At 44.5% G+C, this 72,089-nt stretch overlaps 1 protein-coding gene, 1 non-coding gene and 2 pseudogenes across 2 annotated transcripts; 3 read left to right on the forward strand and 1 right to left on the reverse strand.

Annotated features, from left to right (window-relative positions):
* The first annotated feature begins 14,215 nt into the window (after positions 1-14,215).
* LOC140215383 (uncharacterized) lies at positions 14,216-16,105 on the forward strand (annotated as a pseudogene).
* An 11,515-nt stretch (positions 16,106-27,620) lies between these two features.
* Positions 27,621-28,936, reverse strand: LOC126516850 (uncharacterized; annotated as a pseudogene).
* Positions 28,937-34,925: 5,989 nt separating this feature from the next.
* Positions 34,926-35,336, forward strand: LOC126516630 (tigger transposable element-derived protein 6-like). The gene has a single exon (XM_050166744.1). It carries the CDS (start codon positions 34,926-34,928, stop codon positions 35,334-35,336), a length of 411 nt encoding a protein of 136 aa, XP_050022701.1.
* Positions 35,337-49,931: 14,595 nt separating this feature from the next.
* TRNAR-CCG (transfer RNA arginine (anticodon CCG)) lies at positions 49,932-50,004 on the forward strand. Its single transcript has one exon. It is a non-coding gene; the product is annotated as a tRNA-Arg (tRNA).
* The last annotated feature ends 22,085 nt before the right edge of the window (positions 50,005-72,089 follow it).

Consider the following 72,089-nt stretch of genomic DNA (forward strand, 5'->3'; position numbering starts at 1 on the left):
CGGGGGCGGGGCCTCCCGGGTCGCCCCTTGGGTGCGTGCCTACTACCAGCACAGCGTTTTCGACTTCGTCATTTTATGTATAATAATTTGTGAACGATAAATAGCCCATATAGCCCGAAATAACATCCCATGAAGGAGACACCGCAACCACGTGGGAATACAACGAGGCTCACTTTTGATCTTCCTCTATGTGATCAATTGTTCTTCACATATCAGCTGCATGCCTTGCACTATTTTTCACCGCAACGACGACGATATAATGAGTTTAATAAAATCGAGACTGAGCCCTCAGAGATTTGGTATATAGGTTCAATGTCCCATCCGCGTAATTGCCTCGAAAACAGGAAATACCTGCTCGCTTTGGCACTATACATCTGAAGGAAGGCGTTGTGGTCGCCCTACCAGACGACCAGGGGCGTAAGCAGGGGGGGTGATTATGGGGCTTAAGCCCCCCCCCCCCCCCCCCCCCCCCCCACGAAATTTTTTTGTGCTGTCGTGCGCCGCCGACCAAAACAAGCCCCGGCGCCGGAAATCATGCTGGATTTTGTCTAGAATGTCCTTTTCGCGCTCCAAAAGATATTTCAGCGCGCACATTGCGTAATCGGGATGGAATTCGCGGCCGTTTACCTACGTTTACTACGTTTACTCGTTTACCTACAATCGAGGTAAACGTAGTTTACCTCGATCTCTTCACACAACCACAACAGGTCAGCTCTCGTCAAACACATTAGGACCATGGTCACTACTTTAAGCTTTGGCTCTGCAGTCACACAATAATTGCTGCTATACTCACGCAAATGAAAATACAAGTAAAAGATCCCCAGCCAATCAAATCCACAAATACAGAGAAATTGAAGCCTAGTAATTCTTACAGCCAAAGCCAAACGCTTACCCACTGAAGCAGCACCATATCATCAGTTCTTCTCCGCCGTACCCAGTCAGTTGCAAGAGGTGGTCAATACCAAGTCGCCTCCAACTTGATGAGGATACCGCTCGGTGACTATGTGCCAACGTCCGTGAGCCGCCGTTGCTGTCTCCCGAGTCGTAGGCCGATCTACGAGCCGTAGGCCGATCCCTCCGCTGCCATTCAGTTATTAGAGTCGTCGGACAATCCCACCGCTGTAGGAGTTGTTGGACTATCTCGCAGCTGCCACCATTTGTAAGGGTTGAAGGTCGTAGAGAGGAACTTGGGAGGAACTAGGTGAACAGGGTTTATTTACAGTATTTACATTTTAGACAACATATACATCGACAGTCTAGCGTGGCTCGCAAATGGAGCCCGCAAGACGAAGCATACAGCAAACGAGCACACAGCTCACGAGTACAAACATGAGCGCAGAGCACGACGGCGAGCACACTCTAGCCGCCGACAACAGCTCGTTATATCCACTTCGTGTTCCCTAGATCCCTAGGCGAGGCAAAACGTTCGACGCCCTTGTAAACAAGCCGCCTCTCTGCGGGACGTTTTACAAACACACACACGCACACACAGGTTTCAGTGCCCCCTCCGCGGGCAGGCGACCTTTGCAGCGCAGTCGTCGTGGTGTCCATTGTCCTGCGTCCCCGTAGCCAGGTGATCACTCCCGACCCCAGCCGGCGCCTCTAAATTCCAGAGCGGACCACGCACAGTGGCCTCCGCCGCGGTCCATTGTCTGGTGTCTTGAAAAGCGCATGGGGAGGTTCCCCCAATTACCTCCCCTCGAGAACTCCCCTGAGCTGACCCTGAGTTCGCTGAAGTAAGTTCATGGTTGGTTAGCGCTGTCCTCGCTGGTTCTCTGAAGGACGCCACCACCGCGGGTGGATCGACACACGTGCAGCGGGCTGAAATAACTTGCACGTTGCCACCTCGGCAGGCCATTCCTAACATCGTACAAAATCTTCAAAAGAAATGTAATTACGAGCTTTTAAAAAGATAAAAAAATCGTCGACATACCTAAAAACCTTTAAAACCGGGCCTCCAATAAAATCTCGATCCAAAAGGCGATCAACATGAGCTAAGAAGATGTCGCACAAGATAGGTGCAACACACGACCCTATGCAAATGCCATTGCGCTGCAGAAAAGGCTGCCTGTCAAAAAGGATAAAAGTGACACTCAGATAAAATTCTAAAAGTTTAAAAAAATCATCAAGGGACACTCCTGCTGTGGACTGAAAAGAGAGTTTACCTGAATTTGCGACAGTCTCCTTCACAGCAACTAAAAGTTCAGGTTGAGGGACGTTGTGTCGTCTTTTCACCCTGTGTTTGTCCTTTTTAGCGCTACCTTCAGTTTTAATGAATGCATCACCAACTAGCCCTGCACCAAGTTTTATTGAATTTGTGATGTTACATGCCATGAGTGTGCCATCCAGTCAGAGTAAAATCATGTAGCCTCTACAACTTGAAATATTAACTAGTCCACTTTAGTCTTTGTTCAGGAATATAGGTACGCAAAATTAAAATGAAGCACTAAAGGAGATTCATTAGGAGCAGTTACATAGAAAGCAAGCAAGCAAGGAAACAGAGGGTATCAGACACTAGACAGAATTCTCTGGTAATCCAAGTTCTGATGTGCAGGTGGTACACCTAGCAGTTCCTTTTTAGCTGTCCTCCTTGAATCTGAACAAGCAGACTATGTGTTCCTGTATACATTACTACGAAGTCCACAGCGTGTCATTTGTGTGGCTCTTTTTCATGACACATTAGAAAAGGCTGTCCATAAGATTAACATTAGAATTAGGAGCAAAACGTGTATTTGTTCCCAGTCCCAAGCCTTATCAGACTAAAAATACCATTCCGCACTATAATTAGAAAACTAGTCAATGGCCAGCTGTAATTTTTAACTCAAAAGCAGACCCAATAATCCCATGTCATACAAAACTCTATAGATGGTGCAATTTGCAATGGTAGAACAGAAATAATGTAAAGAGGGCAGGAGCCCAATGCACTTACATGTGGTTGCAACAGTTCAAGAAAGTGTATATGCCTCTGGTACTGTAATAATGTAGAATGGCACTTGTTGAAAATATCATGTTTTGTATGATCAATATGTATGATAACTCACAGAAGCGGTGTTAATACACCCAAAAGCTTTGAAAAAGAAGCGAGTGAGAAAATTTATGAGTATGTTACGTTGCAAAACTTAAGGCTAAGAGAATACCAATACACATTACGCGGGTCAATTAAAAAAAAACATCACACGTAGCTTCTACAATTCGCAATTGACGTGCTCAATGAATGCTGCATACGGATGCCTTGTACTTTTGCAAAAACTCCAACGTGGTGGCCGCTCCATCAGCATAGGCCATATTTTATACATAGTATGCTAAGAACAGCAGGCACGTTGCCTCCACAAAATCTAATCCTTCTGAAAAGAGGAGCTGCTGCTCTTCTGCTACATAGCAGTCTTTTTTCAAGGTGCTCCCTGCAATAATAGAATGATCAAAACACAGTTACACTCTATTTGAAAACATTTATTGACATTTTATAACCTGCACTATTGTCCTCTAGATAAAAGATATAATGAATACATTGTTGCGCCAAAAAAGGAGAATAAAGACTAAAAGAGAATAAAAGGAGAACGACAGATTGAGCGCTGATTGAGCGTCGTTTCCTACTCTTCCTTCCCAAGTCTTTATTTTCCTTTTTTGGCGCAACAATGTATTCCTTAGATCCCAACCAACTCGCCCAGCAACAAGTTCTACTCAGAAAAAAGATAGCAGACCATAAATTCCTCCTGTTCTATACTGGTTTACTGTGACGGCAGCACCTTCCTACATTGGAGACCATGATGTAGTTTTTGTTTGCCTGCTTTCTCTTGAAATAATTTCTCTCATCCACTACAGGATCACAACAATAACACGATAGTGACTGTAAGGCTGTTGATTGGGCTAGGTATTGCAAAATATTGTATTAGATTAAAAATTTGAAAAATATTTCAAATTTTCGATAGCCTTCTATATAGAATATTTTATATAACATTTCAATGAAAATAACATATTTTTTTTATATCAATGAAGGAAGAGAGTTGTTTAAATAAATAAGTTGCAGCTTTATCGTGTTTGCCATATCCACCTTCTTTTCTGTATGACAAAGAAATACCTTTTGTCGAATGTGAAACACGTAAAGTGTGGAGCATTTAGGACTCGCTAATGCGCAGCTCTCATACTGCTGGCGCTATAGCTGCAAGTTTTTGTTGAAGCTGGGGGGGTGCCAATGTACTGCACAGGTACGTAGGAAAGTGCTGGTGTGCCACTAACCACAAGTCATCTGATGCAACGTTGGAACATTGTAAACTTGCAAGATGGAAAAATCAGCACAAGCTCTACACTGAGGTGTTCCCTTTAACAGTGGGCTACACTGTAGCTGGCACGTACAGAGGGGACGCAAAATTTCTGCCTCATGTCTGATAAGGCAAAAAATCCAGCATGATCAAGCGGTGGTCTGAAAAATAGGGCCGACAACACAAGGGGGAAAAACACGTTTAAACAAAGTAAATTAATAGCTCTGAAAACAAAACTTGGTACATTGGGGTCTAGGTGGGAGTCAAACCCGGGCCTCTGGGGTACGAGGCAAGCAAGCTTCACCGACGCCATTTAGCTGGACGGTTCTGGCTGACTAAAGATGTGCTTAGTGCGTGTGTCATTGCACACATCACGGCACAGCCATCTGGCTGTGACATTTGGTTTAATTAATTAAGGGAAAAATAAGACATCCACCCATTCCCATTCGTAGCAATTGCTAAAAAGAAAACCCATATGGGTTCCTCAAAAGAAAAGCCTCGCAGTTGAAGAAAAGTTCGTCCTGGTCCAGAATAGGTGGATGTCTTTCCCTTAATTACTTTTCTCCGCCTTGCGGGTTTTTGCAGAACCATTACGTAAAACTGTGGCCTTTGCTTCGAGTTGTTGACCATTTCGACGTCGCCCCGCCATCTGCTAGCCGCCTGGTTAGCTCAGATGGTAGAGTGACTGCCCCGGAAAGGTGGTGGTCCCGAGTTCAAGTCCCGGACCAGGACGAACTTTTCTTCAACTGCGAGGCTTTTCTTTTGAGGAACCCGTACGGTTTCCTTTGTAGCAATTGCTACAAATGGGTGCATGTCTTATTTTTCCTTAATTAATTCTCTCCGCCTTGCGGGTTTCCGCAGAACCATTTCGTCAAGGTGGTTTAATGCTGGTGCTAATTAAATTAAGGTAGAGTTGTGAAGGACACGTGTGACAATGTATCACATGTATCATGAATGTAACCAATTAATTGGAGAAGTCATAATGATTTCGCATTCAAATCATGTAAGGATACTTGAGGGACTCAATTTTTTTTTTTTGTGCTATGACGATGGTGAAGCTAGGGTTGACGAGGTGGCCTGATGATAAAAAAGATTAACAGTGAAGGCGACAGTCCTCGTCAGCATAAGAGAGTGAACTAGCGGTCGCACAAGGTGTCAAGCACTTTACTGCTGTGTCAGTAGTATATTCAGTAGATGAAGTAAATCTCCTTCATGCACTCTGGCACAAGCAGGTGCAATGAGGTTGTGATCACATAGTTGACAAATAATATTAGTGCTGCAACAAAACTAGGCATATAGCTCCAACAATGCCTGTTTCACATAAGCATATTTTTGCAGCTTTTTCCCACAGCTTCATATTTTCAATTCACACGCATTAATTGCTGTTGCTATGGTTCTTACATTTCGGACCACTTTGAGGAAGCCTTAGTTACTGTTGGCATACTTATTTATATTGCTACAGGAAAAGCTAACAGCTGCAGTAAATATATCAACAAAGAATGGACAAGAATGTTAATGTAATATCCGATCTCAGCCGCATTATTAGTTGCTTATCTCCACTTCATAAGCAATGTCACGGAGCAGTCAAATGCATGAAAGTCCCAGGGTCCCATTTTCTGCACTTGTGAACATGTGTGAAATCATAAATAAAATTACACCAAGTGAAACAGGCTTAGTAAATAGGGCAGGTTCCTTCCAAAAAAGCGCAGAAAGGGGAACGCGACAAATATGACTTCTGTAACCAAAGAGCTACGTTCACATCTTATAACAGACATGCTTGCTGCCTAGATATTGTTGCGCTATAACAGACACTGCAATTCAAGACACATAATTTACCCTGCGTAGCAGTGCTGGCACTGCGGCCAAACGAATAAGGAATACAAAATTCAGAAGCATGAATTCCTAATAACAATTATTAAACACTTTCATTCTTTATGTGTATTTCAAGACTAGACTAACAGCTATCCTTCAACTCCTGTTTCAGCATCCCATAAATGATACATAAATTGTAAGACTGCCTTGGACATGAATATAACTTATATGGCTCCGAAGTGAATCCACTGTTAGCTTAAAGAAGCACAACTAAATTCTAGAAACACAAATGGCGCTGCTCTCATTTTTGGCACAAACATGAAAAGGCCCATGATGACAATAATAGAAAAAAATACTTCTAATTCAACAAAAGGCCGTGAAGTAATAGGAAGGTGCTTAGGACAATCAAAAAATTGCAGATCCAGTCACTAGAGCGCTTTAGGTTCCGGAACGCAAGCCCCACCCAAGCACTGGGGGTCTCAATACCATCGTTGACACTTCGCACTCTTTTGTGCTTGCTTTGGGTTCTTTTGCATGCATGGCGGCTTGCGTGCCCCAGCGATTCAGTGAAGCTTGCGTCCGATAACATGTAACTATCTATTCTCTATTTTTAAATTAAAATTAAATACTGGGGTTTTACGTGCCAAAACCACTTTCTGATTATGAGGCACGCCGTAGTGGAGGACTCCGGAAATTTCGACCACCTGGGGTTCTTTAACGTGCGCCTAAATCTAAGCACACGGGTGTTTTCGCATTTCGCCCCCATCGAAATGCGGCCGCCGTGGCCGGGATTCGATCCCGCGACCTCGTGCTCAGCAGCCTAACACCATAGCCACTGAGCAACCGCGGCGGGTTATTCTCTATTTTTCTCTAACACTAATGTTATCAGGTAAATACAGAATGAGTACACATATATTTCTTTCCGTGATAGGCTTTACATATACGGCAGAATTAGTAACACATAGCTAGAATGCAATTCGCGGATATTCTTGAGCTGACCATCTCACAGAAATTGACTCGCAGCAGCACAACATGGTAAAGGGCAAGTGATAGTGACAGCTTAATTTTTACAGCACTAGACAAATTTAGAGGTTCAACTCTCAACTGCACCTCCCGCTAGCAGTTACAATCACACAAACTGTGCAATGTAATCGCGACTTGTTGGTTACTTAACATCTTTATACAAGGATCAGTGGACAATAATATCTGCATTGGAACCTACCTAGTACGACGATGGTAGGAGTTGAAGGTAGCTGACCAAGCCCCCCCACAAGACTGGTGCCCTCCTGGATGAACAAAAGGATCCCGTGTACACAAACTATACACACTGAAGTAATCCCACATGCAACTGCTGTCCTTACAAAATCTCAACCATTAGAGGTGCCATTCTACACAGCTCACTTTTAAAGATGAGGTCTCCCTTGACAGGTTCAGACAAATTTGAGATGTGTGGAGTCTGGGTGTCTAATCACTTGCGTCTGATAAATTAGACAAATCGATGTGTTCTATTTCACATAAAAAAAGAGTCAGTATGAAGCTTGGAACAAAAAAGAGCACACCAGGTTAGGGCAGAGTTGCGTACAGAGCAGTAGTCTTGCATAAATAGGAAAAACAAGAATAAGCTGAAATGAAACCCAGATCTACTTGTTAGAGCTATGCTCGCTTAAAGTGGGGTAATGCTTGACTACTCAACAAAAATGTAAGCAGATTCCAAAGTAGTGCAGTAAAAGGAATTTAAAGGGCTACTTGACAGATTGAGATCACGGTACAGAAACATTCATTTTCACGCTTCTCAACAGCAAAAACCCCGCAGGGGCGTCTGCGCAAGCAGGCGTTTGGTGTGTTGCGCCACCACGTACCCGAGCACACGAGGGTTGGACCCTCCCGCGTGTAGCCGTGCGCGGCTTAGCCGTGTCTGGGGAAAAGGGGATCCTGGGGGTTGAGCCGAAGCTGGGTGTTTGGACCTTTAAGGCCCCCCGGCGGAGGCAACACACCTCTTTGGCCTCTGCTTCACATAGAGGGCACCCCCGGACTGACCCACCCGGGGGAAATCGGCAGTTGCCTCTTCCTGTCCCCCTCTCCACTCTTCGTCTTTCTCTCTCACTTTGAATCTTTCCTGTCTTCTACTCACTTCAGTTTACTTTTCATTTTCCAGGCAGCAAGGGTTAACCGTGTGTATCTACCCAACCTTGGGTACATATATTAGGTTATAGCGGCGTTGTATAGCTGACGTATACAGGTATGTTCCTAGCCTCGTAGCGTCCCCTTGTTGGGCTCGGTGGTGGGTGACTACCATCGCCGCTGAATATTCCAAGAATACATGGCAAATGCATTCCCCCCCCCCCCCCCCCTTGCAGATCGTCCTATCAAAAGACGGCGCACCGAAGCAATTTTTTATTTCACTTTGAAAACCAACGCAGAAACGTTCCCACGCTACCATGTGATCCACAGTGAAGGATCTCTGCCAATGAGAAAACTATCGCCATTCCTAATAGCAAAATGCCTAGCAGAAAAAATCGGAAAGCAATACAAAGCTTCAAAGATGTCAAGCGGGGACCTCCTCCTTGAACTTAAAACCAAAGACCAAGTTGCAAAGCTCGCTGATCTAACCAGTGTCGGTAACATCAAAGTCACAATCTCAGCACACCGTTCTCTCAACACAAGCAGAGGTGTAATATCAGAAGAAGATTTCTTAAACCTAAACGATGAAGAACTCCTGGAAGGTTTCCAAGAACAAAATGTAATCAAAGTTCAAAGAATAACTCTTCGAAGAAATGACGAACAAATCCCGACCAAACACGTTATACTTACCTTTGGTACCAGTATTGTACCTACTACACTTGATGCAGGCTATCTTAAGATCAACGTAAGACCGTATATCCCAAACCCGAGGCGGTGTTTCAAGTGCCAGAGATTCGGACATGCATCGAAATCATGCAGAGGTAAATCGACATGTGCAAAGTGTAGTGCCAATGACCATCAGTCGGAAAACTGTAATGCTGCTCCACACAGTACAAACTGCAAAGGAGATCATCCAGCATATTCACGATCTTGCCCTTGCTGGAAGAAAGAGAAAGAGATAATTGCACTTACAGTGAAAGACAAGATTTCCTTCTATGAAGCAAGAAATAAACTAGCACACTTACCTCAAACAACCTACGCCAGTGCGGTGCGACAAGGGACAGCACCGCAGTGGTCTCAGGAGACTACAGGGACCGCAGTCAGTGGCCCAGTAGTAACTCCATCCGTCCCCTTGGTGGCAGCAGCCAGTCCTGCTCCATCATCATCGTCATCACAGACTGGCCTGCAGACCCCGGTTCCACAGGGCCCCAGGCTAAATCGAACTCCCAGGCCTGAGACGCGCGTCTCAGCGCCTGGTTCTCGATCATCCAGCGCCTCGGAGGAGGTTATGCATGTCGTTACCAAAACTCCGGCGTCATCGACGCCAAAACATCAGCGCTCTCTGGAGCGCACTAAGAAAGACAAGCTCACAATAACTACGCGAACAAAAGGACCGGTAACCTGAACGGTTACCGTTCTTCCAATCGCACATTCCCACCAACAAATGTCACCTACAGTTACTTAGTACATATATGTAAATTACCATTCTCAATTCTGCCACTATGTCTTTTATCGTGCATTGGAATTGTAGAGGACTGATTCGCAATTTAGGTGACATTAAGGACATAACAAATAACTTTTCGCCAATCGCATTTTACCTACAGGAAACAAACTTAGGCCCTAAACACAGTCAATTCCTTAGAGGTTTCACCGTTGTCCGAAAGGACCGCGTATGTTCCAACCGGTTGTCAGGTGGAGTGGCTATAGTCGTGCAGGGCGGCACTCCTACCCCAAATGTCCCATTAAATACATCTTTAGAAGCCGTAGCTGTCACCATTCTATCCTACAAAACAATCACCATTTGCTCACTATATATTCCACACCACACACATTTTACTATCAATGACTTAGAAAATCTAACAGATCAGTTACCGGAGCCACTTGTCTTGGTAGGATATTTTAACGCTCATTGTACTCTTTGGGGCAGTGTCAAAACTGACCAAAGAGGGCAACTCGTTGAAGATTTTATTCTGTCAAACGATATCTGTCCTTTTTAAACTCAGGTGCGCCAACTTATTTCTCACCGACTTCTCGCACATTTAGTTGTTTAGATTTAGCTTTTTGTTCACCCTCTCTTTTTACTGATTTTAAATGGGAAGCTCTCGACACGTCATATGGTAGCGACCACTTACCCGCACTCATCAAACACCTATCATCACCACAAACCCTAGTAACTAGACCACGCCGATGGAAATTACAGCTCGCTGACTGGCAGGTTTTTATGCAGAACGCGAAACTGGAAAATGTCTTTTCGCCAGAGCTCAGTATTGATGATCTTAATAAAAAAAATCACTGAAGTTATAATCACAGTGGCAAAAAAGGCGATACCGCAGCCTTCCGGTATTGTGCGCAAAAAGCTAAATCCTTGGTGGAGAAACGAATGTACTAAGGCCAAAAAAGAACAAAATAAGGCCTGGGGAATCCTACGAAGGTACCCCACTTATAACAATATTCTAAATTTCAAACAGGCCAAAGCCAAAGCACGATATATTCGAAGAAATGCAGAAAAATTATCATGGCAAAAATACATATCTTCAATCAACAGTACAGTCACATCAAAACGAATGTGGGACCAGGTGAGGAAATTTAGAGGAGAGTACTCATCATACACTATACCACTACTTACATGTCCAGGCACACAAACAACACTACAGGATCAGGCCAACTTATTAGGTGAACACTTTCATAACATATCTAGCTCAGTAAACTATTCAAATACATTTTTACCATATAAAGAATCGGCTGAGAAAGAGAGGCTGCCTACCACTGGGGCTTCAGCTGAAATGTACAATAAACCCCTAACAATACATGAATTGAACAGAGTTCTCACTGCTGGTAAAAAAACGGCAACAGGTCTTGACCGTGTGCACTACACAATGCTGGCACACCTATCCCAAGCGTCGGTAGGGGCACTTAAATTTTTCAATAAGATATGGGAGTCTGGGGTAATGCCCACAGATTGGAAAAAAGCGGTAGTAGTGCCTTTTCTAAAACCTGGTACACCCGCTACATCCCTTAGCAGCTATAGACCCATTGCACTAACAAGTTGTCTAGCCAAATCGTATGAGAGCATTATCAACATAAGACTCACATTCATCCTAGAAACAAGAAACCTAATAGACAAACACCAGTGCGGATACAAAAAGGGCTGTTCCACCACTGACCATCTCGTGCGACTAGAGCATGAAATACGTGACGCGTTTCTTCACAAGCAATACTGCCTCGCGGTTTTCTTTGATTTTGAAAAGGCATATGATACCACATGGAGATACGGAATTTTGAGAGACCTGGCTGACATGGGAATTCGCGGAAGAATGTAAAATTGTCTATGCGATTTCATGTCAAACCGAACATTTCAAGTACGTCTCGGCACAATACTCTCGCGCACATTCACACAAGAAAATGGCGTTCCACAAGGTTGCATTCTGAGCACGACGCTCTTCATAGTCAAAATGAACTCTGTAAATAAGATCATCCCATCATCTGTTATGCACTCAATATATGTCGACGATTTGCAAATGGCTTGCCGCGCCTCAAGCTTACCCACCTGTGAACGACAGCTACAAATAACGATAAATAATCTTACACAATGGGCTAACAAAAATGGTTTCCGGTTCTCAACACACAAAACCGTTACAGTTCTCTTTTCCCAGAAGCGAGGGTTACACTGTACTCCAGGTCTCACATTGCATGGTACAACGCTACCGGTCAAAGAGCACTATAACTTTCTAGGCGTAACGTTTGACACTAAACTGAACTTCCTGGCCCACATTAACCCAACCAAAATTAAAGCAAATAAAGCGCTAAATATCCTCAAGGTTTTATCACGTAAGCACTGGGGATCTGACCGTACATGTCTACTACGTATATACCGATCCCTTGTACGTAGCATCCTCGACTACGGTAGTGTAGTTTATGGTGCAGCTAGGCAGTCGTACATTAAGCGACTTGATCCAGTTCACAATCTTGGCCTACGACTGGTGAGCGGTGCCTACAGGACATCGCCTGTACAAAGTTTATACGTTGACGCTAATGAGCCTTCATTACAGCACCGCAGAGCACAACTTACACTTTGCTATGTACTAAGAATTCGGTCATCACCACAACATATATGCTACAACATCGTAACACAGTGCCAATCACGAATACACTACACAAATAAACCAAACATGATTCGGCCACTCATCTTAAGACACGAACAATATTGTCAGACCTATGATGTTCCTCCAGAAGCCCTGCAGGTTGCCGAAAGGCCACCAAGATTGCCCCCGTGGTGCAATTTTACACAGCTGGTTGACTGGACGTTAACACATATAAAGAAAAAAGACATTCCACAAGAGCATATAATACAAGAGTTCCGAGCTATCCAAGAAAAATATAAAAATTACACAGAATTTTACACTGACGGCTCTAAAACACAAGAATACGTAGGTGTCGGGATCGTAACAAAAAAATTGGGAAAATAGCATTCGCATAAATAATTTTTCTTCAGTCTTTACCGCCGAAGTTTATGCGATTTGGATGGCAGTTAAGAAAATTACTTCCGACAAGCAGAAGAATGCTATTATTTATACCGACTCGTTAAGTGCCCTAAGAGCCCTTAACTTCAACTCCGCGTCTGAACCGCTGCTTGGCGATATCTTAAACATAGTGTTTAACAAGAAATACGAAGGAACCATACGATTCTGCTGGGTCCCAAGCCATGTTGGGATAGCAGGGCATGAAGCTGCAGATAGAAGTGCATCCATGGCAGCGCACAAAAACATCACACACATAACATTTCCATACAAAGACAGCATCAGAGCGGTTCGTAAGGCCCTAGCATCAATATGGCAACAAGAATGGAACTCGTGCGTAAATAACAAGTTACATATAACTAAACCCCTGCCTCGCGAGTGGCAATCATGCACTCACCAAGAGCGGTTCTATGAGGTAATGTTATGTCGACTTCCAATTGGACACACGCATCTAACACACAATTTTTTACTTCGAAACGAAAGTCCACCAACATGCGAGAAATGTCACGAAACGCTCACAGTAACCCACATCATTATATCATGCCCACTCACTGAAACACAGAGACGGAAACATTTCAAAAATTTGTATCACTTACATATACCTCTGCACCCTGCCTTAATATTGGGCGATGACCCACTAGTGCCATTCACTAACCTGTTCCAGTTTTTAGGTGAAACCGATTATCTACATCGACTTTAAGGTAACACAGCTATAACTACCTTAACATTGGATCTTATACTGTCCTGTGACTGGCGCAGCATGGCCTTAGTCGCTTTTGCACCATTAAACCCGAATTAACTAACTAACTAACTAACAACAGCAAAAACTATTCTCAATTACTCAAAATCACATCCAATTTTTTTTTTGGAAAAAATAATGCACAAAGATACTACCTACCTCAAAGACTTGAAAAAGGCACTTCTCGTCGTCTTTGTAGTGGGCAAACAGAAGGGGAAGCACAGCCACGTGAACCGCTTCATTTTTTTTTCTGGTCTTGGACATGGAGAAGTATATGCATGGTTTCCTTCCTTGGAGTCAACTCCATTGGATTCATCAGCTGTGGTGCGCACCCCAGCATTCTTAAACGAAACGTGGCCTGTCCTAATGTTGAAATTAAACAAAAAATTACAGATAAATGATTATGCTACAGCCAGGTCTATTGAAAACATTAGAGAGTTTTAGTATAGCGTAAAATCCTTGCGTTAGCGTGCGACGCAACGCTAACGCAAAGAAAGACTGCATTGCGCGGCACAAGGTAGTGTTTTAGAATAGCGGAACGGAGCAAAACGCTAACGCAAACATATACGGCGCCATCTAGACGTAAAAACACAAAGTACTGGAAAGCCAAATCCACACAAAATGTCGAGCTGATCCAATGCCGAATCCGCAAGTGTGTCCCTAAGTCAAGCTTATCCAAAGCCACAATCGCTGCGTTAATTACGCATGTATGTCTCTGGTTTCAGTGTTGTTATATTGAGGGTCGCGTAACACCGATTATTCTTAGCATGCCGCGATCGAGTGTTCTGTGGGACCCATATTACCTCTACTTTTTAAGTTGGGATGATATAGATGCCCTACTGCTTCGGGAACGAGAGCGACCGCGCAGGTTGTACGTGTCCTCAAGAAGCGGCCTGCTCAACATCGAGGCCATTCCGGAAAGTACGTTTCGCCGGCAATTTCGCTTCCAGAAAGCGGATTTCCCACTTCTTCTCAGTGCCCTGCAGATACCGGAACATGTGACGAGCGCTCACGGAGTGCGCGTCTCGGGCTACGAAGCGCTGTGCATGTGTCTGCGAAGGCTGGCGTATACAAACCGGTTATGCGATCTCCAGGAATACTTTGGGAGGCACTATTCCGTGATTTCAAGTGTCACAAACAAAGTAATGCTCCATGTAGAAAGCAAGTTTGGCCTTCTCCTAGATGAACTCACCGTTCATCAGTGGTTGACGCACGAGAACTTGGAAGCAATGAGCGAGGTAAGCGTTCCTCGTTTGAATGTGATATTGTTTTCAGCAACGCGTGCTCCATCCATGGTGCCGCAAAATTTATCTCATCTACGTAATGTTCAGTTATCTCAGCCGAGTTTTGTTTCTTTTCTGCAGCGTCACCGTTTGTTCTTTCGTTTACAGGCGGTTCATCGTAAAGGTGCGCCTTTGAAGAATTGCTGGGCCTTCATAAACGGAACGGTGCGACCCATTTGCAGACCGTCACAAGATCAGCGCATTTATTTTTCTGGGCACAAGCGGGTACATGCCTTAAAGTACCAATCGTTAATGTGCCCAAACGGCTTGATATGCGAGCTGGATGGCCCGTACCCCGGGAGCAGGCATGATGCTGGTACGTTATCGAGTGTTCGTATATCTATTAGTAAGTCAAGATATGAATATATGTTTACGATATGGCAACCCTGTAAAGGTACTAACCAGATATTACAAAGAATTAAGAACGCAGTTAAAGTGTGCATTGAAATTTATATTGAAGTTCATATCGACTTGTGAGCTTTACGGGAATGGTTTCTGTATTTTTATTGGCCCTTAAGCACCACTAGCCAAACTTATTTGTGTGTGGTCTAATCGAAGCTCTTCTTTTGACTTATGTTCCTCGTTATGTAAAAGAAAAAAATGTGTGCAACTCATTTTACCTGTGCTTAACATGTTTGCATAGTCGTCTAATATGCACAAGGTAAGTTAATCAGGTACCAGGGTGCAGTACCTAAATGAAATAAGTTTGCCTACATGCAATACTTTTTTTCTGGGACCTTTTGTTAGTACCATATGATCCCAATTATGAAGTGCACAGACCGGTTTTCAGTTGCTTCTCTGGCACACATCTTGTACTTGTGTTTCATCGCAATAAACTTGTTTATTTCAATGGTTATCCGCATGTTTAATTTCTGCTGCTATGCTTGTTTTCATGCTTCATGTGCAGGGATCCTCCGGGAGAGTGGGCTCTATGAAAAGCTTGAACAGCTGAATGGAGACAACCACCAATTTGTCTTGTATGGCGACCCTGCCTATCCACTCCGTCAGCTACTTATGAGACTATATGGGGGGGCAAGGCTAACAAAACAACAGCGGGATTTTAATATTGCTATGAGCAGCGTCAGACAGTCAGTTGAATGGGGGTTTGGGAAGATCATCTCTGAATTTGCCTTCCTAGATTTAAAAAAAAAACCAGAAAATACTACTTCAGGCCATACCTCGTATGTACAGAGTGGCCGTCCTACTCATCAATTGCCACGCTTGTCTGTATGGTAACGAGGTGTCTTCATATTTTGACCTGCAGCCTCCTTGTCTTCTGGATTACCTGAAGCCTGCCACGCAATAGTCAGTGGAACAAATTGCATATGTTTAAGTTTAAATGCATAAGTTTAGCGTTGTAGTGTGTATATAGTAATTTCTAAACTTGAATGACATAATTGAATGACATGGATGATCCACAGCTGATTTTACCTTCAAGGCATACGAAAGACACAAATATGTCCTTTGGTAGTACAGCGACCATTCATTAGATTCGACGTAAAGGCTTTGCACAGGACTAGTTCTAAAGGCGCCTGTTGCAAGGCGGATGCCTAGGTGGTGGACAGGATCTAGCATTTTTAGAGTACTAGGTCCAGCAGAATTATAGACTATGGCCCCATAGTCAAGGCGTGTTAATATTAGGCTTTTGTACAACTTTATTAGGCATCTCCTGTCGCTTCCCCAAGCTGTGCGTGACAACAGCTTCAGAAGATTCATAGTCTTGAGGCACTTTGCCTTAAGATACTTCAGGTGTGGCACAAAGGTTAGCTTACTGTCTAGAAGGATCCCTAAGAATTTGTGTTCACAGCTCACAGATAACCGTTCTCCATTGAGATTGATTACTGGTTCCGCCAGTATACCTCTTTTATTAGAGAACAGGACGCACGTACTTTTTCTCGGATTTAGCCTAAAACCATTTTCGTCCGCCCACTTAGACAATTTATTTATGCAAAGCTGTACATGTCGCTCACAGATACTTAGATTACATGATTTAAAACCTATCTGGATGTCATCTACATATACAGAATAAAACATACTACGTGGTATGGCAGTCTGGATCGAGTTCATTTTGACTATAAAAAGAGTGCAGCTGAGCACACCTGCTTGTGGAACACCAGCCTCCTGCGTAAATGGACGGGACAGAACGTTACCAATTCTTACACGGAACGTGCGATTGGAGAGGTAACTCTGAATGGTGTATAGCAAGTTGCCTCGAACTCCCATTTCAGACAGATCGCGGAGGATTCCAAAGCGCCAGGTTGGGTCGTATGCCTTCTCCATATCTAAAAATACAGACAGGAAAAACTGCTTGTGGACAAAGGCATCGCGGATATTTGTCTCGATGCGGACAAGGTGATCTGTTGTGGATCTACCATCTCTAAAACCGCACTGTAAGGGATCGAGTATCTTGCTGCTTTCAAGAAAATGGATGAGGCGACGGTTAATCATTTTCTCAAATAATTTGCATATACAACTTGTCAGAGCTATGGGCCTATAATTGTTGGGTGAGGAAGGGTCCTTGCCCTCTTTGAGAATAGGGATTACGATTGCTTCTTTCCAAACAGTAGGAATGTAGCCTGCAGAGAACATGGAATTAAAGAGTGACAGTAGTGTTTTTTGTGTTTCGGGGTGTAAGTGTCTGATCATCTCATACATTATCCTGTCACTTCCTGGAGCGGACTTGTTGCAACAGTTCAGTGAGGCCTGGAACTCAGCCATTCCAAATGGACGGTTGTATGCTTCGTTGGATGTGCTTTTCCGATCCAAATTCATCTGCTCTGCTAGTCGCTGGTATTTTAGGAATGTATCTGTGTAATGTGATGTACTGGAAATGTGCTCGAAATGTGCTCCTAGACAATCTGCCTGATCCTCCAGGGTGTCTCCTTGTGTATTTAATAAAGGTAAGGGATGAGTTTCGCGGCCTTTTATTTTGTTAACCCTGTTCCAGGCTTTTCGTTCGTCTGTATATGAATTGATGCTGCTTATGTAGTTTTTCCAACTTTCGCGTTTAGCGCGGCGGCGCGTTCTTCTCCCTTGCGACTTGATCGCCTTGAAATTAATGAGGTTCTCTGCGGTTGGTGAGTTACGGAGGAGATTCCAAGCCTTGTTTTGCTTTTTCCTGGCTTCTCTACACTCCTCATTCCACCATGGAATGCGTCGTCTTGAGGGCGACCCTTTTGTTTGGGGGATACATACTGATGCAGCATCAATAATGAACGCTGTTATGTATGCTACTGCGTCGTCTAGGCTAAGTTCACAGATATCATTCCAGGGCAGCTGCGTTAGTTCGCGAAACTTCGTCCAGTCGGCTGAATCAACTTTCCATCGAGGAACATGTGCAGGATACTCACTTTGTTTTTTAAGGTTTAGGACGATGGGGAAGTGATCACTGCCATAAGGGTTATTAATGACATCCCACTGGAGATATGGCACAACTGTACTAGACGCTATGCTTAGGTCTATCGAAGAAAATGTTTTATGTGTAGAGCTGTAAAATGTTGGCTTTTTCTTATTAAGCAAGCAGGAACTCGAAGTGAATAGGATGTTTTCTATAAGCCGTCCTCTCGCATCACAGCGTGAGTCACCCCACAGTGTGCTATGCGCATTTAGATCACCGACGACTATGTAAGGGTGACGCAGCTCATCAATAAAGCTTTGAAATGTTGTGCTAGAGAGTTGATAATTTGGGGGGATGTGTACGGACGTGACAGTAACTAGTTTATTGAATAGTACTGCTTGGATAGCAACTGCCTCAAGGGGAGTTCGGAGTTGCAGTTGCCGACAATCAGCGCCTCTGTCTACTATTATTGCTACGCCGCCGGACGATGCAACAGCATCATCTCGGTCCTTCCTGAAAATAGCATATTGCCTAAGAAAGTTTGTTTGCGTAGATTTAAGGTGTGTCTCCTGAACACACAGCACCTTTGGATTGTATTTGTGTAAGAGTTCTTTGATATCATCGAGGTTGTGGATCAGACCTCTCACGTTCCAGTGTAATATTTGTGTATCCATATTGTTTGTGTTTATGTGCTGTGTGTCAAGAGATATGAATTAGGTTGGCTCAAGGGTCCTTTCCAGGCCCCTTGATGCGGGGTATTTCTTTTTTCTTGGCGCGCTCCAGGGAGCAACGCCGTTCCTTCGGCGTCTGAGACGCCGGAGAAGTTTTTGTGACATCCATCGCCTCGTCAGAGGCGCTGGATGACGCCCGCTCAGCGGGCACGCGCGGGGGTTTTTCGGGCCTGTCTGCACGAGCAGTGGCCCTGGGACCAGCAGGCTCGGAGGTCTGCTGGCCGTTCGTGGTAGGGGGCGGAAGAGCCGTGGCTGCTCCCGCCAGGGGGGCTGATGGCGTAACCGCCGTCACACTCCGTGTGACTTGCGCGGCCGCCTGAAAATGTAGCGCTGCCCCCCGGCGCGCCACATCGGTGTAGGAAGGACTGGACTGATTTTGGAGTGAAAAACGCTTACGTGCCTCTGGAAACGATAGGTTTAGTTTGACTTTCAGTTCTATTATTTGTTTCTCCTTTTTCCACGAGGGGCACGATCGCGAGTAGGCGGGGTGATCTCCTTCACAGTTGGCACAGTGGTTTGGTGAAGTACAGATGTCAGAAGCGTGTTCAGAAGAACTACACTTAGCACAAGTAGCACGTCCTCTGCAGGTTTGCGACCCATGCCCAAAACGCTGACACTTAAAGCATCGACGCGGATTTGGGATGTACGGTCTAACACGAAGCTTGTAGTAACCGGTTTCTATTGATTCAGGGAGAATGCTGGTTCCAAATGTTATGATTATATGCCTAGTTGGTATTTCTTTGTCATCTCGTCTTATTTTAATCCTTTGCACTTTGACAACGTTCTGTTCTTGCCATCCTTCTAGTAGTTCGCTTTCACTCAGTTCGAGAAGGTCATCTTCTGAGACGACCCCGCGCACTGTGTTCATGGATCTGTGTGGGCCCACTGAGACTGGAATTTCTCCAAATGCAACAAGTTTCGAGAGTTTGTCATATTGCGCTTTGTCGCGAAGTTCGAGAAGAAGATCACCACTTCCCATCTTAGTTACTTTATAGCCTGGGCCAATTGCTTCAGTGAGAGATTTCGCTACGACAAATGGTGAGATCATTCTGACTGTTTTCTTATCGTGCTGACTATGTACAACGTGGTACTTTGGAAAGGATTGTTTTGGCTGCATGAAGAAAGTGAATGTTTCATCGGTGCGCCCCCTCTTCAGGGAGCGATCAGGTAGCGGAGGAAAGTTATTTGCCATATAGAGCAGGAAAGTTCGGCGGCGATGGTGGCCACCCACCACCGAGCCCAACAAGGGGACGCTACAAGGTTGGAAGAATACCTGCAGACGCCAGCCATACATCGCCGCTATAACCTAATATATATATACCCAAGGCAGGATATATAACACACGGTTAACCCTTGCCGCCAGGAAATACGGAAGTAATAAGAAGTGAAGAGAAGACAGAAAAGATGGAAAAGTGGGAGAGAAAGACGAAGATTGGAGAAGAGGACAGGAAAAGGCGACTGCCGATTTCCTCCAGGTGGGTCAGTCTGAAGGTGCCGTCTATGTGAAGCCGAGGCCGAAGAGGTGTGTTGCCTCCGCCGGGGGGCCTTAAAGGTCCAAACACCCAGCATCGGCTCAACCCCCAGGATCCCCTTTTCCCCAGACACGGCTAAGCCGCGCACGGCTACACGCGGGAGGATCCAACCCTCGTGTGCTCGGGTACGTGGTGTCGCAACACACCAAACGCCTGCTGACGCAGACGCCCCTGCGGGGATCTTGCCGTACGTAAGGCTCCCCTTGCGTGCGTTAGCGTTCAACGCTAAATCCTGAAAATAGCGTACGTACGTAAGAGCTCCAGCAGCGTTTACGTATAGCGCATGCGCAGTGTGGTGCACGCAACGCTAACGCTAACTCTTTGCGTTTGCTGCTTTACGCTATACTAAAACTCTCTACTATATAGCTGTCAGAGAGTATCCCAGAATGATTTCACGAATTTGACAACTATCATAAGCAGAGTAACTAGCTGGGCTGCTTGGTTGAACATAGTGGAAGGCTACAGCGCGAGAACCACCAGAGACAAAGGAGGCACACAAAGTACACAGACACAGTGCTGACTTTCAACGAAAACGTTTATTTTCACGCTGCGCAGCTAGTTTTAAGGCGAACACTTGGCAGAAATAAACAAAATCAAACATGCGCACAGAACCTGCTTGTATTGCTATCGCACCCTGACATTTGAAACAAGGTGGGTCAGCTATCTTTCACATAAGGCTATCGAGGGACAGCCGACACAGTAATTTCTCGCACGTGAAATTGCAACAGCCTCGATAATTTCTCTAGTAAGGCTCGATTTTCTCCTAGATATAATCTTGCATTTGTCGAGGATAGGTTTGCACCCACTGTCGCGACAGTGCACGCCTAGATGACCTTGAATAGTGTTCCTAACATTGTTGTGGTGTTCCCTAAGCCAATCGTTAATGCATCAGCTAGTTTGCCCGATGTAGACATTACCACATGACATAGGTATCTCATATACGATACACTGGGCAAATTGTGTCAAGCACTATCTCTGTTTAGTTTTACACTGGGCCTTTTCTTGGAAGACAGCACAAGTCTGCTTGCTCAGTGACACCAGTTTTCTAAGCGCGGAAGCAAGAACATGAACATTTGCAAAAAAGTTGATATTTGGCAGCTTATTTCTGAAAAACTCCAGAGAAATTCAAATGGCTTTTGAGATATCATTCATTTTCGTTTCCATAAATTGCTCTTAACCAATGAAGAGCAACATTCTGTAGTTAATGAAACGTGCATGATCCTGCTTTACAATATTTTCTTTTAATCAAAACACTTGCTCCCTTCCAACAACTGGGGTAACTCCATACCTTCACATCCTTCCCGAGAAGTTTGTCCGCGTGCTTGTAGAAGAAAGGCTTCATCAATAGCAGTGGCCACTCCTCCTTGACTTTCGATGCGTGAGGAAATGGATTTGTATTAATGAATGTTCTCTGTTCTATGTATGTGTCCTGCGTGTATTGTGTCGCGAGTGTTATATTAATTTCTTTGTAGTTCTTCCTTCCTCAACGTTACATAAATTCTGTTTTTTCTTGTGCGTAACTCGGGGGCTCAAATCTACGGACTGGCTGCCAGTTGGCACAGCCATACGCCCACCCTCTTGCTTTAGAGCTCGAAACTCCTGCCGTAGGCGAGGCAGATCGCCCTCCGCGATTTAAGTTTTCTATTCGGTTTTCCAGCTGCTGGAAAAAAAGAGTCATAGCCCCTTCCCAGCAGCCCCCCGTCTAACTTCCTATCTTGAAGAGAGAGAGGATACGCAGCTACAGTTTGTGCTTCTGTTCTGCGTATCTCCTCTCTCGTCGGTCTCGTGTACAGATTTAACAAGTGATCCGCCACCCGCCTCACCAAGTCCCTTCTCTCCCTTGGAAGGAGGGGCACTTGACTCCCAAGGGCCTCTCTAAGGCTGTTTGGGAAGCTGCTGGTGTCCACCGTAGGCGGGCTCATGTTTGTAGTGTCGAAAGTATTCGTGGCGGCGTTCCACGGAGCTTCATGCTCCGATATGCCTAATAGGTAAAAGGAAACCAGACAAAAACATGCTCTACATGAAAAGTTGAATCATGGCAGATTTACTGAACATGTAGTTTACTACAAGAAAGCAGACATTTAGTCAATGGAAAGGTCTACATAGTATTATCCTCTCAACAATATATTTATACACAAAGTCAGGGTGACTTAAACACAGACAGTACTGAGCCTAAGTGGTTCTATAAAAGCTATAAGGGATGACAGGTAAAAGGAGTAAGGCACCTGACAGGAAACGACCAGGAGGGGCTGTAGGAGTGACCTCTGCCACTACAAACACACTCTCATTAAGTGGCAGCTCATTTAAAAGTTCTGCAAAGGTCTTTTCTTCTAACTCGGTCCAGTCCCTCAAGAATACCTGAGCCAAAAATGATGTAAAGGAAAAATGATGTTTGATAAATGCATTTATACTTCTACAAAGTCAAATAATCAAGGTTTTCGCAAGGCGTTGGCCGTGCTGGAGTGCTAGCATTGTTAAAGCCTGTTCTATCACCGTATTTACTCTTCTCGATCGTAGCAGTCGCAGGGGCGCTGAACACTGACCCAAAATCTGGTGCGGGAGTCGATTGTTCGCCGCCGCACTCGCACTACTACAGCATTAGAAGGGGGCTTTATTTGTTCAATCATTAATCAAAATAAGACTGCATGAGATGTTAGAATACGATGAAGCCCATCAATGTGAATAGTAACTACAAAATACAAATTTTATCCAGCCTACTTAGTGAAGCAAGAAGCAGGAAGTATACGACGATTGAACATCTTTCATGGATTGATTAGTGTTTCGCTGAAAATGAATGTTACAATCTCATGTGGTTTCTGTGTGACACTACATGTTCGAATACCGTTTTTATGAAATGGATTAGCACAACTCAAGCTCTCCCTGTATTATAATTGCAGTGTGTTTTTCTTGGCTACTTCACACAAACGCTCGCCCATTAAAAGGAAGCTTTAGCTCAGGAGTTCCCATGTGAATTTACAAGGTAACAAGGAATACTTTTCCTCAGCATCCACTTTGACAAATTTGATTGTTTCTTGCATTTAAAAAATGGTGAAATATGCTGCTGTGGGAAGCATATTCTTTATTTAGGCTGTCTCTTTATTCACAGAAGATGTTCAAAATTTTAAAAGTGTGAAAGAAGTACCATGTTTTCAACTCTGATTCTCAGTCATAACGATAGCACAATACTGTCAACTGCACCTAATAAAGTACCTTACGATGACAAAATTTAAGGGACGCTATAGAGAAATTCTCCACAAGGAAAACAAAAAAATATCTATTAAGAAAAGGGTCAGGCAAGGAGGCACAATCTTTCCAAGGCAATAGATGCGTTCAAGTATACAATTCATGATCGGCAGTCAGCCTGTAGAATCGTCGCAGGAGTTCGCTTGTCCAATTCACTTACAGGGGATCATGATCTTGAGAAAATTTATAGAATAAAAATGGGCTGCAGGACATATGGCAAGCATTATCAAATCATAACCGGGCACTTACCGGTGTCGCTGAAAACAAAAGTGTACAATCATTGCATTTTCTCAGTAATTACATGTGGAGCAGAAACTTGGAAGTTAACGAAGATGCTTGAAAACTTGTGAAGGACCGCATAAAGAGTGATGGAATGAAATGTTAGGCGTAACGTAAGAGACAGAAAGAGAGCAGTGTGGATCAGAGCGCAGATAGAGATAGCGAATATTCTGATTAACATGAAGAGGAAAAAATGGAGCTGGGCAGGCCGTGTAGTATGTAGGGCAGATGACCAGTGGACCATTACAGATACAGAATGGGTGCCAAGAGAAGGGAGGTGTAGTCGAGGACGGCAGAAAATGTGGAAATTTGGAGGCGCAACTTAGAATGAGCTAGCTCAAGACAGAGCTAATTCCAGATCACTAGGAGAGGCTTTTGTCGCCTCTCCTAGTGATCTTTTTCATATTTAATACAAATGAATATTTCATTTGTATTAAAAAAAATCACTCTTCTAAGTACCAAAAATGGTCTTGCTTTTCTAACAAGAGGCCCGATATGCCGTAAACGTCTAAAGGCGGAACCGCATGGCGCGATTTAAGGCGCGATTGACGCGCGGATGCTGGGACGCGCGCGTCATTTGACGCGTGCCCAGCATGATCCGTCACGAAATCGCGCCGCCGCGTGCTGCTGCTCGGAGTAGAAACAAAGCGCGTCGCGCAGCGCGTCCGTCAATCAGAGTGCAGTTAAGTCACGTGGCATTTGGCTTTTTGGTTTTGCCACCAGATGGCCCTGCTCTGCGCATCTCGACGGAACCTCTTTGGCGCAATTTTTTTTCTCGGCAGAACTGGCGCGTGCGTCAAACAAAACACGTGCTATCGTGATTTCGTTCGCGCATCGTAACATGGACGAGGGAACCTTCACCGAGGCCCTCCCTAATAACCGAAGTTGAGAAGCTTCGCGTCCTGTGGGACGTACGCGACCGGAATTACAAGAATAATATGAAACGTGAGCAGGCTTGTCGAGCAATAGCAGATGCCCTCAGCGTAGAAGGTATGTACCAAATCTGTGCACACGTGGTGTAGTTGCCCTGCTTGTTCTACGTACTAAATTCGCCTCGACAAGCGTGTGAACTTGGCATGTTTACCCGCCGTTTTCGTACTTATCTCGCAGGCAGAGAGCGTGCCGCCGCGCTTTCTTTGTTTATTTGCGAGAGAAAAAGTTTGATCATTGCAAGCTGTGTTGTTTCTTGACATCTGATTGGCATGAATATGCCTGTAAGAAAATACTAGCAGTAGGAAGCTAGCGTGGACTGATACAGGCTTCTCGATTTTGTTTTTTCTTTCCTGCAGAAAATAAATTTGTGGAGCACATTTCATTAGTTGCATCACCTTCCTGCGAGCGCATATATGTAAGTGCTCACACTAATACTTTGTTACTGCTTTACAGTAACGCAAGTAATGAAGTGGTGGAAATCGCTACGAGACACTTTCGTAAAAAACCCCAAGAAGTGACTACAACGAAAAGTGGCGACGGCGCGGACAGTGTCGTCAGTGTGCGGTGGCCCCATTACAACCAATTGCTGTTCTCCTTGACACAGTGGAATATCCTGAGTGAGTTTTTCTTTCGAATATCTAGGGCATCTATTTTATGATAACTTATTATTCCATAGTAGAATCTGCTAAACAAAAATATTTTTCTAGTGATTTACCTTCCCTTCAACCTCGGCATTTAACACATTCTTTTCGTCTGTTGTTACCCGGAAAGACCGTTTTGACGTTCCATACGTACCCGATCTTGACTTCCCATATATGGAACCGATTGAAATACCTGCCGAGGGCATAATATTCCTAATTAATAACCTTAAATTATCCATTTCAGCCGGCATTGAGAATATGAACTCTAAAATTCTTAAGAACACTGTCTCCGTTCCTGTTAACATTTTATACCGCCTTTTCAGGCAATCTTTAGCGACAGGTCAACTTCCCTCCGATTGTAAAATTGGTGAAATAGTGCCTGTGTTTAAAGCCGGTGATTAACATACTTCCGAACCTGCATCTGCTGCAAACTTCCTCGGCTCCCTGTTGTTTTTAATCTACATAAATGACTTGCCAGAAAACATTTCTTCCTGCATGCTATTCTTCGCTGACGATTGCATCATATATCGTCCAATAACCTGTGCCGACGACCACTTAATGCTCCAAAACGACCTTTACCGCATTAACAACTGGTGTAAAAAATTGCTCATGTCACTGAGTGCAGAAAAATTCAAAATTTTCACACGCAAGCAAAACATTTCCAACTACTGCTACACTATTGACAATTACCAAGTGTCACAGGCATTATCTTATAAGTACCTTGGTATTCAGTTCACACCCAGGTTCTCCTGGTCTCATCATATTACCACCATATGCGCAAAAGCTTCAAAATATTTAGGATATTTACGTCGAAATTTACATAACTGTCCCACTCACGTTCGTCAACTAGTTTATCAGACGTTCGTTTGCCCACCGCTTGAATTCGCCGCATCTATCTGGTCTCCCTACCAGTATAGTTTTACCAGTATCCCACTTTGTGCCCGATTGCATTTTTTATTTTGAAAAATGTTTGTATTACTGTGCACTCGATTAGTCCATGCGTTTTTTATCATGCCCTACCATTGTGCGTCATTGAAAGACAGTCTACTGTTTATGCGCCTAGAACCCAGATATCTGGCTGTCTATCCTTGGTTGTAGTTTCTTTTCTTTGTGATTGTGAGTGGTGCACTCTATAGTTATTGTGTGCAGTTTTGTCATATGTATAATGCCAGCCAATATAATTTTTTTAGTGCTATCCTCTTGCCTGCCCAACCTTATATTGCGGTCATACCACTTTATGAACGATTTCTCTATTTCTTTGAGTTAAATTGCAAATTTGAGCCGTATGTACTCTGTCGAGTTACTTTGCACTTTTATTAACCCCTTACTCAATGCCCTGTCAAGGGGCCTAAAGGTATTTTCAATAAATAAGTCGAGCACATTACTCAAAGTCATATGTGTATAAGGTATACATTTGAAATGTACTGTGTACGGTTAAATTAATTCTGCTTATAATAGTGGCGAAGTGTTGGGAATAGCTTGCGGTTCATTTATCTGCATGTTTGATTCTATTCATAATCAGCTTATGACAAGTTGCAAAATGTCCGGGCCACAAGTCATGGTAGTTTTACACAAATGTTGAAATATAGTGTGCTTTTGCAATGTTTATTATCCATGCAGGACGAGCGGGAACTTCGTAGATATTCAAGACATGGACTCTCTCGACGAAACAAGCACCGCATATCTCCAGACTGAAAGAGCTAGCATCATAGACATTGAAGCCAATCTGGGTGCTACCAACTTTCCTACCACCCCTAGAGAGGAAGATGGGTGTGGATCGTCCAGCCCAACATCAGCGCCATCACCAGCCAGCAGCGCATGACCTGGTCCACAAGAAAGGAAAAGTGGCCATGATAAGGCTTTTGAAAAAGAAATAGGAATCCTGGGAGAATTAGCTTCCCAACGAGCCGACGCTTCTGAACTAATCGGGCTTTTTATAAAGAACAAACACCGACGAGTCCCACAGAATCTGCGAGGACAATTGGAATTGGAACTTCAGCAAGTTTCAGCTCGTTATGTGGACAATGAGTAAAGCTGTCAGTGAAGAATGGGGAGTTGTCAGTCTCTTTTGAAAAAGGAAGTTCGGCAAACAGTGAAAAAATAAGTTAGCTAAAGAAACATTTATTACAATACAATTTTTCTTCTGACGCTTGACATCTTTTTCCAGAAGAACAGTTCCACAATACTGAGACACTAGTCTTGCACTTCACAACTGGGTTCATCAATTTCTACTAATTTCCACTGCCAGGGAACTTTTCCTTCATTCGCAAAGTACGCTGCATACTGCTTGAGCACCTGCAATGCCGAGCGAGCACACTTCCGTGCATGCGTTGGCTGCAGGCCAAATGTTGCCGAATCTGTGTCAGTTGTTGCTCACCACGCACCGTCAATCATATTGCCATATACATCTTAATGGTCGGAAAATCCAACTGGGCTATATGAAGAGCGTCCATTGGACTCCATGCACAAAAAAGTGTGCAACACGCGCGCTGCCTTCACAGCCCGTTTGGCATTTTCAGGACTCAGGTTGATGGGGCTACGAAAGAGTCTGAACTGTGCCCGCAGAATGCCAAAGGCATTCTCTACACATCTCCTGCAAAATAAAGGAAAATGCATTCACAGCAAAGCGATTCGTACAAACGACAAAATTGGGCTTTCATGTGCAAATCATTTTTAGTCGTGCTAAGTAAACAACAAAGTAAATAAATTTAAAGTTGCACAGCAGGGAAAAAAACGAGCTCAGAATTAGAGTATAAGTTTGTGGCGGCAATAACAAAGCAGGAAACAGTGTCTTTAACCGTTAATTAGAAACAAAAAAAAGGTAATTTGTTGTACCGAGTAAGTCAGGGCTATAGCATAATGTTGAAACCACAGCTTTTTTCTGTCTCAGCTTTTGCAGTAATACTTGCCTTCTCAAGCTGCCGATTAGCTATTATGTGTTCTCATACTGAACAAAAGGGGAAACGCACAAGAAGAGAGCAGACAACACAAACATTCCATCTGTGTGACCTATTTTCCTGTAGAAGTTTTTTGCCTACTGCTTCCCTTTTATTTAGTGTGGATGAATACAGAATTAACCCATTTATATAATTTACCAGTTTTCATTTTGTTACACTCATACCAAGGAACTTGCTTTGCATGAGAGCATAATTACGGTGTCAAAATAAACACTAGTTCAAAATGATGTACTTTTCCTTTCAAGAGGATATGGAAAATACACACACCGTGCACGGCTCAGACGGTAATTGAATATTCGCTCAGCTGGGTCTTCCCTGTATCCAGGGGATGGTCTCGTAAAGTCTTCTCGCAGCTGAGTAGCCTCGTCCCCTATAAAGGCAAACGGGAGTGTTTTGTGGGAGCCAGACAGCTGTGAATGTGAAGGCAGCTGCAGCAGACCAGCATGCAGTTGTCGGCCAATTGGAGAGCGTTTGAAGACACCTCCATCAATTATGCGGCCAGGAGCCCCAACGTCGACGAGACGACAGATATCCGCTGTGAGCTACAGCCATAAGCACGATTAAAAATGTGCCCTGTAACAAATAAGCACAAAAACGCGCTTTTGAGCAATAGACATGGCCACAGGAAAAAGTAAAAAAGAAATTGGATAAGAGGCAGCATTCAGACGCAGAAAATTTCAAGGCCTAAAACAGTTCAAGTAAGTGAATCTGTCAGTGTTTGAGCGCGTGCAATCACACACCTATGTGTACAAGGTTCAACACCCTGAATCAAAACATTCGAATATTCATTACTTATGTGTTATTTACCTTATAATTGTAGTATAGGCTGCCAGAATTTGCTGGTGCCACAATCTGACCGTGCTTGCCATCCACTGATCCGAGGCAGTTCGGAAACTGGCACCGCTTCCAGAAGCCATCAGCAATGTTCCTCCACATTTGGTCATTTGGAGGCCGCAAGGATACAAGCCACAGCAGTGATGCCTATTACATGCAATAGTTAATACACAGTTTGGACAAAAGTTGTGCCTCAGGGAAAAGCCACTACAGGATTTAAGTAAGTCTAGATAACATCACAGAATCTTAGAAAAATAGCCCGGGTCTTGTAAGAGGCGGACTGTCATTTCACAAAAGCATGTATTCATTCTAAATGACGCACCTTCATATACTGAGGAGCGAGATCATCCCACAGCACTTGCAGAGTCAATTGGATCGCTTCTCGTGCAGTATCCAGCCCGACACGGTAGTCCTTGGCGATGTCAACAATGCAATTACCTGAACATAGATACCTGACGCGTGCCAAGCATTGTAGAAAGCATAAACAAACGTCCATTCTTTCACAGGTGTCTTTCCAGAACAACAATAACAACCGAAACCATGCCGCACATGTTTTATAGCTCATTTAAGCATTATTTTAAATGCAATTCTTAAGCCGTGCTTTTAATCAGGTCCAGTATCAGCAGGACGGTGTTAATTCATCTTTAAAAACGAAAGACCATAAGTCGATATTACACCAGGTGTTGCGCATATCTGAGTTATATCGGCATATTACATACATCTGCATTTGGTTGGACAACTTCCCTGTGAGAAATGTGTGGGTGTCAAATAATCAAGCACACATACAAAGTGAACAGTACAGTTAGTTACCTTAATGTCATAGCCAGACGCTCGCCAGATGAGATGGGCTCCTGAACGACGTGCATCTTTATGAGCCTTTCCCGCACACGGCCATGAATTAGATCAAAAAGTTCGGGGGTCATTCGATAATATTTGAAGAAGAGCTCCGGATCCAGTTCCCTCATAACCTGAAACTGCATATAACAACACCTAGGCTACAGGGCCTCATTTCTCATCGCTAATGCTGGCAAGACAATTTGAAATAATATTACCAGTGTATGGTACTCGCTTTCCTGCTTTCTTCTCAACCATGCAGGCCGCACCCACATAGCCCTCCTGACCTGCATTTGTTCGTGCTTCAGTATCAGCATCCCCCTTAATAGTAGCAATCGTCTCTTCTGCTAGGTAGTAAGCGGCCAACACTCCATTTTCCATGTGAAGTTGTAAACAAGCAGCGGCCTCTCAGCATGCGGAAGGTACATAGTCGCAGTTTCGCACACAATCTTGCTGCTTGAAATGAAGCTTCATAGGTACACTTTGGAAAAGATGTCGCTGTCTAATTACCCGAGGACTGGTTTTATTGTAATGTTCTGTAAGTTTAAGGGCATGTAATATAAGCAGTAACAAAGACAATTCATGTCCTGGGGAGTTAAGTTGTCTGGCAGCCCGGAAAACGTACGGGTGCTCGCGGGTCAGTGGCAACGCGGGCGTTTGCCGCGCGCCGCGTTTCTCGCTCGCGAAAAACGCGCCATGCGGTTCCAGCTTAAGGCAGCTGGCGAAGCGAACTTGAAGTTCCCGCACCAGCTTATCGCAATTTCATGGATTTCGACCATGTGTGCTTTAGGGCCTAGGTAAAAACTGACTACGCGCTGCGCTAATTGAGACAGATTGAACATGGCAAGTTTCGATAAATTTTACTAAGCCAAATGCGACCAAGATACGAAAAAATAAGGATGCACATGTGAAAACGTGTAGAAAAGCAGCTGTACGCATAGAAGAATTAAAGCACGCGACCAGGATGTTTACGTCTGTACGTTTACGTATGTTGAAAGGATAATGTTTGAGGCCCTGTGCTTTTCGCATTAACCAGACAAGGGAACAGAAAAAAGGACGTCGAGTGAGTCGCCAACCAATTTTTCAGTAGCTGGTGAATTCAGAATCCCCTGCAGCGCTGCCACCAACTTCACAGAACGTAGAACGGTGAGCGAAGTCATAACTAATGCATTTCCATGGACATGTGAACCCAACTTCCTCCAGGACAGCTAGCAAAAGCCTTTTTGCAATCATTCATGTATTTCCATCTTGGTGAAATAATGAATGGGAACAAGCGGGCAAAATACTGATTAAAGGAACACGGTAACAGGGTGTACGCCAACTACCAGTTGAAATTTATTCCTGGAAAGCAACTGCTTTTTTCCACGAATAAACTTTGGTTGGGAAGTCCTGTTACTCTGTGTTCCTGTCTTCGTCGTTTCGCGTTACTCGTTCTCCTTTGACATGAATTAAAATATCTCAAAGGAAGTTTCTGCTAGGTGAAATAACATTTGTAGTTTACCTTTGCATTTGCTGCATAGCAGATGCGCTTTTCTCTTGCCTAGGCCAGCGCCTCTTCTAATGAGCTAGCCTAATCCACCTTTTTGATAGTGTGCTCAGCATTCCAGTTTTACGAGAGGCATTGTTGTCCTCTTCCTGCAGTATGTGGTGAAAAACATGAGCCCAAAGGGTACGTGGATTCTGGCATGTACAGTGTTTAGTGTATAATGCCTCACACTACACTTCGCCGAAAGCTAAGAAACAACAAAATTTTATTTACAGCATTTCGACCAACACATTCCACACAACAATTGGTCATACCTAGCCCTTGCATTAAACAAAAACAATAGAGCAACTGCATACTTTTATCATAAAGAAAAGTTGCATCAAAGATATGAATTGCAAGAATACACCAGCTAACAACAGTAATACATTAGAAAGCATGTGCACCTCAATCGACCTCGTGCACAAAAAAAGAAACACAGAAAAAAACACGAGGAGGAAAACAAAGCATAGTTCATATCAAGCAATTCAGCTCTGACAAATGTGCTAAACCAAGGCAAATGCCGTTCTTGCATTAGACTCCATGAGGGGAGGGACAGCCAAGGAATGTTTGCTAGCTATTTTTCATGCTGAAATATCTGTCAGAAGTTAGGCTTGGGGAAATGTTCATTTGGCCTAGCCTGGCACCGACAAATGTTAAATTCCGCTGAGTAAATATTTGAGAACCAATGGGGCAGCAAAAAATTATCCTGCATCCAGCATATTAGTGTGTTAGCATTTCTGAAGCGCATACAAGAACTTTATATCCCTTGAATTAGATACCTGAATGTACATCTCAGGTCCAAGTATACTGTAACAATTTTATACCTTAACCCTTCCTCTTTGCATGGCCACTGTGCAAAGTAGCTAACCAAACCTACCTCTCATTAAGCTGCCTGCTCCTCTGTGCATCCCTTTTTTTTCTGTTATCTATACCTTCTGCCCTGTCATGGCTCCCACTATGATAAACCATCATTGTCACTATCAGCCACATGGCAGAACTGCTGAGAATAGAATCAGCGGAAACAAACACAGCTTCTAAGAGCACCCAAATGTGTGGTCAGCACTACATTCTGCATATAGTGAGGGTCACCAGTAAGCCTTGCACGTTATGGCTAAGGGTGGCCTAGGCTTTGCAGAAAAGCACTGCATCACCAGTGCGCATGTTTTGCGACAACAGCAATGTTCAGCAACCACTGTGGCAAAACGGTTGTAGCAATGTAATGCGTGCACTTCTTGCATGCAGTGATGCTATGCGCCCATTGTACTTGATCGCATTTTAATGCCGGTAGCCACAAGTACTTAGCACAGAAAGTACAGCTGCCCATTTGCGGGTGTGTCATCTTTGACTTAGGAAAAGTATGCAGAACGCTGCTTTTCAGTAAGACTAGCACGCTGTGAAGTCAGAGTGAAATGACATCAGTTGTTTTAGACTCGCACTGTTCATGCTCTTATGCCTCCAAGATTTGTTGACGTAGCCTGATTTTGCCACATAAGCAAAATTGCCCACTTACCGTATTTTCTGTACTATAGCCCACGGACTTTACGATGAATTCGCAAGGTTGGAAGCATGCTTGAAGAAAACAAGTACACACTGCACCTATGAATTTTACCTGTGCTACAACAGAATGGCAGAAGGCATGGGAGTATAAGCCACCAGCCAAAGTATTCTTTTATAATGAACTTCATGCATGCGCAACTTGTAGACACTGAAAAGAAACCTTAAATTGACAGCTACTGCAACTTCTATCATCCCAGAAGGCATGACCAAACACCTCCAGCCTCTGGATATCTCACTGAACCTTCCAGAGCAGTGTTCAAAAGCACTACGAGGCCCGGATGGAAGGGGCCGCATACGTTTACAAAAAGTACATGAATGCACATGGAATTTTATGCAGAAGTGTGCAAGTGCGTGGGCTGCCGATCTGTCTGCCGTCCCATTTCAAGTTATTCTGAAAGGTTTTATGAACGTCGGACTGAAAACTGAAGGCGATGAAGACATTGATTCTGAAAGCAATCAAAACACTGACGAGGCGTACATCGAATCTGACATGCTTGACATGTTTTTCCGACAGCCCTGATGAGAGTGATTTTGATGGGCTTTCGGACTCATTTCCATGACTAATACTGATTGACCACTAACCAGACTTATAGTGGTTAAGCATAAAACCTTTGCTTCTCTACCCTATACAGGTTTGTTTCTACGGACTCTACAGCAGGTGCACAAAATCTAAAAATAATAATTTAGACCTTCATTCGCCCCTGTGGATTCTACACTGGGTACATTAAATACGGCACATTAAAATATTACACTATAGCACACACTGCAGGCTGCATTCAAATCTCGTTATTACGATCCCTAAATTAATAATTTCTCAAATTTACAAATATTTTGAAAATCTCCGCCGGTTGCCTGTATTTTCAAAATATTTCAATACTACGAATTTGAAAACGGCGCATATTTCAGAATAACGCACATAGGTTATTTTTCCCTTTTTAACCGAGGAACATCAGTATTATGAACTCTCGCGCGAAACAGAAACCGCGAGTGCAGTAACTATCATCATCACTACGTCGAGTGCCAACTGCTTCGCGACAAACTTCACCAAGAACTTCACTAGAAAGGTTTGGCGATGTTCGTGCAAGATCCAACGATGAATGCAGCTAGCGACAGCGCCAAGAAACGAAAGTAGTCTTTGCTGCAGCACAAATTATATGTATTGCAGGAAATCGATGCAGGTAAAAAGCAAATCGACATGTGCAGAAAGCGTGGCGTTGCCATATCGACCATCGCAGCCATTTATAACGGCCGAGACAAATTTTCAAAGCTTCACTGGGAGTCGCAACTTGCTCCTAGGAGGAAACTGCTGCTACTGGGAAGTTCATATAGTTCAAAGATACCAGACTGCAATACGTTCCCATGACTGGCCCAATTTGCCGATGTACTTGAAATAACTGGGTTCGACACCAGCGCGGGTTTGCTTTTTCGTTTCCGCCAAAGGAACGGAATAACTTGGCAGGTAGTCTCGGGCGAGGAAAAGACAGCTGACAGAGTAGGCGCGGATTCCTGGGGCAATAATTGTCTTCGAGAGGTGACTGAATGGTACTCTAAAGACGATATTTTCAATGCCGATGAGACTGCATGTTTTTATCAGCTCCTGCCATATAATATGATACACTTTAAAGGGCAGCAGTGGAAACGAATGAAGAAGTCGCATCTTCGCATGACAGTCCTGCTTTGCTGCAATGCAATAGGCACGAAAAAAATTAAACCGCTCGTCATCGGCAAGTACGCAAACCCTCGCTGCATGAAAAATTCCATCTCGTTGCCGTAGCACTACCACGCCAACAAATGAGCCTGGATCACCAGAGAACTTTTGCAGAGTGGCTCATCAAACTCGACGACCAAATTAGGAAGAATGACCGAGGAATTCTACTGGTTGTCGACAACTGCTCTGGTCACACTGTGAATGTTTGCCTGACGCACATTCGCTTGGAGTCTCTGCCGCCAAAGAACACGTCCTTGCGGAAACCCCTAGACCAGGGCATCATAAAGTGTGCGAAACCAGAATCCTGTAAACGCTTTGTGCAGCGGTTCATTATCAACTTCTTCCGGAAGCAGCCAACTGCAATCAATGTTCGTCAGGCAATGGAGATGCTCACAGGAGCTTGGTGGAACTTGAAGGCGCCCACCATTAGCACTGCTGGCGAAAAGCGGGGCTTGTCAACGTGCCTGTGCAGCTTGAAGACAACCTGGAGATGACGACAACAACCTAGGACAGCTGTTGACCGAGGTTGCGGAACTGCTGCCCGCTGTCTCTTCCTTCGACGACTACAAGGAGAGCGACAGTGCAGCACTAACAGCGGCAGAGCTGACAACCGAAGAGATTGTTAACTGCGTTTACAATGTCTCCAGTGACGACGACCCGAACGGAGAAGACTGTGGGGCACTGAACCCAGAAGATGAGATCGTGTCGAACATTGGTGTTTCAGTGCAAAGTCCACACACATGAACAAAGTCCACACTTTTATCGCTCGGTGCAATGCCGTATCCGATGAGGTACTGCACAAAGTGGAAGATGTAGACACATTCCTAATCGGTCATGCGTGGTGCTCGCACCAGAAGAAAATAACTGATTTCTTACCATAAAGCAGCTTCGGAGTGAGTGACACCTTTTTATTTGAGAGTATGCTTACCTGCACTCGCGTCTACTGCCAAGGTACGACATTTTCATTCCTAGGTTTGTCCACTGGCTTACAACTGCAAGTTGTTCATTACAACGATATTTCAAAATAACGAACAATTTTCGGCGGTCCCGCGTGATTCGCTCTATCGACATTTTACTGTATTTGCCTGCATCTGGCTCAGCACGTACAGGGCAGAGCTCAAGTGCTTCAAATAAATTGCCAAGTGAAGCTGTTCAGCTGTGGCTTGCTGTCTCTGCCTGACAATTCCTATTGTGCAACGCACAGGATTGCAACCTGACCAATGAAAAATGCACATGGTGATGCACAAGAACATGCAGGGCCTCAATGATTATATTTCTGGCACAGTAAAGAGTGACGTTAACTTTGTCTCGCAGTGTTCTGCTGTGAGACGGTCACAATCAACATATATCATCACTATGAAGTTTGTGTACCTTTCAGCAGAGCATTTGCCATCCATTTTTTCCTAGCATATGTGCTAGAGAAACACCGCTCCTTCGTCCGTCTCTTGCATTGAACACATGACATTTAAGACAGATGTTAGCAAACATATCTTAATTGTAGGATGGCCTTATTTAGTCCAATTCTCTCATTCTGGAACAAGGTGCCGAATTTCACACTTGTATAAATATGATGCAAGTAGTACAGCGGTCACACCCCTGTCACAACAAAGTAGTCAGCGCCACATGCCAGCTAATATTACACCAGATTAAAAACAAAATACACAACATACTAAAGCTTTCGACCAAGCTTCAAGAAGCACCTATTGAATGCTTGAGAGCGGAATGAATGCTAGGGAGTTAAAGAGAACAACATTAATGGCACGCAAGACATCCAAAGATAATTATTTTCAGGCTTTATACAATGGTAACCTTTTGGGTCAAAGTATTATAGGTTGAGTAACTTCAGGGCAGCTAGCCTAATTTTATTAAACTATGAACTAAGGCTGCGCTCCAATCAAGCATAAACACTTCTTCGTTGTCCTTGATAAGAATTCATTGTTGCTGCTCTTTAAGAGACCTTGCACTTTAAGAATCCTATGAATTCCTTGTGACAGTTGCCACGCTAGTGCAATGCAAGCCTCACGTATCAAATAATTGGACTGTGAACTCGTCATGCCTGATCAAACTTATGAAACATGCAAACAAATGAACTTTACATGTCTAGACCTTGGTGCCTACATGTTGGTGAATAACGTCGCGCATTACATTCAGGGCAACCAGTCTGGAATCTCTTCCATACAATCGTTGAAGCTTTCAGAGCTGATGCACTGTTGGCATTATGAAACAGATTCATGGCTATGAGAAGCAGAAAAGCGAAACGTAAATTTAGCCTCACCACATTAACATGTGCATGCTCTAAACTTACCTAACAAAGGACAACTTAACCCACAACTGTGTTACAACATGGGAGCAGTAGTCATTTACAAATTGCAATCACATCATAATAATTTGCACTGAAGCAGTGGTCATGGAGTAACTAGCTTAATACCCTGATGCATGTAATGCTTCACAAAGGCTGCAAAAATCTAAAAAATTCAATGTTGTAGTGAAGTACAAGGAAAATAACAATATTGTATTAGCATTTGGTATAAGTGCACCATGTGTGTACCTTTTGACAATAAATGACACTTACGTTCATATAGCCTCAGCATGCAACTCAGTTGTTCGGGAAAAGAAAAATTCAGCCTTATCACAGAGCCTTAACCAAGTAAATAGGGCTGGTATAGTGTTCTGGTCCAGTAACTGCAAGGGGCGCAAAGCAGTTTCACAAAATGCATTTTCTAATTAATACAAAGAAAAGCTGGAGCGAGAGTGGCCTGAACACGCTGCGCCAAAAAAGAAATTTCGCAGCCGGCTTTATTGGCAATTATTGAGCCAAACATTGCATCAAACCGTGTTCCTCACACAAGAATGTACTCATTCACTGCATACAAACAGCCATCCTAGGTAGGTTTCTTTAGCAGAGCACTGTTATCAGGTGTTTGAACATGCCTCAGCTTGTTTAAAACAATTGACTCCTCATTCTGGTTCATATCTGCGTACACGGCAGAAATGTGAAATAACCCTCGTGCTGCCAGGAATGACTGCAAAGACACTTAGTGAACAGCTTACGCTGTTCACTACGCGTCTTTGTAACATTTTTGAAGTTTCTGACACTTCGCATGCTCTGTTTAAAATACTGGTGCTCTCTTTAGAATCTGATGGTCCACACATGGCAAAGTTGTGCAAACTCCTGAATTAGCTGGCTGTAATGCAACATATAATGATGCTGTGGCCGTAGCTTACTAGACAGAATAACACTTCGGGATGCTATGTAGTCTTCAGTCAAAACTTTCAAGTGTGCTACTTGAGCAGGAGTTATAGTGGGTGCCATAAGGAGGTCAATGATCTCCATGAGGTTGACAAAAAGTTCCCAGACTGGGTCACTTGTGTTGGCTACTTTCACACCTACAAACACAGGAAGCCGTTTCACTAGTGTCGAATTCTGCAGTGCATGACCTCCAAGTTTGTCACTTCGGCTAGACACTTTGGCTGGTTTATATCACAAGTCATGTGCACTGTACTTCATAGTACAAATCTTGTTGTTAAGATATTCATATGTGAACCAGCCTTTTTCAGTCACAAAGGGCATATCATGCCGAACCACACCTTGAAAAAGATCCTGCCCAATACACGGTGGCAAACCAGACCGGCATACATGGAAAAGTTGCTGTGCATGAAACGGAGAGTTCATCACTCTACCACATTCATCATGGCCTCCAGTGTTCAAGTGTCTGTCTGTAGTTATCTGGAGTTCGCATTTCTCCTACTATATATGGGTTCTCATGGAATTGGGAACGTGTTAGTAGGCAGAAGCGGCAAAAGTATGTTGACGTACTGAAATTCTGAGTCAAACCTCCAACAATCTGGCTTCCAATAATATCACCCGCAATGAAATCTAGTCGTACTAAGTGATTCACCCGATTTGTAAGTAAAGGTTTAGTTTCAAGTAGAAGTAATTCTTCACTCAAAGGCTGCAGAACTCTGTCAAGACCAAACTCTTTCACGTCCTTCTGGCAGCAAAGCATGACCAATTGCATGGTTTCAACCCGCGATCTGCAATGCAGCGGCAAATTTCCAAGTGTCATGTACACTGGAAGTAGCTCGAAATTGCCCTTTGACGAGCCGAATGGATTTGCTATTTCAAATTCATCCTGATACAAAATTAGGTGGATCGCATTCTCTGTGGATTGTCTGAAAGGCTGGCAGAAAATGTAATCTTGGTAGTAGCCTCCTGATATGCTTTCCTGACTACTAGGAGATCAGGAGACAAGGAAATAGATGCTCAATGGGCACATAGTGGTAAGTAGATGCGTCATTTTTCTTGTTCATGCCTAGAGTGATTTCCACTGGTGGCACGAAAAAAACTTTTTTTATAATATTTACGACGAGAGTACGAAGATCTCAGTACGGCGGATGCACCTTCAAATGCATCTTTACAAAATGCAGAACGTATTGAAGAAAGTGTGTTAGTGGAAACTGTCTTGGCAACCTCATGCAATGACATGTTTCTGTTTAGATTGTGAAGATTCTGCAGCTCTTTAAAACAATGTACTGCACTGTGCTTGCTGGCATATGATGCTGAGACTCAAGCTTTAAAAGAAAAAGAGCAAAATTATCAGTTAAGGGATTGTGCTCCAAATGGCTACTACCATTAGAGCCTGTTTCACAGGTGTCCCCAACACCAATAGGGGCACGAGTATGTTCCTGGTTCGACTTCGAAATCAACATCTGTCACTTTTAACAGCTGTGTTGCCGTAGTGTCACGATGGTACCTTGACACCTGTGTCCTGAATGACCCTGCTGACCTCAAAACACTAGGACACCCCACAAAGGGGCACTTGACAGCGTCTATTCCTTTATCCAAATGTGCAGCAACGTGACAAACGAAGTCTGTGCGACTAGGCTCACTTGCCCTGCATGAGGGCACAGAGCAAACAAATGAAGGATGATCCTGTTGCGTTGTTTCCTGTGATGCCTGAAGAAGTGGCTTCGCAGGCTTTCATCGCTTTTAAACAAGGCACAGCATGGCTCACGAGGGCAAAGTACACCACCGAGCACACTGCTGTGATAACGGTAGTGCTCGAAGTAAATCACAAACGTTGAAAAAGTCTGTGCACAAATACGGCAAGCAGCCATTCTTCATTGGTGCTACAGCTGTAATAAAGGTCAAACAATTACTTCTCCTAATCTAAAGTACATGCTCATTTTTGTGTCCACTTTTTTTCAGAACTACTCCATAATATAACATTATTTCCATTATACTATAATAGAATCTACACCAGTGTATTAGTTCTGATACTTTTTGTGCATGTCAGCTAATGTTAATTTTTTTTCATTTCATTCTAATAGTGCTTTGGTTTTTCAAAGTACAAACATAGTCTTGCAAATGTCATCAAATGTGAGAATTACGCGATCTTGCCATATACATTCACAAATGGAACATTACGATTAAACTGGTGCAGTCTATGTCGTCTGCCATTAATGAAGATACAAGTTCACATTTTGAGGATATGTGAAGGCCGAATCGCCTGCAGAATTAGAGTCGGGTGTATTATCGAGTGTGATTGCTTCACACAATATGAGCATCAGCAAAGGAACGAGTCTAAACATAAACCGCTAATAGAGCGTACATTTGGTGAAAGTGTCAGCACATCCTGAAGTAAAATGTCAGCTTTAATACCGGTGTCCCACGGTCACTTTCGATCGCGATAGGAACCAATCCGTACAGAGCTCGATCCGGAAACAGACAATTCGCGATCCGTGCATCGCGATCGGGCCTGATCACGATCGCAGGTTAACGACCATGTAGTTCTGGATGACGCAGACGATCAGCTAACCTCCTTACCCACTACGGCAAATGAAATTAATGTTTTCTTGGGAGAACAGAAAACGACTTTTAAATTGCTATTTTATACAAATTTCATAAGTTCTTTGGACCAGTTTACGGCAACTGGTGCGCTTGAGCTCGCCCAGAGTGGATGCGGATCGTTGGACTGTGTAGCAGCGATCGTTGTCGACCGCAATCGAGAAACTCGATCCGGATGGGGCCCCATCGCGATCAAGTGACAGTGTGAGCCCGATATTTAACAAGTAAACCCACGGACTCGCGTGACGTGAAAGAAAAGCCTAATGCCTTCACACTGCTTCTCCGCGCGATTTGCAGAGGGCGCACCATAGGTAAAAAATCAGTTCATTTGAAGCGCTGAAACTGTGCAGCTTACACGACGCTATATATAAAACTTCTGGAGCAAGGGTCTTACACACATTCCATAATGGCTTCACTGCAAGACAGCTGTGTAATGCTGTGAAAGGACGCGACAACTCTCCCAAATATACAAGTGTAAACCACGTCTCATTTTATACTGACGCGCGCTACTGTTGACAGTAATTTTTTTCGCAATTCGCAACTGAAGAAAACAGGCAACACGGCATACATACGAAACGCAAGCACAAAGTATCATGCCATTAGACGGGCGAAAGGAACGAGGTTGTAGTCCTAGCTTCACAGCAACAAAGGCCAATCCAGAGTGTTGTCACATGCGTACGCAGCTAAACGACAGTTGTTGCCACATTCGTTTTCTAGAGCTGGTTTTGTGTGAGTCTATATATGTCCCATCAGCGCTGAAAACACCGAACGCGTGAGCTCTTTGTCTGCCCTCGCCAACGGAATTTCTTATCGGGCTCACGCGTACGACTCGCAACAGTTGTGGGCCTTTAGGGCATTCCCGTCTGGCTTGCAACTGATGTACATAAGAAGACTGATGAAAGTAGTAAAATAAAGCCTACCTGATTTTAAATTAGAAGACCAGCAACGACACATTTGGCAAAAGACAGGGCACACGGCGCTGATGAAAATCGGATAACTTGACGACCACAGGAACAGCGAACCAAGTGTCGCCACCTTGTGCTTAGGCACTTCTGCTAGCTTGTATTACTGCTGGACAGCTAATGAGTACTAGCTACTGAGTACGCGTGATAATGAGCGCCTCACCTCGACTGCACATTATTTTCTGATTTCTGTTTATGTATCCATTGGAATATGAACCTGGCAAAGTTTAACGCTAGAACGTTATCTAGTGAGGCGAGTCTAGCAGTGCTATTGGAGGAATTAGAGGGCAGTAAATGGGATATAATAGGGCTCAGTGAAGTTAGGAGGCCAAAAGAAGCATATACAGTGCTAAAAAGCGGGCACGTCCTGTGCTACCGGGGCTTAGCAGAGAGACGAGAACTAGGAGTCGGATTCCTGATTAATAAGAACATAGCTGGTAACATACAGGAATTCTATAGCATTAACGAGAGGGTGGCATGTCTTCTTGTGAAACTTAATAAGAGGTACAAAATGAAGGTTGTACAGGTCTACACCCCTACATCTAGTCATGATGACCAGGAAGTCAAAAGCTTCTATGAAGACGTGGAATCGGCGATGGGTAAAGTCAAAACAATATACAGTACACTGATGGGCGATTTCAATGCCAGGGTAGGCAAGAAGCAGGCCGGAGACAAGTCAGTGGGGGAATATGGCATATGCTCTAGGAATAGCAGAGGAGAGTTATTAGTAGAGTTTGCAGAACAGAATAATATGCGGATAATGAATACCTTTTTCCGCAAGCGGGTTGGCCGAAAGTGGACGTGGAGGAGCCCGAATGGTGAGACCAGAAATGAAATGGACTTCATACTCTGCGCGAACCCTGGCATCATAAAAGATGTAGACGTGCTCGGCAAGGTGCGCTGCAGTGACCATAGGATGGTAACTCGAATTAGCCTTGACATGAGGAGGGAACGGAAGAAACTGGTACATAAGAAGCCAATCAATGAGTTAGCGGTAAGAGGGAAACTAGAGGAATTCCGGATCAAGCTACAGAACAGGTATTCGGCTTTAACCCAGGAAGAGGACCATAGTGTTGAAGCAATGAACGACAATCTTATGGGCATCATTAAGGAGTGCGCAATAGAAGTCGGTGGTAACGCCGTTAAACAGGAAACCAGTAAGCTATCGCAGGAGACGAAAGATCTGGTCAAGAAACGCCAATGTATGAAAGCCTCTAACCCTACAGCTAGAATAGAACTGGCAGAACTTTCTAAGTTAATCAACAAGCGTAAGACAGCGGACATAAGGAACTATAATATGGATAGAATTGAACAGGCTCTCAGGAACAGAGGAAGCCTAAAAGCAGTGAAGAAGAAACTAGGAATAGGCAAGAATCAGATGTGTGCGTTAAGAGACAAAGCCGGCAATATCGTTACTAATATGGATGAGATAGTTCAAGTGGCTGAAGAGTTTTATAGAGATTTATACAGTACCAGTAACACCCACGACGATAAGGTGAGAGAGAATAGGCTAGAGGAACTTGAAATCCCACAAGTAACACCGGAAGAGGTAAAGAACGCCTTGGGAGCTATGCAAAGGGGGAAGGCAGCTGGGGAGGATCAGGCAACAGCAGATTTGTTGAAGGATGGTGGGAACACTGTCCTAGAAAGATTGGCCGCCCTATATACACAATGCCTCATGACCTCGAACGTACCGGAATCTTGGAAGAACGCTAACATAATCCTAATCCATAAGAAAAGGGACGCCAAGGACTTGAAAAATTTTAGACCGATCAGCTTACTGTCCGTTGCCTACAAAGTATTTACTAAGGTAATCGCAAATAGAATCAGGAATACCTTAGATTTCTGTCAACCAAAGGACCAGGCAGGATTCCGTAAAGACTACTCAACAACAGACCATATTCACACTATCAATCAGGTGATAGAGAAATGTGCGGAATATAACCAACCCTTATATATAGCCTTCATTGATTACGAAAAAAATTTGATTCAGTCGAAACCTCAGCGGTCACAACGGCACTACGGAATCAGGGTGTAGATGAGCCATATGTAAAGATACTGGAAGATATCTATAGCGGTTTCCCAGCCACCGTTATCCTCCACAAAGAAAGCAACAAAATCCCAATAAAGAAAGGCGTCAGACAGGGAGATACGATATCTTCAATGCTATTCACAGCATGTTTACAGGAGGTATTCAGAGACCTGGAGTGGGAAGAATTGGGGATAAAAGTTGATGGAGAATACCTTAGCAACTTGCGATTTGCTGATGATATTGCCTTGCTTAGTAACTCAGGAGACCAATTGCAATGCATGCTCACTGACCTGGAGAGGCAAAGCAGAAGGGTGGGTCTGAAAATTAATCTACAGAAAACTAAAGTAATGTTTAACAGTCTCGGGAGAGAACAGCAGTTTACGATAGGTAGCGAGGCACTGGAAGTGGTAAGGGAATACATCTACTTAGGGCAGGTAGTGACCACGGATCCGGATCATGAGACTGAAATAACCAGAAGAATAAAAATGGGCTGGGGTGCGTTTGGCAGGCATTCTCAAATCATGAACAGCAGGTTGCCACTATCCCTCAAGAGGAAAGTGTATAACAGCTGTGTGTTACCAGTACTCACCTACGGGGCAGAAACCTGGAGGCTTACGAAAAGGCTTCTGCTGAAATTGAGGACGACGCAGCGAGCTATAGAAAGAAGAATGATAGGTGTAACGTTAAGGGATAAGAAAAGAGCAGATTGGTTGAGGGAACAAACGCGATTAAATGACATCTTAGTTGAAATCAAGAAAAAGAAATGGGCATGGGCCGGACATGTAATGATGAGGGAAGATAACCGATGGTCATTAAGGGTTACGGACTGGATTCCAAGGGAAGGGAAGCGTAGTAGGGGGCGGCAGAATGTTAGGTGGGCGGATGACATTAAGACGTTTGCAGGGACAACATGGCCACAATTAGTACATCACCGGGGTAGTTGGAGAAGTATGGGAGAGGCCTTTGCCCTGCAGTGGGCGTAACTAGGCTGCTGATGATGATGATACAGTCATCGCCTCAAAGAGACATGCGGACACCTGCACTTTTCACTCTAACTATACGCCCGCCACAATTTACGAAAATTCTTCGTTTTCGGAAATACGGACGATAAACACGTCTTTTTTTGCCCTTTTAACTGTTTCCTCCGTTTTCGACAAGACAGAAGGCGCGTCTTCTTTTTTTTCTTTTTTTTTTTACGTAGACTCCCTTTGTTTTTGATGAAGCATCACAGTGTGTGTATTTTGTACGGATGTTTTCTACGTTAAATTACGGAAATTTTTTGCAGTGCGATATATGCGCGTACTTCCATGCTGACCCTCAAAGCGCCTACGGGAGCGTCCAAAAAACCTTCACAAGGCTGCGTAAACGGTATTACTGGCGTGGAATGTATCGGTTTGTGCAGCAGCACATTGGATCATGCACCGCCTGCCAACAAAGCAAAACTCCTCCACTGCGCCCTACTGGCCCACTACAGCCGCTGCCGTGCTCTGCGGATACAGCGATGTGGAAACCGCTGGATTATTGTTGGCGTCGAGTACCTGACGCGCTACGCCGAGGCCGTGGCTCTTCCCGCCGCAACCGCTCGCGACGTTGCGATGTTCATTCTTCGCAACTTCGTCCTTCGCCACGGTGCTCCTGGACAACTACTCAGCGATAGGAGTCATGTCTTGGCAGAAGCGATGCAATCCCTCCTTCGCGAGTGCCAGTTCATTCACCGGAAGTCGACCGCGTATCACCCCCAAACGGACGGTCTCACGAAGGGCTTCAACCGAACACTGTGCGACATGTTGAGGATGTTCGCCTCGTCCCACCACACAATTGGGACACCGTACTCCCGTTCGTTACGTTCGCTTATAACACCGCGACACAAGCGACCACGGTTTTTAACCTTTTTTTCTCTTGTATGGGCTTGAGCCTTCGTGTCCTCTGGAAACTATCCTGCCCTACCGACCTGACGCTTCCGAGTGCGCAAATATTTCAGAAGTCGCCCGACACGCTGAAGATTGCCGCCAGCTGGCTCGTTCGTTCACCAGCGAAGATCAGGGGCGTCAGCAGAAAAGTCCCGACAGTCATCAGGCCACGCCCACCTTAACTGCTGGTTCCCTTGTTTGGCTATAGATATCGCCTCACATGCCCGGCCTTTCTTCTAAACTACTTGCGCGCTACCACGGTCGTCCGCACCGGATCATCGACGCCTCCTCCCCTGTGAACTATATCGTTGAGCCCGTCACACCATCGCCGTACTTTCGTTGTCGAGGTCGCGAAAAAGTGCATGTTAGCCAGCTCAAGTCTTATTTCGACCTCCTCATCCTCTCTGCTCCCTGAATCGCCAGGTTGGCTCCGTTTTACACCCAGGGACAATGTAATGAAGCAGACGCGCCTCGTGTTTCCGGTAGCAGCTCGGAGACGACGACGACGACGACCCGCGCTGTGATTTGCAAGAGAGCTCGGGCTGCTCGCTGCTGCTAGGCTGCTGTTTATCGACTGTTTTTCACCTTTAATTTGACATCATTACAAGTACAATATTCACCCGCCGTGGTTGCTCAGTGGCTATGGTGTTAGGCTGCTGAGCACGAGGTCGCGGGATCGAATCCCGGCCGCGGCGGCCGCATTTCGATGGGGGCGAAATGCGAAAACACCCGTGTACTTAGATTTAGGTGCACGTTAAAGAACCCCAGGTGGTAAAAATTTCCAGAGTCCTCCACTACGGCGTGCCTCATAATCGGAAAGTGATTTTGGCATGTAAAACCCCAGAATTAAATTTTTTTAAATACAATATTCGCGGGTTTCATTACAGATCTGATATCAGAGCAAAAGATTAGTTACAAGCTGAGCTACTAAAACGTCTGGAATAATTAGAATTGAGCAGAAATATGTGACACAAGGGACGATACTCATAACAATAAGAAAAAAAATTGAAAAGATCGTACAATATAATAATTCATGAGCTTCATTATAGATATATCACAGGATAAGTTTAGTTACAAGTTGACTTACCCAAGCGTCTGGAATAATTAGAATTAGAAATCACTGATTATCGCATACCAAAACACACAATCGTAGATTTTAAGATCCACCACGTGAGCACGACTCTGGTAAAATTCCTGGAAATCACAAATGTATTGACGTCACTAATGACGTCACACAAGAAAGTGGCATGATATTTAACCGGCTAATTACTTGGAAAACTGCTGCCTCTGCGTTCGATTCGTGCGTTGGGTTCGCTTAAAGTTAACGTAAGGACCACCAACGCCGAGGTGCGAGTGCCGCTAAAAGACACATAAGTCACAAATTAGAGTCACGTACCATTTTTATGTTGCTAAGTCAGTAATAAATAAAGAGTGCCGAAATAGCTCAATTGTGGGCGTTAGGCTGAAGATCTAGAGGTCCCTTATTCGATCCTGGGTTTCGGCATATCCGTCGTGCATCTTTTATTTAGTAAAAATTATTGGGAAGTATATTTACAAGCCTCCATCGAATCTGGGCCACGTGCAATTTCGTAAGATAGACGCAAGACGCTTCGTAAATGAGGAAATCTTTCTTTCGCTCTATAAAAACGCTTGTACCGGGCTTTTCGTGCATTCGTCCTACGTTGTGGCACCAGGTAAGCAGCAGTGGTTCCCGTACCGAGCTCCACCGGACGGCATCAGCTGGAAAAAAAAAACTACAAGCATGTGTAATTTCGGTATTTAGACCTTAGAGGAACACTGCGTGTAGAGGCAAAACTTGCGAAAGTGGTGAACGGGTGGCATTACAAACAAACCGATTCGCTTTTATGTACATGGCGTAGAATATACTGGACTCATTCCAAGCAATACCATGAAATATGAAGAAAAGATCTGATTAGCAAGCTTTCTCCCATTCCCAGGGCTTAGTTGCTGCACTTTAATAGTACAAATACACTGGCGACTTCACATTTCCAACAGAACTTGGCTGCAACCAACGCGATAGTACGCTACGTATACACAGACGTGGCCACACACAGGCTCTCAACCAGACCGTTTTAGACGCTTGCACGATTTCCTTCTACTCACACTCAAGACATGCTTGGGTGCAAAGCCTGTTCTCAGTTTTTCAGAAGACAATTTCCCAGTTTTTTTTTTTTTGAGCTCCTCGACGTTATCTTTTGCATGTTCTGTCGGCGCAAGCAACACACTCCCGTGTTATGCTTTTGGCAATCGCTCGTCGTGTTTTCGACAGTTGTGACTACCGAAAGAAGGTATACGATATGCTGCGGGGGCCATAGAAAGCGTCACAAACTTGTCTCGCTAAGATTCAGCACACGCCAAAATAACTGTCACTGCGGCCGAGCTCCTTTTTGTTAACTGCGTCACAATGTCAGGCGCCGCGAGCGTATCTCAAAAGTATGTGGAAAAGTAACAAAATTAATTAGAATAATGTTGGGGCTCAGACAATCCGTCATGAGCTGGTCCCAGTAAGATTCAGTACAAGCGAAACTAACTGCGTCACACGGCCGAGCTGCTTTTCGCTAACTGCGTCACAACGCCGGGCGTGGCAACTTGCAATAATCTTGAGGTCAGACAAAGAGCGCGCGAAAGCCTGTCCCAGTTATATTCAGTAAACGCGAAACGAACTGCGTCACACGGCAGAGCTGCTTTTCCCTAACTGCGTCACAAAGCTGGATGCGGCGAGCATGCCTAAAAACTGCCTAAATAAGTTACAGTAATGTCGGGGCTCATAGAAAGCGTCGCAACATCACCCAGTACGGGTCATTAACTCAAATTGCTACACGAGGGCGGCCGAGCTGGTTTTCGCTAACTGCATCACAAGTCTCGGTTCCGTTCCGTAAAAGCGTAAATTGCTTGAAATGCGACGCACACTGTCAAACAAAATATATCACCTTACCTTATCACCTTACCGACAAGCCCAAATCACTGCTTTACATCACCTTGCCGTCGTCCAATAGTGCAGTGGTACCGAGTCGAAGCGCCCAAGGAACTGAAGAATACGAAGTCTCAAAGTATGAGTTCACTTATACCAGAAACTTTTTAGTTTTAGCAGGAAAGAATAAAAAGAAATAAAACATGGTAAGTTCATTTCACACTCTTTTTTCCAATGCTCGCGTCAACTAACGGATGGGGCGAACGCTAGGAGTGGCATGTTCCTTGTTGCCAATTTTGAATTTCTTTCTCTGTAATACGTGTCTGAAACCACGTGTTTGTGACGTACGGCTGTCCGATACGGGGATAGAGGCTCATTTTCACTCCGAGGTTCTAATGGGACGGCCGCGAGTGGTTCGTCCGCCCGAGGAACAGCGAATGTACGAGGAACCACGAGGAGAACAGCGGCGAGAATGTTACCGTCGACGTCGGCCGATCCAGTTGCCCGGGAAGAAGAGCGCGCCCGCGACGCCGACTACGACACCACCGATGGCCGCAACAACGACTTCGCCGGTGCCAACGCGAGGTTTCGGGGAGGCTTTCTGGACCGTCACTTTGCATCGAGATGCCGGGCATGCAACAGACTACAGTTTCACAACGATCTCTCCGAGATGAACGGAATACGATCCGAGGAACGACACGCGGCGTGATTCTTGTCGTAGCACGTATGCTACTGCAAAACATTTCCGTGTAACTCTGTGTTGTACGTGCAGTCGTACCGCCGTGACGGCCAACAAAGTTTCGATGGTCGACCACCTTCACAGGGTGGAATGGAGTTTCAATCTTCTTTTTCTCTTCGTCTCGAAAGCAGATTATTCGGGCTCATTAGCGAAAGCTTACTGTAACTGATACCGCCTGAAACAAAGGTTTACTTAGTAACATGTTGCGCCGGTTATCAATTGGAGTTCATCATATTGTTACGGAAGGATGAGAGAAGAGAGAGGAAGAAGAAGATCGGAGACGCTGGCTGCTGCGTGTTGTTGGTGGTCAGCCATCTTAGATATTCTGATTCATCCTGTATATATATTGTGAATATAGTTTTTATATACTCGCAATATCCCCGTAACACTATTATGGGCAAATGTTCATCTTTCTCAGGGATCAAATTCCAGCCGCGGGGGCCGCATTTCGTGGGGGCGAAATGCAGAAACGTCCGTGGGGCCCCGCGGGAATGTTAAACATCCCCTGGTGGCCAAAATAATGCCGCAGTACCCCACTACGGCGTGCCTCGTAATCAAATCGTGGTTTGGCACGTCAAACGCCAGAATTTTATGCGATCTATTTTTTTGTTTCTCTTCACTGGTGTAACACTGCTGTTTATGTGCGTGTGCCATCGGTTCCCGCGTGTCCGCGTGGCCTAATGGATAAGGCGCCTGATTCCGGATCAGGAGATTGCAGGTTCGAGTCCTGTCGCGGACGCTTTTTTTTCTAGCTTTCTTTTTTTATTCTAACGAAATTTGCCGAAGTGAAGCCTGCAAATTTCCTAATTTTATTGTTCCATTCAGGCATAAAATTGCTAGCCAGTATAACAGTTCGGTACCACCTGGTATGGGCGCTGACGGGCTCGTACATTTGGAGTCACTCATCGACTTCAAGGTTGTCGGTCCCGAAAAACGTTCCTGAGTTGTGGAACTGCAACAAGATGACTGTCGGCGTTATGGTAGTCATTGCGTTTATCGGCGTGGTGGCTGTCGTTGAACTGGCTCCATCGGTCGTCATTTTCTTAATGGCGAGCCTACGTCCGCTTCGGAGCTCCGTCGTAGTAGCCCACACCTCCAAGAAATATGTTGCGGAAGGAAGAAACAAGACGGGAAATTTGCTTACAGAATGCACAGTAATCTACAGTAATTGACAAATACAAATCTACAGCAGGCTAGTCGCTGAAGCTTCGTCTTCTTGAGCCCCACGCTCGTGCTCATCTTCCTCAGCCTTGTGCGGAGCAGTGTAACAATATATTTGTTGAGAGGATATGTTTGTAAAACAGCTTGGGAAGGAAGAAGAGCATAGAAAGGGATAAGCCAGGGATGGTAAGTAGAAGGACGTCGGGCTGGCTAAAAATAACTAAATGCTTATTTCGAAAATTCTATAACGGTTAGAGTAAATAATTTAGTAGATGCTACTGCCGTGTGCACCAGAGATTTTCAAAGCGCTGCGCTACAAGTTGCCTTACAGAGGTCCTGTTCTCCCCTGCTTATTCTTAATATACGGCTGAAATATTATGAAGCAATACCATGGCAATCTCAAAAACGCAGAGCCGTTCTGCGACCTCACAGAATACAGCAAGATTTTCAGTGAAGGTGACTGTCGAACAGTTGCAGTAGAAATTTTAATTGCATGTAATATTACCATACAGCTTAAAACTTTGCACGCATGTGATTCATCCCTGAACTCCATATTCTCCACAATGGAAGCCAGAGTCACGTCTTGTTCTCCAAAGACGCCTTAAAATACATGTTTAACGCCTACATAAAGCAATAAATAACCAAAACGAGTTAAACTTAGCATGCATATCTAACGTAACCTGCGCCATTTCTAAAAATAATAAGTCGCTGCCTAGTTTAGCTGACAAAGAACAATGGGCATGTTGAGACATTTGTGCTCACTGGTGTCCTTTCGTTGTGTTGGCTGACTGTCTGGTTCTTTTGTTTGCATCGTGAATTGAGATAGTCCAGATGCTCTGCCTTAAGAAGCTGGGAGAGCGGACGGAGGCAGAACGACTCGGAGGAGCTGGTGCACAAGCACCTTGTAACGGCCGCTCTGACGAGACCTTAAGATGGTAAAGGAAGTGCTCTTATTTGTATAACTGTAACTTCAAGAATAAACGACATTATACGCATCAAACGGCAGTGCCTTCCTGAACGATCATCAACAACGACAACGACGATTAGGTGTAACAACAGGGGATGCCTACTACGTGCGTCGTAATACGCATGAAAATAGGGGGAAAAGTAGTACTCACAAATTATATGCAGAGCTCATAATTAAACCAGAGAATGCCGAGAAGGTGCTATGGTGAAGCAAATGATAGATCCTTTCTCTGTTCTTGTGCCACCAGAATCCGCCATTAGCACCACTATCGAATCTGTGTGTGATTTAAACTTATTAAACAGTATTTAACGTATCTGTTAACAATTTCTTCTTTGAAAAACAAAGGAAGATGGCAGTAAGAAGAGGAAAGGCGAAAGGTGGTGATAATTATTCAGCGTTCATCTGTTCACTAATGACTGAGTTATCTATAGAGAAATAAAAGAATGGCAAAGGTAAAACTACATTCCTACCTTACCTTGACACCGAAACTAATTGGTGTAACGGATGGCTCATGGAAATAAACTCTAACCAATATAAATTTATTAGCGTCTCACGGATTACTTGAACCTTATTTTTTATTTATATATGAAACACAGCGATATTAAGGTGTTATTGGCTGCTGCAAACATCAACATTGTCGTGGTACAACACATCCGCAGGAAGTGAATTCCAAGCGAGAATGGTTCTTAGAAGAAAAAAAAGGACATTCAAAGTGATAACACCTGGAAATGTAGCAGCTAACTTTACGTGGATAGACTTCACACGAGTAAACAATGCAGGGCCTTCTGATGAGCATACTTCCGTATGATTATGCAATGTGAATAAAACAGCTTAAGCCCTAACCTACTTCCTCATTCAAATAAAGGTGCAACGCTAAGATCTTTTTTTTTCATTGCTGTTACATTTAAAAAGCGACCGTATGTCCCCAGGACATACCTTGGCGCGACGAATTCGATTCTTTTAATACATCTATATTCACACCACAAAACGGACCCCACACAGGGTAAGCATACTCCAAAACTGGTAAAACTCGTGTTTTATGCGGTGCTTCTCATGCACAGGAATTCTGGACACATTCTGTGGTACTCCAAAGCAACAATAAAGCATTACTGAATGGGCAAAATTAAATATATATATATCGGCCGAGGATATAGAAGCTTCAAATTACTACGCGGAGAGCGTAGCCATTTCTAAGAACATATGCGTATACGGCACTTAGTCGGAACATTGGTGGTGCGGTGTTTTGGTCGGGGATGGCCAGTGAAGCCACACTTCACTTCAGTAGCAAATTGTTTTGCACGTTCCTGGCAGAGGAAAGATTAGCGCCATTTTTTTTTAAAGTTCACTTCGTATCGACTCGTAAAGACGAGTGTAGTGCCGGATAGAAGCTATGACGTGTATGCTTCACTGCCATCGCCCCTTTCAGGAGCAATGATCCCAGTCACACACGCTGTTACCGCGGACTGATGACGCCGCGGACGAGCGTAGCACTACCCACCTCACGCTACCCTGAAACTAAACCCCAATGTACGGTTTTCCATTCATAAACAAATCTAGACAAACTGCAGCTAAATACATGGCGAATGCGCAGCGCACGAAGACGTCTTCTCAATGCGTATTTAATACCGCGCAGAGTCTGAAAAAGTCCGCGCTATCTCTGAGTAAGATAATTTTGCCTTTTTGGATGTTTAGTTCACCTTCCTCTGTGACAAATGGTCACGCAGGCACTTCGCTACTGTCCTTGCAGTGAACATTAAATATCGTCGCTATATCAGCGCCTACAGTATGAGATCAAATGGCTCGAGGTGTTTGCAACGCGAGCTTGCTTGTTTGAAGTCCGCTGCCTACACTAGTCGAAACCACACACTCTTAAAACTGTTTCACCTTTTGGGGTGTATATTTGTCCCACAACAATAATGGTCTTCTGCCTTACTTGAGTTTCCTTTCTTGCAAACTCGGCGCTCGCTACTCTCCTGTCGAGAATGCTCTGCCCCCCCACAGATAACGCGCATGCCGTTCGTGACTGGAAAGTAGCGGACTCGCCGCGTTAAAGAAAGGAAACACGGACAAGACAGCTGACGGTTGTCGTTGTGGGACAACATAAGCCACAGAGGGTGTAATTTTTTTGAGAGTGCACACTCGTAATGCAGTTGCACCCTTTGGGGTGTATATTTGTCCCAGAACAAAAATCGGCATCTGCCTTGCTTACGTTTCTTTTATGTAACGCTGCGCGCCCGGTACTTCCAAGGCAAGAACGGCATGCGCGCTATCAGTGGCACACAGCATTCTCTACAGGAGAATAGCGAGCGCCGAGTTTTCAAGAACGCGACGCAAGCATGGCAGATGACGCATATTGTGGTGGGACAAATACACACCCTGAAGGGTGCAACTGTTCGGGAAGTGTAGTTCGGGAAGTGTAGTAGTTCGGGAAGTGTAGTTTTCATGCTACGCTACAGCTATAAGAAATGGCTTCCTCTAGGTAGGCAGAGCTATATTTTTCTACACCATAATGGCGGCTTCCTACACAAACTACACTCGTGCAGCCAGTGTAGGTAAAAAAGTAGCCCTATTGACTTCAAAAAGCACCAAATTTAAACCGTAAGGCAATTTGTTGTGGCTGGCCTTGCAACGGTAATTGCAAAGCGAGTGCAACTCAGTCATTTTGCACGCGCATAGTTTTTAAAGGGAGCAGAGAGGGGATGGGAGTGTATATTCCTGAGCCCGTCTTGAGTGTCCGCGCGTGTGTGCTTGAGTTTGTGTGCGCGCGCGTGCTCGTGTCGCCGTATTTGAATGTGCACGCGCACTAGCGCGTTTATGCGTCCGCGAGCTCATGCGCGTTTGTATATGCGTGCATGTCCGTGTGCGGGCGTTAGAACATTCTTGTACGTGTGTACATCCATGGGCGTGTGTGAATGTATATGAGGGCGATCATGTTTGTTATATGTGCGGCTGTGTGTGCGTGTGTGAAAGAGAGAGAGCGGTGTTTGTCTGTTCGCATGTATATGTTTGGGCGAGCAAGCGAGCGTTTCCTTGCTTGGCCCTACTCTCGGAGACAAGGGGTATAGAGTTTATTTGAAGTAATATTTATAACCACAGAGACAAGGACGAATGACACTGCCTTTAAGCATTATTTCTTTGTGAAACTGAAAGCGAAGAAAAAAATATAGGAGTCATTCGACTCTGTGAAGGTGGATGACCAGCTAAGTTGCTACACATCACACTGGTTAGACAAGGGGGCATGTATTTATTTTCATCATTTGGTAATGGTAGTGACGATAGCTTTGTTATTATTGTGATCTACACTGATTGGTTCGGTTACAACCTTAGACGGAATCTTGGTCAAAATTAAATCCATAGACGACCATTATTTATTAGTGGAGTGACTTAGACTGGTGTGACACTTCAAACCAAACTCTGGCACAGACTCCGCGAACCATTTTTCTGGTTTTGAAATGTCCGCATTGAAGTCTCCAATGATGATCACAGGGGTAACATGATCAAGGCTAGCCTATGCAATGTGCGCGCTCATGGAGTTCTCGATATCACACTTGGCCCCAATGTGCCTGGAGATATACATACACAGTAGATATCCCAATTCCGTTTTTCATTTGTACGGTGCAGACATCCCCACAGTCGGTGGCATTGTTCGCTTGCGAGTCAAGGATGTATGGTTGCACATACATTTTCCCCTTTGCGTATATGGCAATGTCTCCTGCTGGTGAGTTCATGTGCTGTTCATAATCAATTCGAGCACACTTCTAACCCCTGCACTTTATGGCGTTAACAACAGTGTGCTACGATGGGAGGCCTGTGCTATAAGCAAGCGTTCATGGTAAATACTGACAAGTTCTTGCTCATGGCATAGCGAGGGCCTGAACTTTGGTAACCGTGATGCCATTTTGGTTTGCGATTGGTTTATTGGCCATTTACCTGCTCCTAAAGTTAATCTTCTGTTAGCAGCTGCTGCAATAACGTTTGAAATAATTTGTAGGCAGTTTCATACCTGACCGGACTGGCAGATAGCAGCAGCACAGTCTGTTTCAAACAACAGTAAGTTTATGGCTGCTGTGTTGCCCTGGTGTTTTTTTTTTATGAAGTATGTTTGGACTGCTGCATGTTTCTTAGCTGTGTGCAGACAGGCAAAGCTGTTCTTGCCCATATGAGAATAATTGCCCAAGTGAAAAAGTTTGGTGTATGTTTTTTCCGTTTTTCCGGTGCCCTGTGAGCTCTCATCCAAGCACCACCGCAGAGATCAGACAGTCTTACGGAGAAGACAGAGTTTCCAGCGTGGTGAGGTGCAGCAGTACGTCACAGACTTCTGCCCTGAATGTTCTGACCTAGTGTTCCACGACTTCGAGGCTCAAACTTGCACGACGTGAAGTCACATTGTTTGCTACACAAGGCGTCCAAGGCGTCTGCTCAGCAACTTCTTAAAAGCTGTGACAGACTTCGCCGCTGTATACACCCCTAACGAACCTAGTTCAGTGCGAAGCTCACAATCCGTCATACTGCTGTAGTTAGGTGTTCCAGCGGTAGTACCCGGCTTTTGCTCTGTCGGCCTTGCTCTTTTCTTTCTGTTCAACTCTATGCCACCCTCGTACCAGTAGTCGAGATCCGATTTGGTATATGCACGAACACACCTTGCAGCAGTGTGGTCTTCTTGCCGTTTCACCAGTTTCGTAGCATCTGCAGCAGAGTTCCACTTGTTAGTTCTTGTGTGGTGAATATGCTTCAATATGTCATTTTTCTTTTCTAAGCCTTGGCTGGAGAACCAACTTGAATTTATGAATCTTTCGTGCTTTGCCGTCACGTGGTGAGCAAAAATGTGTATGTAGGGTGTGACCCGTGCACATCCGTACCCTCTACGGCTAGAAGAACCAAAGTGAACAAATGTTTTCAAAAATTGTCTTGTTTCGTCTTCAATGTCATTCCTTGAGCAGCCGTGAGAGTAGTAGTTAAAAGTCATGCAGATGATGCACCACAATTTCAACACTTCCGACTCAGACTCCTTGTGAAGCTTTCTTTGAAGTTTCTCGGGTAGGCCTTCCAGCAATAATTGCGAATCGCATCCAGTTAGCGAGAAGGCTGACAGCCCCTTTTTTCATCGTTCCAAACATCAAACTTCACCCCACAGCTTCGCGCAAGGCGCACCAAGCATTGAACATTGTGGTCTTTGGATGCTTCAACGTCGTTCACTTGGTCGGCTAAGTCAAACCCTTCAAATTCTAAGGCCAACGACTGCAGGAGGCGATCTACTATCCTTATTTTCATATGCTACGTATGTGGTAAGACCAGCGCTGGCTCCAGTTGAAAAAAGTTGTTCATCTTGGACTCCATCTGACAAGGAGTCATAATCCTTTTTTTAAGTTGTCCAATGTTCTGGCGCACAGATCATTGAAGTGCGACAGAGGAAAAAGACGGGTTGGATCGTTCACTCTCGGTGGCAAAATATAATGGGCAAGGGTATTTAGACGATGCCGATTGAAGTTCAAGAATAATAAGGAGAAATTATAGGTCGGCTCCAAGGCATACTGTAAGATGAACGTTAATGTCGTCCATCTTTATAAACCCTTGTTTGGCCGTTTTGTTAACTTCTTTCAGAACAGCAGCAAATGTAGTCCATAAAGCGTAGTAGTTTTCAGGCGCCTCTGATAGCACTAGCAGCCTGTTCATGTTGTGAGACTGCATTCTCTGTGCCCGTCTTATTGAAACAAATGAAAGTGTTGTCCATCAAGTGGGGCGGCTTATTTTACAACTGTCACCCTCTGCCTTCGCGATGAGCTGATGATCTGCCAAGCCTGCTACTGATGCATTGTCTTTTTCTGCCAGATGTCGAATGGCTTTCGGCAATTCGCAAAAGGAAGCCTGACATCCACTGTAGTCTCCCGGTGTTCGCAATATGTCTGACTTTAAGCCAAGCTTTTTCCTAAACGAGCAGAGAAGCAGAGGCGAAGGCAAATTAGGCAAGCAGTTACACAGCTCCTGCCACACGGTGTCACTAATGAAGTGATCATCAAGGAGACAGACTAGCTCTCTGACAAGTTTTTTGTCTTCTGGGGACAGAGAATCAGAATTATGTGAGCCTTTTCCCTGAAAAGAATGCCTTACTCCTAAGTGCACAGCCATTGTATCCGATTCCATGGTTATTCTGTGGAGTGAACCTTTACTGTCTACGACAGTCGCTTCTTTAAGCTCTAGCCCGTAGCTCTGCAAGACCTCTTCGAGGACCTCATATATAGTAGGGCCAAAGGAAGTGAGTTTTCTTTTGTCAGCGTTTCTGCTCCCTGACCCAACGACTTTGCCAGTGTTGAGGTAGCGGCTGCGTCGGTCAAGGGCAGTTTCTAGGCTTTCCATCGTTGAACGTAAGACAGCGCACTCATCTTCACGAGCCTTTATTGCAGTTTCCATGTGTTCTATTCTTGCTTTCAGGATTTCCATCTCTTCGTCTCTTGACTTCTTGGAGAGAATTGACTTTTCCTTCTTTGATAACTTCAGGCTGAAATGTTGCCATTTTGGCAGCAGGCAGACGGAACTCTAGACTGCTGACTTTCGCTAAGTATTCCCGTTTTTGACCGTTTGGCTGTTTACATCTCTTGGAAACAACTTTGCAAAGGTTTTCAACCTGCCTTCTATACCGGAGCAAAGGTCTATGTGTTCATTGCCCTTCCTTGTGCGAACTAAAAGGGCGTCGCGGTAAGTCTTGTTCAATAAAAAGGTCTCGTGTAGTATGTCGACTGCAGCACCCCTTAGAATGTTCACCACAACCATGCCATCCGACACTAAAAGCCACACCTCTTCGTTTGCAGAAGTGCACATGTTTATTACCACAAGTGCTTCAAGTAGAAAGAAATATATGAACGGAATTATGTGCAGGCTGATTAAATTTAACGTACACTCTGTGAAAGGAAACATAAGTGCAGAGACTCTAAAGGACACCCGCTCTTCAAGACTGACGACTTTTGAAGCCGTAGCCAGCCGGTCACTCGAAAGGGAAAACAGATGGCAACAACGTCGCCCAACCTGTTTTTCGCTTGAAACCAATCATCCGGCAGGAGGAGACGGTCAAAGTCCTTTTTTTTCACACTGTAGCCAACTTCGTTTCAATTCTTTTCCTCTGTTTGCGAAAGCCCATCTGAAGAAGTCCAGCTCAAAGTTATATGCTACAAGTCTGCGCTCACTATTCTTCGCGTTGCTCAGCTTCCGCTGTACTGCGCAAAGAAATTTAGCTCGCGCTGCCTCCAGTTGCCGGTGCTCAGATGTCGGAGGCTTGTTGAAAGAATCCAAGCACTTCTGATTTAAGTTGTGTCTTGGCTCAATGGGGCTTTGCCATATAGGGCAGTCATTCCACTTCAGAAGGAAACCTTTTTTCTGAAACAGACAATACAGGCTCTTTGTCACGATCTGTACTAGGGAAGAATATTCAATAGACAACACACGCGGAAGAACAATAGGCATATTAAGCGTTGGGAAATGTTTATTCTTCCAAATTCTCCTTCCGAAAAAATAAAAAGCTTGCCCATGGTCGTCTGAGCGTTTCTTTTGCGCCACCCAGTTAGGTTGGTAAGATGAAAAACAGTTAGTCAATACAAACTTTGTTGCTTTAGAGTTGCGCCTTATAATACACGTGAAATTATGACAGCATTCCCTGCGCCGCTCAGTTCAAGTAGACACCCTCATGTAGTTTCCTTACCGTAGGCTTACACGACTAGGCAGTTCGGTAAAATTTACAATTTTACTTTTGCCATTTAGTAGCTAACATTGTCTGGGATAGTTCACGGAATCGTTACACAATTGTGAAGTTTCAGCGCCTGCCACTCTAAGGCTCAAGCACAAAGGCAGACAATACAGATATTCATTCTCCACAGGCACACGGCGCAAGTCTTTCGCTTACGCTGATACTTCGGATCGTGTTTCGAGGGCTTGCATGTCATAAAGAAAAGGAATATGAAAACACGTATGTGTGCAGTGGGTTCGCTTCTTTTGACAAAGGTTGCATCGAGCAGAAACAGCAAGGAAAATTTTCTCAAAAGCAAAAAGACAACTGGGGTCCTGAAGTGTACGTATGGCTAAGGCATCATTCAGCGGCCAAAGACCACTGTTACTGAACCGTTTAAGCAGAACACAATAATGAAGCAATATGTCCCTTTAACTCAGAAAAGCAACTTGTAGTAGCCACTAATGGTTTTTCTGCGCAAATATGAGCCTCGCTTTAAGCGCAACCATCCTTAGCGTGAGAGCTGATTTTCTGTCTTTAGCTACAGATAATTGTTATTGCAACAGCAGCGAAGGTGTCATTTCTAAATTCTTTTCATGAAGAGCAAAATCAGCACCTCACACAAGAATAATGCTCTGTGCTCGATACCGCCAATCATTACGTAACATTAATTGAAAAAAAGAACGATATCTAACAGTTTGTCGTTGTCGTCGCGCCACTGAGGTGTTTGGCTTGTCCACTCTAGTATGGCAGATAAGCGACTGAGTAGTGCTTAATATTATGGACTTGAAATATCATCGCTCAATATTTCGCCCCGCAGTAAACGTAACTTCTCGGTTCCTGAAAGATAAGATCGAAACGACTATCTTAAATCTGAAGTTACATAGGCTGGCAACTTAAATGCCTGCAGTAATTAGGACATTACTAACAATGCTTGCATAACCTCCAGAGTAAAAAACAAATATCTTCCAATGTTATGACTATCAAGTGGCTGCAGCCAAAAAGTAGGTTTATTTTCCTAAAGTTCAGGAAAGAACTCCGCTCCGTCGTCAGGGGGGATGATGACGGAGATGTCGAGGCGCAACTTTTAAGCTTTCACGGTCCGGCAAGGGAGGGGGGATGGAGGAGGGGGTGTTGAATTCTCCTTGGCTGCTTGAAGGTGGCAGGCCGGGCACGGTCCGGTATGGTTCTGTGCTTATCGTGAATATAACATGACGGCAGGTTTTCTGGAACCGTTTAGACTTTCGTGCGTGTTGGTTCGTGTCGCTTTTAAGAATTTTGGTTTCTTCGAACGGTCCGAGCAGTAGACGGTATAAATTTCTCACTCTACCGGAAACCAACGCATACACGTCGCTACCTACACTATAATTAAAATCACCCTGCAAGCCACAAAACGTCAGTAGGAAATACTTTAATAAAAAGAACAAAACACATCGCACTCCGAAAGTAAGGTTACCCCAAGCATTTCATACGAAAAGCAATCCTGAGGCGAAAAAGAAACGAACTTCGAAAACAGCTGTCAGCCCCCCCCCCCCCCCCCCCCTCCTTAGCGGAAACGAATATATATCCTCAGGTATCCTCCCAGGTATCCTTCCCCAGGTACCAATGAAGCCATCAGTAGAATTTAAAGAAAGCATAATGGTCACGCACAAACCAGTTAGCACAATAAACCATCTCCTACCGAAACCCAAGTACCATTCACCAAGAGAAGAGAGAGAGCCCAAGGAGTCATCTACAAAATCAAATGCCCCGACTGTCGAAAAGCATACATTGGCCAAAGTAGAAACCTGACCGAAAGAATGAACCAACACAAGAACGATGTCAGAACGTTCTCCAAAGTATTCCCTTACCTGAACACTCAGATGAAGACCATTAAATTGCCTTCGAAGAAGCCGAAATTCTAACTGAGACCAACAAAAATAAACAACTGTTGTTGGTGTCGATGAGCAAAACGAGTACAAGGGGGAAAGCAAAAGCTGAAGTTTCGACAAATGGATTTGTCTTCTTCTAGGCGATGTATATGTCGTCTTGAATTTTCCTCTCCCCCCTTCCCCTTATTTTCCCTGTTGTTAGAGTCGTGGTATATACAAAACACCTGATACAGCTCAAACGGTTCCAAAGGAAACTTGACGTCAGTTTATATTCACGATTTAAGCGCAGCCAAAAAAAAGGCATTAACCATCTGGGACCGCGCCCAGCCCACCACCCTTGTGTAGCCATGAAGAGACCACCCTCCCCCTCCCCACCTCAGCAACACAACGATGACAGAGCAGATGACATGACACAGAGACAAGACAGGTGACCCAGCGAAACCCCCTAGCCGAAAATTCGGAAGACACGGATCATTCGAAGGAACCGGATTTCTTACAACAAAAACGGCAGTCCAAACCGTTCCAAGGAAACCTGCCGTGAGCTTATGTTCACGACAAATACACAACCATCCCGGACCGCGTCCGGCCTATCTGCCTCAAGTAGCCAAGACGAATTGAACATCCCCTCCTTTAGCCCCTTCCCCCCCTCCCTGGTCAGAACCATAACGGACCGCGCCCGGCCTCCCACCCTCAATTATCCAAGAGAATTCAACACCCCCCCCCCCCCCCCGCCGCCGGACCATCAAAACGTAAAACTTGCGCCTCGACTTAAAAATGTTATTCCGAGCGTGAAAGAAGCCCGGGAATACGCGTAAAGTGCTTCGAGCGGCCAGTCGCGCGGCAATCTTCCGTGTATTTGCGGGCTTCTTTCAAACTCGGAAAAACTTTTATGTAGCTCGTATTGAGCGACAGAAAGCTGCACCGGGAATTTTTCATGTTGCTCTACAATTTTCGCCTTGACAATTTTCATTTAACTTTCTTATTTGAGAAGTAGAATAATTAAGAATAATTATTTGATTAGGAGGGATCAAAATAATGTGTCTCCAAGCGACGGCAAAGAACGTTACCTTGTTTCTGTCCAGCTACGTGGCATTTGCATATTTTTAAAGTTTGCCTCAAGTTACCTGGTACGTCCTGTGTATTGTGCGCCACTTTGAAATCCACAATTTGTGACTTGCGCTTCCCCGAAATCCTTGAATAGATAACGTAACTAGTTCACGTTAAGCTTTAGACTGATTTACCAAACATGAAATGTCGTTGAGAGAATTGTGATATGTACTGTTGGTGCGAAGTCAGGGATTCATAAACTTCGTGCTTATATATACGTAAACTTACCAATTTTCAAAATTTGTGTAAAACACACCATACTTTAAATTAGGTTTCTGTTTACTACAGTCATCAGAGTTGAACTATTTCTCTCAAATGAAGGATATTTCATTCAAATCGGTCCAGTGTTCGCCTCATGGACACTTTCTACGTTTTGCATGTACTTCAATACTCGGCACAGGAGTTTGCCTCGAGCGAATGCTTCCTTTTAAATAGCTCTAAGAGCAAGCCTCACCGTGTTACCGTCGGGCGCCTTACCGTTGGACGGCCAACAAGTGAACGTCCTTATCAAGATGCGATCTCGCGTGCTCGGCGGTCGCCCGGCGGTGATACAAAATGAGCCACGTCGCTTATATGCGTCTGCTAAGGGCTAACAGACGCGCTCCTCGGCAGTTCGATAACGCTTTTCTCTTTGTGTGTGTGCGTGTGTGTGTGCACAGAGCTGGACTGAATTCATGCATTACGTTGGAAAAATCGTAGTGAACTTTTGACTTCTTTGAAGCGCTTATGAGCACCTAAGGTTAGGCTCAATTCTTGCACTGAGACAAATAGCACCAGCAGAAGCTTGATGTGGGCGAGTTGGTCGAGCATACTTGATGAAAAAAGAGAGCGCTACGAAGACGAGGACGAAAGAACACGTGATGTCGTGATGTCATGATGTCACGATGGGCCATCCTTGGTTGCATCTATTTAAAGTTCTGTTTCTTCAAGAAACATTTAGTTGGAAGTAGCGCCTTGTCTGTCGTACATGTTGTTCTTTCGTCCTCGTCTTCGTAGCGCTCTCTTTTTTCATCAAGTATGCTCAACCAACTCGCCCACATCAAGCTTCTGCTGCTTCAGATTTCTTCTACATTGGGCTCTTTCCTGTCTTCACAAGTTCAACCATGTCCCATCGCCACGTGCATCAACCTCATCGCAATCAACTCCTGTCAGTCTCGGATAGTGACACACTACCTCAAACAGGGAATTGTTGCTCCCGAAGTTCAAGTCTTCCTGGGTGGCCTGGAACCTTCTTGGGGACACGTCAAAAGGATGTACAGGATAATGAAGTCTGAGAAAGGGCGGCAGGAACGCAGGTACAACGACTGTCTTTGGGTCCTGTGCAACGAAAGCAAGGATGAGGTTGTAGGCGGCCGGGAATTGGCCCAGTCCAAAAGGATTGCCAAACAAGTGACTAAATTCCTTTGGCAAAGGTCAAGAATAGGCCTTACTAAGCGAAGTCGGCGAAACATTCAGCCAACTAAAGTGACACTACCCGGTGATGTTGTGCTCCCAGACGACGTTAGGAGTCTACTTCAAAAAGGAACGAAATACAGCTTTGAGCCACCTTCCAAGAAGCACCAGCTGCTCGCTACGGCCCGGGGAATAGGAAACTGCGCTGGCGAGGCAGAGCGGGATCGAGCCACCAGTGACGCAGTGGGTACCCTTCTTCGGACCGTGCGTTCGAAAACCACCCCTAACCCACCCTTCAAGAAGTTAACGGGCTTCCTACGGCAAAATGACCTCGTCGCAGTACAGGCGGACAAGGAGGATGGCTTCGTCATCCTTTCCAAGGGCGCCTACGGAGAGAGGGCCATCAGCGCGATTGAGAAGAATTTCAAAGCCGTAGATTTCAACCACAAAAAGCAAAAAGCCAAAGCGGTCAAGCTGCTTGATAACTTCAACCTGGAAGCTCTTCGGAAGGCGACGAACCGGGCTGAGGTCGGCGTCTTGGAAGTATTTTTCTCCGGCAAGACCCACAAACCTGACTGCCCCTTTAGGGCTATTGTTTCTGAGAAGAAGACATGGCAGATGCAAGTAGGGCACTACCTGAAGCGCCATTTATGCCAGTTACCCCTAGATGACCCTTTCCTTGTGCGGAGCTCTAGAGAAGTCGTGCTGAGTTTAGAACAAGGAACTTGGAGCAATGTGTACGCGTTTTCACTGCACGTTGAAGACCTCTATTATGCGATTCCTCATGACGGAGTGCTCAGTGCCATTAGGAACAAAATCGAAGATTTTGGTGAAGTTAGGTACAGTTGTGCAACCGGAGTGAATAGCGGCCAGTTTTTAGAACTGTTAAGCTTTTATCTTCATTCCACTGTCGTTAGTTTAAAAAACCAACACTATGTACAACGCAAGGGCATTTGCATTGGATCGTCGCTCGCTCCCATTCTTTCAGACATCTTTCTCAGCGCCTTTGACAAGTGTGTAAACAGCATTCTGAATCAGTCATGTGGTCCTTCTATAATGAGGTATGTCGATGACTACCTCGTGGTTGTTAACGACGTTCCAGGGTCTAGGCTAGATGGCACTGTAGAATCGATAATTAACACATTTAGAAATGCATCGGAGGCTCTAAACTTCACGTGCGAAAGGCCTTGTAATAACAGCATTCGCTTTCTGGACCTCAATCTCACTCTGATGAACACGCATGTCTGTTTCGAATACCAGCCGAGGTTGAACAAGCTGCTAATCTCATACGACACTGCGCACTCCAAGCTAGTACAACGAGGAGTTGCAATGACTTGTCTAAAAGAAGCGCTAAACAAATCTTGCAGCCATAAAATAGAAATCAGTTTCAATAACCAAGTTTCAAGGCTACGCCTAGCCGGTTTCCCTTCACTATTGATCTGTAGCGTTTGCGACAAGCTTCTTCAAAAGATCAAACAGGCAAGAGAGGGCACTAACACAAAAAAGCCTTTTGATAGGAACAGATTACATGTGATTCCTTATTGGCACAGGGTATCCCACAACCTCAAGAAGGTGGCACAAAGGCACAGTATCAATCTTCCGTTCAGTGCACCATGTAAGGTGGCCAAGATATGCCCTATGATGACAAAAGCAAAACCCGAACCATGCTCTAAGAAACATGCAGCGCAGTAGACTGCTTGCAAAAGTAATGTCGTATACGAGATACCCCTAAGTTGCCAACCGGTTTATATCGGTCAAACCAGACGGTCCTTTAATGAAACGGCGCGTGAGCACAATTGGGCCGTAAATAACAATGCGGGGGGCCATCTGGCAGAACACTGTAAACGTCACAATCGCCGCCCGTATCTTCGCGACACCAGGTTTCTGGCATGGTCTAGAGATAGACTAGAACGGGAGATATTGGAAGCTTTTTACATTGCAAAGGCCGAGGGCACGTGCATTAGTTGCCCTTCAGTGACGCTTACCGAAAAGGAGATAGCTTTTCTGAAGAGATAGGGAGGTCGTGATGTCACGATGGGCCATCCTTGGTTGCATCTATTTAAAGTTCTGTTTCTTCAAAAAACATTTAGTTGGAAGTAGCGCCTTGTCTGTCGTACATGTTGTTCTTTCGTCCTCGTCTTCGTAGCGCTCTCTTTTTTCATCAAGTAAGCCAATAGCACGTCTGTGCTGACTAAAGCGTCCGTCTAATCTGCGTAATTATCTTTCATTTGACATACTAATGTGCACATTTGCGATGCAAGTAATCTGGTGGAAATGGCTTAATATTGCAGCTTCCATGTTTTAAAACAACTTTCATGAAATGCCCGATATGTTGGCAAGGACGGACATTTTAGGACACTGAAATACTTGTTTGATTAGCATCTACCGACATTCGTTTGATGAGAAATCGTCGCGTGGGCGCCTTCACACAGTCACTAGTTCGGGAAAGTAGTCGGATGCAAAGCACAGTGTCGTAGCCGGGACGTTGCAGCGGTATCTTAGGTTCAAGTGGGGAGTTGCTCGCATGTAGCTCAGGGTGCTATTATGGCCACCGCGAAATTTCATCAGATCCGGCATTTTTCTTAATTTATTATTAGCTAAACAAAGAGCTTTATTTATCTTTTGCAACCAATCAGATAAGGCGCTATATGCACAGTTGAACATTATAACAAAATGAGATATTCACCAGAAAGCCTCTTCGCGTAAAATTATCTAGTGAAGAAGGAAATCAGGCCTTGTTCATTCAGTGGTCTTTTAGTATAAAGTAAAAATTCGTAGACTAGTGGTGTTGATTATTATGCTTTACTACTTAGTATCGGCTCCAAAATATTGTTTTGTGGTGGAATATCGCACTAAAAAGTGTAATTTTTCCTCGCACAAAACTAAATGTCGTCATAAAAGTGCAAATACGTTGTTTTATTTCTTAAGTCTCTTACTTGTTGGCCATCAGAAAGGATGAGACACGATGAAGGACCAGCTATATACTGGACCGGCTGCGACTTAGGCAGTGGCTTTTATAATTGAAGTCTCGCCACGCCGAGAAAGACCGAACGAAGCTGCGCTGAGCAAGAGGACAGGTCATGAGCCAAGGTGGCCTTGCATGAACTAGTATTTCAACCCTAATCTCTGCAAGAAAGACTAGGAGCGGTTGCAGACAAAAGCACTTCTGTTGAAAGAAAGCTGCGGTCGTGCGAATTTCGAGAGATTTTAGGCCGTGCACTAACGGAACGCGGATGAACGGACAACGCCAGCCCTACTAGTGATGCAGTGCATAACATGAACCGCTTAAATAAGTTTTAATGCGAAAACATTACATGCCCCATTACGCGAAAATCTGGCGTTGTCGTCGGCGGCATGACCGGAAGATGGTACCAAAAATGGGCGACGACGCGAAGAGCAAAAACACGTCCAAATGCTCGGATTGGCGCCAAATTTGTCAGGCAGGTTTCAGTAGAGAAGGTGCCTTTCTGTAGAGAAGGTGTCTAATGCGATGCACTCTCGGCGCTAAATCATGAGTATAACATGGGGTGTGTCTTGTGCATGCGTCATTGCACACGTCACGTCGCTGCCTTCGGATTTCATCGGTGCTGTATCAACTGGGATGCTCTCCGAAGCGTCCACCTCAGCGGCAGCTGTGAAACGTGGTCGCCCATGGAAGCACGCCTCCGAAAACGAAGCAAGGAAAGCAAAAAAAAAAAAAAAAAAAAAAAAACTTCATCGTTATGCAGCAAAATGTACCGACTGTTTCTGGTCTGTGGATATCGTATAGGCTAACACACGCACCCATTCAGCAGAAAGACCAACACATGTCGAAAACATAACTCGAAAACGTTGCTTGTAAGCGATTATAAGACTTTCGCATTCCAACAAGTAAGCAGTCTTAAGTGTTTCTGCGGAATGTCTCTTTCTTTTTTTTTTTTTTACCTCAAAGCTGTCAGCATACGATTTTCTTCAATGGACGCTTTTCACACAAAAAAATAATAATGTAACACTTTTCATTTGTATGTAACATGTAACACGTTTCATTTTTCATAAATACAGAAGATCAGACTCTCCACACAGCTTATAAAGGACAATAATATCCCGTTGCTTAGTACACGTAGAAAACTGAACCGCATTTCTTTCCTTCATAAAATTTTGGCAGGAAAGCTTCGTATTGCTGCCCCCTCATTGCTCAGACACTCCACTACTCGAAGGACCCACCATTATAGCGAACACTCATTACAGCCTATATTCGGTAAAACAAACTCATTTAGGCACAGTTTCTTCCCTCAAACAATAGCTGATTGGAACGCGCTTCCTGAATCGGTTTTTCGACCTCCTGACGTGGAACAGGCCCTTCAAATTTTGTTTCTTCAGTAGAAAGGAAACAATTTTCTTATGGGAAGTTTCGATGTTCATTGCTTTCGTTTCTGCTCTGTCATCTTTTAATTTTTGATACTGTTGTATGTCACATGCAATGTAGTTTCTTTTTTGCACGTACGTGCTGTTATGATTTCTGTTTTCATGCCCCTCCTGCTTGGGCCAATCTGGCCTGCAGTATTGTGAAATAAAATAATTACAAAAATTTTTTGTTTTATATTTTTTTATTTTATTTTCATTTTTTAATAAAAAACATTTAAGATTTAGGAAGGCCTCTTACCGTGTTGCCTATTACACGTTCAACTTTGTAGAGGGTCATTGAATGCACCGTAGAAATATTCCTGGATGACGATGTTCCTGCCAAAGAAAAGACGTTCCTTCACTGTTCAATATATGTGTGTGCGATTTTGAGATGGCGAGGAAATATTATCAAAAAAAAAGCCATACGGCAATATCTCCATAACTGATCCGATTTAACGTCCCGAAACAGTACTTGAGCTATTAAGGATGTCGTCGTAGAAGACTCGGTTTTAATTTTGACTCTCTGTAGCATTTAAATTTTTTTGTGCGTTTGATTCTTCAGGGATTGTCACATTTCCACGCCATTCAAATGCCGCTACCAGGGCCTGGACATGTGGAAATTTACAATTTTAGGGCGTACGAGCGAAATCGCCTGCTCTTTATATAATGGCTTAAATTGCCCTGCAACCTTGGCACGCTCCAAAGCCAGGTTTTGCGGAAGCATCGGTTCCGACTCATTAATGTTACTCAAAATTTCAATAAATAGTTTCTGTTAACAGTGCAGTACAAAGGGATACATCTTCATCTGAAATAAAGAATAAGTAACCTTACCATTTAAATGTTATTTTGCAGCACTTGACTGTACGTTCATCGCCAATCAGCTGAACAGAACTTCGATCATGAGAAAGCAAACGTGGTCATGTGCTGGAATTAGAACGCATGTAGACGCGTTGCAGTTTATAAAACAATAGCAAGCTAGTCGAGTCATTCAACCACTCATCGTCTGAGCCCAGCCACACACAACGTTTTGGGACGTATAAACCCATCTGTCAAAGTAAGGGCACATGTTGAGTGCTTTTCTGTATAGTGAAGGCTCTTACCTCCGATTATCGGTGTACGTGGGTCACTGGTGTGCGCGTGAACGCTCTGACGGAACTGGTTCGCACACTCGGACGTTAGTATCCCGCACAGTGCATAAACCGGCTGCACACGGCTCTTTGGCGCCGATACGCAGTTCAAATGATACAAATGAAGGCATGCGGCACTCAAGCCATACCGATATCTGAGAGTGCCTTTCTCTGTGATGTAGCCTTTTTCATTTAAACATGCACAGAGGGGCACCCTCTACGCTCAAGCGCACCTCTCCTTATTAAGTAATACTGCTCCGGAAGTAGCGTGAAACGCAAGCGTTGGCCGAGACAGCAGTCACGCAGCGTCGTTCGGCGGCTGACCGGGTGGCTTCAACGTGTCGTCACAGTTGCGGCTTTTGCGCGTGTTCTCAAAACGAAGCTGTAACTTAGGCGCGTTGGTTTAAAGGTGATGAGTCTGCAAGGTTAACAGGGAAGAGCGATCGACAGGATTAACTACAAGTGGCGGGCAGCCGACAGTCCTGCACCGGCAGCGGTTATCTATTGGCTGGGTGACCTTGTTTCAAGATTGAAAAGGAATTAACTTGTGGCTATGGCAACTGCCGCTTCCTGAGCCATGCGAAATTGCACAGGCATGCGGCTGTTATCGCTTCAGTATTTTTTTTTTCAATGTGTGTGCTGTTTGTATGGTTTTATTTTCGTGAAATTGAATGAAAGTTTGATGCCGACCACTCCGTTAAATACGACGCCGTCGCTGTTACGTGTCTATAGCAGCAGTGGTCCTGAAGTGCCACTTCCGTTTTTAAGGCGAAATCTCTAAATGTCTCATCAAACCGTGGCCTTGAAAACGCGGCGGGTGGTACAGAGTCATGCGAGCTCGTATTGCGCAGAGCCGCGCCCTTGCCACTGCTCGCGCGTTCGTCGTCGTTTTCTTCCACAGCTGGCTACGGTGCAGCTCACCATGCCAAGAAAAAAGCAAAGTTATTGAAGTTACAGTTAATACAGGTACTCGAACCCGCTACCTTCGGTGGGAGTCGAACGCACAACCTTTGCAGTTAAGGCGAAGTTAGTTAAAGAATAGTTAATTATAGTTATTTAAGGCACTCGGACACACGAACTTTGCTTGCTATGGAACTGAAGACCTCTGATGTTAATGAGAGCGAAATTAAGACACAATTAAGGTAGCATCGATTAAGGCACTCGACCCCACGGCCTTTGGTGGGAGAAAACCAGCAATAAGAAGTAACAACGCATTCGAATGACAATGTCAACAAAATCAATAAATGAGCGCGCAGGCTTTCAGCTTCACCCTCTACGGCGTATGCTGAACTGACTGTCCATTTGTTTTTTCAATGTGTGCTTTTTTGCATGATTATATTTCCTTGAATATGAATAAAGTTCGGCAGCGTGTTAACACTCCTGTAACACATGAAGGCGAAATCCTGCTGTAGAATTGGTAATGCACTGACTTATGAAATCGAAGGTGTCAGACTTCTTGCAACACATAACGAGCCGCAGTGTGAAGTAAACGTGCGTCAAGCCGTTGTCAGTGAACTTCGGCCGCCTATACACCATCTCGCCGTCTCGCATCGTCGCGTTGCTGTTTTTGCAGTTCGGCTTCTTCAGTTTGTTTTCGACACTTAGCTGCGGCTTCGCGCGCTCGTATAGCGGACTCAGACTCGCGCCAATGACCTTTCTCTTCGGTTTTACCTTTCATTATCCCAGCAGGGCAAATCAGCAGTCTTAGCAATAGGGTTCTACTTAAATTGAGGACGACGCAACGAGCTATGGAAAGAAGAATGATGGGTGTAACGTTAAGGGATAAGAAAAGACCAGATTGGGTCGGTAAGGGAAGAAACGCGAGTTAATGCCATCTTAGTTGAAATCAAGAAAAAGAAATGGGCATGGGCAGGACATGTAATGAGGAGCGAAGATAACCGATGGTCATTAAAGGTTACGGACTGGATGCCAAGGGAAGGGAAGCGTAGCAGGGGGTGGCGGAAAGTTAGGTGGGCGCATGAGATTAGGAAGTTTGCGTTTTTGTATAACTTATTTTATTTATTTATTTACATAATACTGCCTGTTGCCTTTTGGCAGCCAGAGCAGGGAGGGGTCACAAAACATTGAAGCAAAACAAAAGAAAGAACGAAGCAATTGAGAATGAGCATGCATATAAAATACTGATACATAATCTAGTTCATTATACACAACCAAATAGTTATTAACTCAAAAAAACATAAAGGATGGGACACAACACACTGGTACAAAACAAGAGAAATAGTAATGAAGCTACTGACAATCCGCGTGAAAAAAGATACCTGAAAAAAAATTATGACATGGTCACAGAGACTGAAAGTTTGCACTTGGTGCATCACCAGTGTAGCAGTTCTGGGTAAACTAATCGAAAAACTTTGCCATCGAGTGGCATCGCACTAAAGCTTCCTCAGCGCTTTTGACCTTGCGCCACTTGTAAAACATGCACTCAGGAATGCATGCACATATAGCATTAAATAAAGGTGGTAGCTAACCTACACAAACGAATTTTGATCTTACGTCACCCAAGAAGTGGCCCCACAGCCATGGAAGTCACTGTCAAGAAAATTCATGTCATCATAATTAATTTGCAAACAGCAATTGACACATTGGTACTATTTTTTTTTCGAACTTGCGTTCCAGCTACTTGGTATCCGGGCAAGACAACAAAGACGTCGCCTTTGCTTACCGTGTGGGGATTGAGACGGCTAGACTCTGCAGTGGTGTGTAAGTTGTATTGTGAGGATCATGTCTACAAAGTATTAAACTGCTGCACAACATCGCAGCAGTAGAAATTTCTTACATGTTTTTTAAGCTTAAGAATATTTTAAAGCTCACATGCTCTTCACGGCTCCTGTCAGGTAGCCCTGCTTCCTGCCAGAGAAGCAAGGTCGTATGTACAAATTCCTCATTTACGCATTTACGCATATATGGTACGCGGGAGTTGGAAGCATAAACATATGAAGACAGTGCGCCGTGCGGTGGCGAAGAGGACCATCATCATCATCGAACCAATTTGGGAGCGCCGGCAGTGGCGCCTCAAAAAGCGTGGTGCGCGAGTGTGGCCCGTGGCTCCGTGGCGGGAGTAGTGCGGGAGGTTCGGCGTTC

Source organism: Dermacentor andersoni, chromosome 1 (assembly GCF_023375885.2).
Source record: "Dermacentor andersoni chromosome 1, qqDerAnde1_hic_scaffold, whole genome shotgun sequence".
Classification (NCBI taxonomy): domain Eukaryota; kingdom Metazoa; phylum Arthropoda; class Arachnida; order Ixodida; family Ixodidae; genus Dermacentor; species Dermacentor andersoni.

Excerpts from the sequence above, each read along its gene's own strand:
- LOC126516630 (XM_050166744.1), top strand. The coding sequence starts at position 34,926 with ATGAGCCTGGATCACCAGAGAACTTTTGCAGAGTGGCTCATCAAACTC.